At 47.6% G+C, this 72,089-nt stretch overlaps 2 protein-coding genes, 1 long non-coding RNA gene and 1 pseudogene across 3 annotated transcripts; 3 read left to right on the forward strand and 1 right to left on the reverse strand.

Moving 5' to 3' along the window:
• The first annotated feature begins 25,766 nt into the window (after positions 1-25,766).
• On the forward strand, positions 25,767-27,602 carry LOC123412835 (exocyst complex component EXO70I-like). Its single transcript, XM_045105780.1, has one exon. The coding sequence runs from the start codon at positions 25,767-25,769 to the stop codon at positions 27,309-27,311; it is 1,545 nt and encodes a 514-aa protein (XP_044961715.1). The 3' UTR covers positions 27,312-27,602.
• Positions 27,603-28,257: 655 nt separating this feature from the next.
• LOC123408592 lies at positions 28,258-30,107 on the forward strand (annotated as a pseudogene).
• A 4,289-nt stretch (positions 30,108-34,396) lies between these two features.
• On the forward strand, positions 34,397-34,945 carry LOC123412673. The gene is made up of 3 exons (XR_006613570.1): positions 34,397-34,466; positions 34,690-34,765; positions 34,858-34,945. It is a non-coding gene; the product is annotated as an uncharacterized LOC123412673 (long non-coding RNA).
• Positions 34,946-37,268: 2,323 nt separating this feature from the next.
• LOC123413488 (pumilio homolog 5-like) lies at positions 37,269-44,402 on the reverse strand. The gene is made up of 10 exons (XM_045106428.1): positions 44,082-44,402; positions 42,803-43,397; positions 40,776-42,196; positions 40,504-40,645; positions 40,277-40,384; positions 38,958-39,170; positions 38,756-38,866; positions 38,311-38,505; positions 37,825-37,996; positions 37,269-37,713 (listed from the first exon to the last, which is right to left on the reverse strand). The coding sequence occupies exons 2-10, from the start codon at positions 43,391-43,393 to the stop codon at positions 37,691-37,693; spliced, it is 2,976 nt and encodes a 991-aa protein (XP_044962363.1). The 5' UTR covers positions 43,394-43,397; positions 44,082-44,402; the 3' UTR covers positions 37,269-37,690.
• Between the last annotated feature and the right edge of the window lie 27,687 nt (positions 44,403-72,089).

Consider the following 72,089-nt stretch of genomic DNA (forward strand, 5'->3'; position numbering starts at 1 on the left):
ACTTTAGACCTACGGGTCCTTAGTTAGTAGCTAGGTGGCTTCTTCTCTCTCTTGGATCTTCAGTACAAAGTTCTCCATGATCTTCATGGAGATCTATCCGATGTAATCCTCTTTGGCGGTGTGTTTGTCGAGATCCGGTGAATTGTGGATTTGTGATAAAATTATCTATGAATTATATTTGAGTCTTTGTTGATTTCTTATATGCATGATTTGATATCCTTGTAAGTCTCTCCAAGTCTTGGGTTTTGTTTGGCCCACTAGATCTATGATTCTTGCAATGGGAGAAGTGCTTGGTTTTGGGTTCATACCGTGTGGTGACCTTTCCCAGTGACAGAAGGGGAAGCAAGGCACGCATCATGTTGTTGCCATCAAGGGTAACAAGATGGGCTTTTATCGTAGATATGAGATTGTCCATCTACATCATTTCATCTTGCTTAAGGCGTTACTCTATTCTTTTGGACTTAATACACTAGATGCATGCTGGATAGCGGTCGACGTGTGGAGTAATAGTAGTAGATGCAGAAAGTATCGGTCTACTTGTTTTGGACGTGATGCATATAGATATAATCATTGCCTTAGATAACATCACGACTTTGCGCGGTTCTATCAATTGCTCGACAGTAATTCGTTCACCCACCGTCTACTTGCTTTCATGAGAGAAGCCACTAGTGACACTACGGCCCCCGGGTCTATTCACACCTATCATTTCCACTTTCGCTTTTACTTTGCTTTGTTTCTGTGTTGCTTTCAGTTCTCACTTGGCAAACAATCTATAAGGGATTAACAACCCCTTCATAGCATTGGGTGCAAGCTCTTTGTGTTTGTGCAGGTACTTGTGATATTCCTTCACTGGATCGATACCTTGGTTCTCAAAACTGAGGGAAATACTTACCGCCGCTGTGCTACATCACCCTTTCCGCTTCGAGGGAACACCAACGCAAGGCTCCAAGGCCACGGGGGAATCCTTTGCATATTTGCCAAGGAAGTCCCTAAAGGCGTAGCCATAGCAGAAGGATTCTTGGTGCCGTTGCTGAGGAGTATCAAGACAAGAATAGTCTCCCGTCAGCACGCTTGTTTCTGGCGCCGTTGGAAGTTCTTTTGTTGAAGTAGAAGTAACCTCCGACCTGGGGAGCCACGACCAAAGCCAGGTCACCGGGATTATCAACCCGGGGCGGGTGATGCTCCCTACTCCAGATAATGGGCTGTTCAGACCAATTGAGGTACCTAGGGAGCGTCGGCTCAACCACGCTAAAAGCTATGTGTTTCACCTTTCGGTCCCGTTTGCAAGTGTTGGTGGTGAACACGTGATATTGCCCAATGTTCAACTGCTTAGGATTATTCTGAAAAGCGCCATTGTCATCCTGCCGCTGGGGATCACCTTGCAGGGGTGGTTGCTGAAACACGCCCTGCGCGTTGTACCGCTGATTGTTGTGAACCTGGTACTGCCCGGCATTAGACTGTGACACGCCGTGCGGACTCGGGTTAGGAAACCCACCAAACGGGCTTCGGTGTGACCCCGGGTGTGCCGAACTATTCCTGATGTCCACCTTGGTTACCTCCTTGACCTTTTTTGAGCGCCTCAGCTCGGAACTCCCGCATCACATAGCAATCCTCCCAAGAGTGGGTAGACAGACCTTCGGTGGTGGCGTGCTACGGGCAGGGGCCTTTGAGCATCTCGTGATAGTTGCATGGTTTCTTCCCGCTGAAGCCCCTTTTCTTCTGGCGTTGGTTACCATTGCAAGCGTCAGTGTTAGCGACGAAGTCCGTGACGCCTTCCTGTTGTCTCCTTTTACTTTGTCCCACGTGGTTGTGGTTGCTCCGCCCTTGGAACTGGGAGTGGCCTTTTGACGACTCGCCTCTCCTGGCGGTGCTAACTTTGTCGTCATCTTCCCCGGGATGTTTAGTGTCGTCTGACTCGCCGTACCTGGTCAGGGTGTCCATCAACTCGCCCATGTCTTGCACCTTACGCTTGAGTCGCCCAAGCTTCAACACCAGAGGCTCGTAATGACAATTTTTCTCCAGAATTAGCACTGCCTGAGCCGCCGAGATGCCGACTTCTGCAAATTGTCGTGTCCAATGATGGGCCGACTCATCCGCGCATTGGACGCAGTGTTGTAGGTCGACGATGGTCATCGGGCGTTTACACGTTCCTCAAAAAAAATTGACGAAGCGTTCCTTCAACTCGGCCCAGGTGTTGATGGAATTGGGCGGCAGGTTTTTCAGCCACGTGTGCGCCGTTCCCTCGAGCATCATGGTGAAATACTTAGCGCACACCGCCTCATTCACTCGCGGCTATGTGAACACTGCACGTGTTGCACCACTGCCGCATTCAGCATCTCGATGGCGTTTCTCGCCTCCACCTCAGTCGGGGAGTTTCCGTGAATCGGGAGAGAGACCAGGTGGCGGGTTGCCACCAGCACGTTATCCACGGGGTTCGAGAAGTGACCCCGTGGCGTTTGAAAACGGGGTGCACGAGCCTCCGTTGGCTGAGGCGGCTACGGGTTAAGTGGTGGCCGAGCCGGGTCACCTCTTGGGGCGGCCTACCAACGCCGATTGGGTTCCATCCCGGGGGTATGCGGGCTGTCGAAGAGGCGAGTTGGGTTTAAATCGGTCGGGAGGCGGTCGTGATGTCTCCTCTGGTGGATCGCATCGGAGGCACGATGTTGTCGCTCAAGCCGCCAGCCTTCAGTATTCAAATGCTCTGTCTCTGTGGCGATCTGGGCCTGCTGCATTGCCATCCTAGCGGCTTCCGCTTCTACGTCCCGCTGAATTTTGGCCATCTCCTCCCTTAGCTTCGTCAGTTCGGCGTTGACCGTTTCCTGGTTCTTTGTCGTCACAGTGATTGCCATAAGCTTGGCCGTCTCTGCTGCCAGATCAGCCATGGCTTGAGCCGGAGTCTTCCCCAACGTGTCAGCTTCATTGTTGCCCGCCGAGTTTGGTTGAGGTGGCGCTGCCCCTGAAATATAGATGGCAACTTGTCGGTGCGGCCCCGCAAAGTCCTCAGAGGTTGCTGCTTGTGGTAACCCTCCGAGTTGTCCCTCGTGGAGAGGGTAGATTGAATCTGTGTCGCCCATGGATGACTCGTTGTCCGAGTAGACGGGGGTGATCTCCTGGATCACCGGCCCATCAGGTCGGTCCCCTGCGTAAAACCAACGAAAATATGGTGTCCCCTGACCTGATGTTTGGTGGGATGGGCGTACCGGGCCGGCTCGACGATGTCGGTGAAGGTGTCCGGCTCTGGTACGGGCGCCCCAACCTTGCCGATGAAGACGTGGATCTTGCCGAAGGGGACCCTGTATCTAGATTCGATTGAATCGGCCTCAGCCCCCACTGCGAGTTGTCGATGTAGTATTTTCCACGGCGGCTCTTCGTCATGATGCCGACCGCGTAGCTTCCTGACCCTGGAAGGGCTCCCTTTGAGAACTCAACTCCATCGTGCGCAAGCCCCACTGTGGGCGCCAACTGTCGTGGTTTTTTCACGGTAGATGTCCTCGTGAAAGGACTTAATGAAGGAGACATCGCACCTTGGTGGCGACTCAAAGGGGGTGAGCGGAAGCGAGACTCAGATTTACCCAGGTTTGGCCCCTCGTGTGGAGGTAAAAGCCTACATCATGCTTTGTGTATACTGACGGTGGATTCGATTACAAGGAGGGCGTAACTCGCCTGACCTAGCTCTCGATGATTTCTAACTTGATCTATCTGCCCCAGAGACTCGCCTTTATATACATGTTGAGGCCCTAGGGTTTACAAAGTCCTGGACACGTTACAAATCGTGGTCTTCCTTATCTCTAAGTCCCCGTGTTCACCAAGCCAAGGAAAACTCCTTAGCAACTTATGTTCTTCGTCAATCTTGAACCGCCATCCGGCTCATGGGCTCTGACGGCCTTCTCACAAGATCTCTCAACACACCTCAGGCCCAAACCAAGGCTTACATTGGTCATGTATGTATGAGTCGCCGCTTTCCTCACCCGGCCCAATAGGGCGGGTCATACCACAGGTAATATTCCCAACACTTATTATCAGTAACTCTCTATCTAGTTAGGGATTCACAAAGAGACAAGTACCCCGAGGAGTGTTTGGGGGTTTGGTTATCCTTGCGCATCCTCGACCCATGGTAACGTGAGGGTACTCTATATATTCCAACCCCTCCAGAGGTTAGCGATCAATCTAGTAGCTAGAGTTCTAAACTAATTTTTTGTTTTTGAAAAACACACGGATTTCCCAAAATACGACACCTATCACTAATAGGCTCAAGCTCTTGGCACCACTAGTCCAAACATTACTCAAATCAATACCTCAAAACTATTGCAAGTTACTACCATACTTAAATAGCAGCCTCAATTACCTACTCATGTAAGACACAAAACTCAGTGCAACGAGCCAAATCTATAAACAAGATAAGCATGACAACTCAAGAGAGTTCCAAAATCAACCTAAATAAAAGCTCTTAAAAAGATATAGCAAGAAAATTAAGAGCTAAGCATGACAACAGCTATGTAAAGATAAAGAACACACATAAAAGATAAGCATGAAAACCTATGTTGTGTTCTAGAGTGGAATGGAGCGTGTTTCTCTCCCAAACAAGGTAGGCTAGGTTCGACTTGTTATGAAGAGCAATAAAAACTAAAACAAACTAAAAAGTAAAGAGTTGGATGCTCCAAGTATAGCACATAACATATGAAGTGATAAAAATATAGCATGGAGATGAACGAACTGATGATTGTTGATAGAGAAGGGGATGCACGGGGGCATCCCCAAGCTTAGACGCTTGAGTCTCCTTGAATATTTCTTGGGTGTGCATGGGGGCATCCCCAAGCTTGAGCGCTTGACACTCTTGTATCTTCTTTCATCATCTCCCATCGCATACTTGAAAACTCCCTTCATATGAAACTCATCATAAGCTGATTAGAGTGGTTAGTTCCCTTAATAAAATAATTCATTACCTGCTGGAAATAAAGATTTTCATGAAAAGGTACTGTTTCTCATGATTGCCAAAAGGTTTTTCCAAATAAAAAGTAAGCTTAGGATTTGCAAAACAATGAAAACGCAAAACATGGCAGAATCTATGAAAAACAGAACAACAGGTAGTAAATAATTTATTCGGGGCACTTATGCAACTCAAATCAAAAAACTCAGAACAAATGCCAGAAAGGTAATTATATAGAGCATGCTGTAAAAAAAATCAGATTAAAAAGATGATCTGGTGATTTTTGGCGAATTTTTTCGTCAAGCAGACAGAATCTATTTCTGGACAGCGTGTCACAACTTTTGAACTTTCTTGCAATCGGAGGCTATAACTTGGCACAAAGCTTGAATATAAAGATGCAATGGTGTTGCTACAATAGTAACAAGCATCAAGACCACTAAAACTATAAGTAAAAACTCAAACTAAAGATAACAAGGGTTGTCTCCCTAGAGCTCTTTCTTTATAGCCATAAAGATAGGCTTAAAATTTTAATGACGCTCTCGTAGGAATAAGAGTTGTAGAACAAAAGAGAGCATCAAGAAGCAAATACCAAACTTATTTAAGTCTAACATGCTTCCTATGCATATGAATATTGCAATAGAAATTTCATTGAAGCACAAAGCAATAAGCATAGGAAGGCAAAACAAGTGCAGCTTCAAAACCTTCAACATAAAGAGAGGGAACTTGATATTATTGAAATATCTATAAGCATATGTTCCCTTCTCATAATAATTTTCAGTGGGATCATGAATAAACTCAACAATATAAGTATCACATAAAGCATTGTTACCATGATCCACATGCAAAAAGGTACTCTTACTCTCCACATAAGCATAATCTTTCTCATTGGTAATAGTGGGAGTAGGACTATCATAAACAACCTGAACACTGTAGATTAACTTTGTATTAGGGAGATGGTGTTCAGCAAGGGAGTAATTCCCTCCATGATTATGACAAGTTTCATAAGGATAATTTCTCCTTATGTCATAGGTATCTTTGCAATCACTATAGATAGGAGTTATAACATCATCATGGTAGAGAAGAGCATTATTATTGCTAGCAACTATATTTGTGAACATGTTGTCTTTATTCTTACTAGAAAAGAACTATAAATAAGAACATCACTAATGGGTAAAGGACTTGCAATCCTATCATCCCCAAGCTTAGAGCTTTCCATATCATCATTTTCAAAGTTGGTACCAAAAAGATATTGAAGATCATAAGTAGCATTATCATCATCTTCCCAATCACAATAAGTAACATGCATATCATAATCAAAATCATCTTCAATAGTACCTACGGACTTATCATTAAGATAATAACAATCAAGCTCACCATCCTCCATAATTTTTTGTCTGTTAGGATAAAAGTTGATGCGAGAAATATGCTCAGGCCAGGTTGATAACCATTCTTCTTCCTTCTTGTTCCTCTTCCTCCTCTTCTTTTTCTTCTCCTTCACCTTAGGAGGGAGTGGTTGGAGAGGAAGCTTCTCCAAATATTCTGGTTTGTCATTTGAAAAAATAGGGGAAACTTGGGAGAAACTATCCTTTTTATAAGTGGAAACATGAGAAACATTTTTATGCTTTGGTAAAGTTACATCCTTTCTAATCTTACTTATGTAATCATTTTCATGGCAATTAACAACACAATAGAGATGGCATTTTTGCAAAGTGTTGTTTATTCCTAAGGCATTATCATCTAACCGAGAAGTTTTTTCTGATAACTCTTCACACATCAAAAATAACATGAGTTCATCATAAAGATCAAAAGTGATCATGTTATCACACAACTGGTTAACAATTATGTTTTGAAAGTTCATGCATTGAAAACTAAAGTGACCCTCTATACCACAAAGTTCACAAGGAAAAGGATAAAGGTCACACAATTCTCTAGCAATTTCATTTAAATCTCTAACCCAAGTGATTGTTCTTTCATGTTTATGTTGCTCACAATAATTCTCTTCTTAAATCATAGGCCTTTCACAAGGTCTATCCACTCCACAAAAATTAACATGCTTATATAAAACTTCATTTTCACGAATTGGATCATGCATGTTGCAATCATCATTAACAATTGCATCTTCTTTGCAAATCTCTTTAAAAGGTTCATGATGCTTGATCCAATTCTATTTAGGCATATTAAGATGTGAAGAAAAAGATTTGAGGAAATCAATAAGGAGTTGAGAATCAACCCAAACTTAGCACTAAACTTATTCAAACTTGCAGTTTCAACAAAGCTCTTAATGCAATCATACTCATAATTTATATCTGACTCTTTACCTTTGTCAATCTCCCAATCTTCAGTATTGCGTTGAATTCTTTCAAGGAGCTCCCATTTAGCAACAATCCTTTCGTTTGTGAAAGAACCCATAGAGGAAGCATTGAGAAAGTCTTTATCCTGTCTAGAGAGCCTAGCATAGAAATTAGTAATAATCATATCTTTGGGGAGCCCGTGGTTAGGACATTTTAGCATTAAAGTTTTCAGTCTCCCTCAAGCTTGAGCTATGCTCTCTCCACCATGAGGATAGAAATTATAAACATAATTCCTATTCTCATGGACTTCATGAAGAGGATAAAACTTGGAGTAAAAGAGAGACTAGATCTCTTCCCAATCCCGTAGGTGAGAATCATCTAGTAGCCTATACCATTCCAATGCTTTTCCTTTCAGTGACAAAGCAAATAATTTCCTCATGACTCCATCCCTTGTCAAACCTGAAATCTTAAACAACTCACAAAGTTATGTAAGTTTCAACAAATGATCACTAGGATGTACTGTTCCATCATAACAATCCTTCCTAATTATTTCAATTATCCCAAGTGGTATTTTGAATGGGATACATTCAGTAGGTGGAGGAGACTTCTCTACCACGGGTGTGGTAAAGCGGCCTTCCCCAAGCAGCGAACTAAGAGTACAGTTTTCCATAAGCCTAACTAGTGAAAATAAAAACAAGAAATGAAAAGATTTAATTGCAAGATCTAAAGATATACCTTCAAGCACTCACCTCCCCGGCAACGGCGCCAGAAATACTTGATGTCTACGCACGCTTCTATTCTTGTAGACTATGTTGGGCCTCCAAGCGCAGAGGTTTGTAGGACAGCGGCAATTTCCCTCAAGTGGATGACCTAAGGTTTATTGAACTCACGGAAGTAAAGGTTGAAGATGGTCTCTCTCAAGCAACCCTGTAATTAAGATACAAGAAGTATCTTGTGTCCCCAACACACCTAATACAATTATTAGTTGTATAGGTGCACTAGTTCGGCGAAGAGATGTTAAAAGGCAAGTGATATGGATGGTAAAACAAGGTATTGTAAATCTGAAATAAAAATGGCAGAAAGGTAGCAAGTAACGAAAGTGAGCATAAACAGTGTAACAATGGTGAGAAATAAGGCCTAGGATTCGTACTTTCACTAGTGGCAACTCCCAACAACATTAACATAGTCTAATCATATGATATTTCCACTAAAACAAGCAATGGAGACGTACTCGGAGGTCATTCCTTTGTGATCAAGAGAGGACGAGAATTATGTAGGGCTACAAAAGCACACCTCAGAGTTCGTAGTTCTCATCTATGGATTTCCCAATGTCACCGCGGCCATCCAAAGGGAGTACCACAATCACCACAACATATCTCAAGGATAGTCAAAGACAAGCACCAAGAGACTTTCAATCTTCAATCAATTCACAAAAGAGGAAATCACTCATGAAAATATTCTTCTAATCCATGTCCAATAGACCGCTGTCACCATGGTCTCGGGAATTATACTAGATAAGATCAAGTGAGTACATCAATCCAATACATAGAAGAAGGGGAAATGGCATGGGATCACCCTAGATTAACATAGCCCATGATCACAATCAAGATCACATCATGAGAGCGAGAATTAACCACATAGCTGTTGGGGAACGTCACATGGGAAACAAAAAATTTCCTACGCGCACGAAGACCTATCATGGTGATGTCCATCTACGAGAGGGGATGTGTGATCTACATACCCTTGTAGACCGTACAGCAGAAGCGTTAGTGAACGCGGTTAATGTAGTGGAACGTCCTCACGTCCCTCGATCCGCCCCGCGAACCGTCCCGCGATCAGTCCCACGATCTAGTGCCGAACGGACGGCACCTCCGCGTTCAGCACACGTATAGCTCGACGATGATCTCGGCCTTCTTGATCCAGCAAGAGAGACGGAGAGGTAGAAGAGTTCTCCGGCAGCGTGACGGCGCTCCGGAGGTTGGTGGTGATCTAATCTCAGCAGGGCTCCGCCCGAGCTCCGCAGAAACGCGATCTAGAGGAAAAACCGTGGAGGTATGTGGTCGGGCTGCCGTGGCAAAAGTTGTGTCAAATCAGCCCTAAAACCCCACTATATATAGGAGAGGGAGGGGAGCCTTGCCTTGGGGTCCAAGAACCCCCAAGGGGTCGGCCGAGCCAAGGGGGGAAGGATTCCCCTCCCAAACCGAGTCCTACTTGGTTTGGAAGGTGGAGTCCTTCTTCCCTTTCCCACCTCCTCCTTTTTTTTCCTTTTCCTCTTTGATTTTCTTCCCAATGCGCATAGGCCTCTTTTGGGCTGTCCCACCAGCCCACTAAGGGCTGGTGCGGAACCCCCAACACCTATGGGATTCCCCGGGGTGGGTGCCCCCCCCCCGGTGAACTCCCGGAACCCATTCGTCATTCCCGGTACATTCCCGGTAACTCCAAAAACCTTCCGGTAATCAAATGAGGTCATCCTATATATCAATCTTTGTTTCTGGACCATTCCGGAAACCCTCGTAACGTCCGTGATCTCATCCGGGACTCCGAACAACATTCGGTAACCAACCATATAACTCAAATACGCATAAAACAACGTCGAACCTTAAGTGTGCAGACCCTGCGGGTTCGAGAACTATGCAGACATGACCCGAGAGACTCCTCAGTCAGTATCCAATAGCGGGACCTGGATGCCCATATTGGATCCTACATATTCTACGAAGATCTTATCGTTTGAACCTCAGTGCCAAGGATTCATATAATCCCGTATGTCATTCCCTTTGTCCTTCGGTATGTTACTTGCCCGAGATTCGATCGTCAGTATCCGTATACCTATTTCAATCTCGTTTACCGGCAAGTCTCTTTACTCGTTCCGTAATACAAGATCCCGCAACTTACACTAAGTCACATTGCTTGCAAGGCTTGTGTGTGATGTTGTATTACCGAGTGGGCCCCGAGATACCTCTCCGTCACACGGAGTGACAAATCCCAGTCTCGATCCATACTAACTTAACGAACACCTTCGAAGATACCTGTAGAGCATCTTTATAGTCACCCAGTTACGTTGCGACGTTTGATACACACAAAGTATTCCTCCGGTGTTAGTAAGTTATATGATCTCATGGTCATAGGAATAAATACTTGACACGCAGAAAAACAGTAGCAATAAAATGACACGATCAACATGCTACGTCTATTAGTTTGGGTCTAGTCCATCACGTGATTCTCCTAATGACGTGATCCAGTTATCAAGCAACAACACCTTGCTCATAATCAGAAGACACTGACTATCGTTGATCAACTGGCTAGCCAACTAGAGGCTTGCTAGGGACAGTGTTTTGTCTATGTATCCACACATGTAAATGAGTCTTCATTCAATACAATTATAGCATGGATAATAAACGATTATCTTGATACAGGAATTATAATAATAACTATATTTATTATTGCCTCTAGGGCATAATTCCAACAGTCTCCCACTTGCACTAGAGTCAATAATCTAGCCCTCACATCATTATGTGAATTACATTGTAATAAATCTAACACCCATACAGTTCTAGTGTTGATCATGCTTTGCCCGTGGAAGAGGTTTAGTCAGCGGGTCTGCTACATTCAGATCCGTGTGCACTTTGCATATATTTACGTCCTCCCCTTCGACGTAGTCGTGGATGAGGTTGAAGCGTCGTTTGATGTGTCTGGACTTCTTGTGAAACAGTGGTTCCTTTGCTAGGGCAATGGCACCCGTGTTGTCACAGAACAAGGTTATTGGATTCAGTGCGCTTGGCACCACTCCAAGATCCGTCATGAATTGCTTCATCCAGACACCCTCCTTAGCTGCCTCTGAGGCAGCCATGTACTCCGCTTCACATGTAGAATCTGCTACGACGCTCTGCTTGGAACTGCACCAGCTTACTGCACCCCATTAAGAATAAATATGTATCCGGTTTGCGACTTAGAGTCGTCCGGATCTGTGTCAAAGCTTGCATCGACGTAACCCTTTACGGCGAGCTCTTCGTCACCTCCATACACGAGAAACATCTCCTTAGTCCTTTTCAGGTACTTCAGGATATTCTTGACCGTCGTCCAGTGATCCACTCCTGGATTACTCTGGAACCTACCTGCCATACTTATGGCCAGGCTAACATCCGGTCTAGTGCACAGCATTGCATACATGATAGAACCTATGGCTGAAGCATAGGGGACGGAGCGCATATGCTCTCTATCTTCATCATTTGCTGGGCACTGAGTCTTACTCAATCCCGTACCTTGTAAAACTGGCAAGAACCCTTTCTTGGACTGTTCCATTTTGAACCTCTTCAAAACTTTATCAAGGTATGTGCTTTGTGAAAGTCCTATCAGGCGTTTTGATCTATCCCTGTAGATCTTAATGCCTAGAATGTAAGCAGCTTCTCCTAGGTCCTTCATAGAGAAACTTTTATTCAAGTAATCCTTTATGCTCTCCAAAAACTCTACGTTGTTTCCAATCAACAATATGTCATCCACATATAATATTAGAAACGCCACAGAGCTCCCATTCACTTTCTTGTAAATACAAGATTCTCCAACCACTTGTATAAACCCAAATGCTTTGATCACCTCATCAAAGCGTTTGTTCCAACTCCGAGATGCTTGCACCAGTCCATAAATGGATCGCTGGAGCTTGCACACCTTGTTAGCATCCTTAGGATCGACAAAACCTTCGGGTTGCATCATATACAATTCTTCCTTAAGGAAACCGTTAAGGAACGCCGTTTTGACATCCATCTGCCAGATTTCATAATCGAAAAATGCAGCTATTGCTAACATGATTCTGACGGACTTAAGCATCGCTACGGGTGAGAATGTCTCATCGTAGTCAACTCCTTGAACTTGTGAAAAACCCTTTGCCACAAGTCGAGCTTTATAAACGGTCACATTGCCGTCAGCGTCCGTCTTCCTCTTAAAGATCCATTTGTTCTGAATAGCCTTGCGGCCCTCAGGCAGTACCTCAAAAGTCCACACTTTGTTCTCATACATGGATCCTATCTCGGACTTCATGGCTTCTAGCCATTTGTTGGAATCTGGGCCCACCATTGCTTCTTCATAATTTGCAGGTTCGTTGTTGTCTAACAACATGATCGATAAGACGGGATTGCCATACCACTCTAGAGTAGCACGTGGTCTCGTCGACCTGCGTGGTTCGACAGAAACTTGAACTGGAGTTTCATGATCATCATCATTAACTTCCTCCTCAACCGGCGTCGCAACGATAGAGGTTTCCCCTTGTCCTGCGCCACCATCCAGAGGGATGAGAGGTTCGACAACCTCGTCAAGTTCTATCTTCCTCCCACTCAATTCTCTCGAGAGAAACTCCTTCTCGAGAAAAGCTCCGTTTTTAGCAACAAACACTTTGCCCTCGGATTTGAGATAGAAGGTGTACCCAACTGTCTCTTTTGGGTAACCTATGAAGACGCACCTTTCCGCTTTGGGTTCCAGCTTTTCAGGCTGAAGCTTTTTGACATAAGCATCACATCCCCAAACTTTAAGAAACGACAACTTTGGCCTTTTGCCAAACCACAGTTCGTATGGTGTCGTCTCAACGGATTTTGATGGTGCCCTATTTAAAGTGAATGCAGCTGTTTCTAATGCATAACCCCTAAAAGATAATGGCAAATCGGTAAGAGACATCATAGATCGCACCATCTCTAATAAAGTACGATTACGACGTTCGGACACACCATTACGCTGTGGTGTTCCAGGCGGTGTCAACTGTGAAACAATTCCACATTGTCTTAAGTGAGCACCAAACTCGAAACTCAGATATTCACCCCCACGATCAGACCGTAGGAACTTGATCTTCTTTTTACGATGATTTTCGACTTCACTCTGAAATTGCTTGAACTTTTCAAATGTTTCAGACTTGTGCTTCATTAAGTAGACATAACCATATCTACTCAAATCGTCGGTGAAGGTGAGAAAATAACGATATCCGCCGCGTGCCTCTACGCTCATCGGACCACACACATCGGTATGTATGATTTCCAACAAGTCACTTGCACGCTCCATTGTTCCGGAGAACGGAGTTTTAGTCATCTTGCCCATGAGGCATGGTTCGCACGTGTCAAGTGAATCAAAGTCAAGTGACTCCGAAAGTCCATCGGCATGGAGTTTCTTCATGCGCTTTACACCAATATGACCTAAGTGGCAGTGCCACAAAAATATGGCGCTATCATTGTTAACTCTAACTCTTTTGGTCTCAATGTTATGTATGTGTGTATCGCTATCAAGATTCAATATGAACAATCCTCTCACATTGGGTGCATGACCATAAAAGATGTTACTCATAGAAATAGAACAACCATTATTCTCTGACTTAAAAGAGTAACCGTCTCGCAATAAACAAGATCCAGATATAATGTTCATGCTCAACGCAGGCACTAAATAACAATGATTTAAGTTCATAACTAATCCTGACGGTAACTGAAGTGAGACTGTGCCGACGGCGATTGCATCAACCTTGGAACCATTTCCCACGCGCATCGTCACTTCATCTTTCGCCAGCCTTCGTCTATTACGCAGTTCCTGTTTCGAGTTGCAAATATGAGCAACAGAACCGGTATCGAATACCCAGGCACTACTACGAGAGCTGGTTAAGTACACATCAATAACATGTATATCAAATATACCTGATTTTTCTTTGGCCGCCTTCTTATCAGCCAGATACTTGGGGCAATTGCGCTTCCAGTGACCCATACCCTTGCAATAGTAACACTCTGTTTCAGGCTTAGGTCCAGCTTTGGGTTTCTTCGTCGGATTGGCAACAGGCTTGCCGCTCTTCTTTGAATTACCCTTCTTGCCTTTTCCGTTTCTCTTGAAACTAGTGGTCTTATTCACCATCAACACTTGATGCTCTTTACGAAGTTCAGACTCTGCGACTTTCAGCATCGCAAACAACTCGCCGGGAGACTTGTTCATCCCTTGCATGTTGTAGTTCGACACAAAGCCTTTATAGCTTGGTGGCAGTGATTGAAGGATTCTGTAAGTGATAGCTTCTTGCGGGAGTTCAATCCCCAGCTCAGCTAGACGGTTTGAGTACCCAGACATTTTGAGCACATGTTCACTAACAGACGAGTTCTCCTCCATCTTGCAAGCATAGAATTTATCGGAGGTCTCATACCTCTCGATCCAGGCGTTCTTCTGAAAGATAAACTTCAACTCCTGGAACATCTCAAATGCTCCATGACGCTCAAAGCGACGATGAAGTCCCGGTTCTAAGCCATACAAGACTGCATATTGAACTATTGAGTAGTCCTCCTTACGTGCTAACCAAGCGTTCTTAACATCCTGATCGGCCGTAATGGGTGGTTCATCTCCTAGCGCAGCATTAAGGACATAATCCTTCTTCCCAACTTGTAAGATTAGCTTAAGATTACGAGCCCAGTCTACAAAGTTGCTTCCATCATCTTTCAACTTAGCTTTCTCTAGGAACGTATTAAAATTCAGGATGACTATCGCGTGGGCCATGATCTACAACACAAATATGTTCAAAGTGGACTTAGACTATGTTCAAGATAATTAGAGTTTAACTTAATCAAATTATTCGCTAAACTCCCACTCAAAAAGTACATCTCTCTAGTCATTTGAGTGGTTCATGATCCACTTACACTAGCTCAAGTCCGACCATCACGTGAGTTGAGCATAGTTTCAGTGGTAAGCATCCCTATGCTAATCATATCATCTATATGATTCATGATCGACCTTTCGGTCTCATGTGTTCCGAGGCCATGTCTGCACATGCTAGGCTCGTCAAGCTTAACCCGAGTGTTCCGCGTGCGCAACTGTTTTGCACCCGTTGTATGTGAACGTTGAGTCTATCACACCCCATCATCACGTGGTGTCTCGAAACGACGAACTGTAGCAACGGTGCACAGTCGGGGAGAACACAATTTCGTCTTGAAATTTTTTTTAGTGAGAGATCACCTCATAATGCTACCGTCGTTCTAAGCAAAATAAGGTGCATAAAATGATTAACATCACATGCAATTCATAAGTGACATGATATGGCCATCATCACGTGCTTCTTGATCTCCATCACCAAAGCACCGGTACGATCTTCTTGTCACCGGCGCCACACCATGATCTCCATCAACGTGTCGCCATCGGGGTTGTCGTGCTACTCATGCTATCACTACTAAAGCTACATCCTAGCAAAATAGTAAATGCATCTGCAAGCACAAACGTTAGTTATAAAGACAACCCTATGGCTCCTGCCGGTTGCCGTACCATCGACGTGCAAGTCGATATTTTCTATTACAACATGATCATCTCATACATCCAATATATCACATCACATCGTTGGCCATATCACATCACAAGCATACCCTGCAAAAATAAGTTAGACGTCCTCTAATTTTGTTGTTGCATGTTTTACGTGGTGACCATGGGTATCTAGTAGGATCGCATCTTACTTACGCAAACACCACAACGGAGATATATGAGTTGCTATTTAACCTCATCCAAGGACCTCCTCGGTCAAATCCGATTCAACTAAAGTTGGAGAAACTAACACCCGCCAGTCATCTTTGAGCAACGGAGTTACTCGTAGCGATGAAACCAGTCTCTCGTAAGCGTACGAGTAATGTCGGTCCGAGCCGCTTCGATCCAACAATACCGCGGAATCAAGAAAAGACTAAGGAGGGCAGCAAACGCACATCACCGCCCACAAAAACTTTTGTGTTCTACTCGAGAAGACATCTACGCATGAACCTAGCTCATGATGCCACTGTTGGGGAACGTCGCATGGGAAACAAAAAATTTCCTACGCGCACGAAGACCTATCATGGTGATGTCCATCTACGAGAGGGGATGTGTGATCTACGTACCCTTGTAGATCGTACAGCAGAAGCGTTAGTGAACGCGGTTGATGTAGTGGAACGTCCTCACGTCCCTCGATCCGCCCCGCGAACCGTCCCGCGATCAGTCCCCCGAACGGACGGCACCTCCGCGTTCAGCACACGTACAGCTCGACGATGATCTCGGCCTTCTTGATCCAGCAAGAGAGATGGAGAGGTAGAAGAGTTCTCCGGCAGCGTGACGGCGCTCCGGAGGTTGGTGGTGATCTAATCTCAGCAGGGCTCCGCCCGAGCTCCGCAGAAACGCGATCTAGAGGAAAAACCGTGGAGGTATGTGGTCGGGCTGCCGTGGCAAAAGTTGTGTCAAATCAGCCCTAAAACCCCACTATATATAGGAGAGGGAGGGGGAGCCTTGCCTTGGGGTCCAAGAACCCCCAAGGGGTCGGCCGAGCCAAGGGGGGAAGGATTCCCCTCCCAAACCGAGTCCTACTTGGTTTGGAAGGTGGAGTCCTTCTTCCCTTTCCCACCTCCTTTTTTTTCCTTTTCCTCTTTGATTTTCTTCCCGATGCGCATAGGCCTCTTTTGGGCTGTCCCACCAGCCCACTAAGGGCTGGTGCGGCACCCCCAACACCTATGGGCTTCCCCGGGGTGGGTGCCCCCCCCCCCCCGGTGAACTCCCGGAACCCATTCGTCATTCCCGGTACATTCCCGGTAACTCCGAAAACCTTCCGGTAATCAAATGAGGTCATCCTATATATCAATCTTCGTTTCCGGACCATTCCGGAAACCCTCGTGACGTCCGTGATCTCATCCGGGACTCCGAACAACATTCGGTAACCAACCATATAACTCAAATACGCATAAAACAACGTCGAACCTTAAGTGTGCAGACCCTGCGGGTTCGAGAACTATGCAGACATGACCCGAGAGACTCCTCGGCCAATATCCAATAGCGGGACCTGGATGCCCATATTGGATCCTACATATTCTACGAAGATCTTATCGTTTGAACCTCAGTGCCAAGGATTCATATAATCCCGTATGTCATTCCCTTTGTCCTTCGGTATGTTACTTGCCCGAGATTCGATCGTCACTATCCGTATACCTATTTCAATCTCGTTTACCGGCAAGTCTCTTTACTCGTTCCGTAATACAAGATCCCGCAACTTACACTAAGTCACATTGCTTGCAAGGCTTGTGTGTGATGTTGTATTACCGAGTGGGCCCCGAGATACCTCTCCGTCACACGGAGTGACAAATCCCAGTCTCGATCCATGCTAACTTAACGAACACCTTCGGAGATACCTGTAGAGCATCTTTATAGTCACCCAGTTACGTTGCGACATTTGATACACACAAAGTATTCCTCCGGTGTTAGTAAGTTATATGATCTCATGGTCATAGGAATAAATACTTGACACGCAGAAAAACAGTAGCAATAAAATGACACGATCAACATGCTATGTCTATTAGTTTGGGTCTAGTCCATCACGTGATTCTCCTAATGATGTGATCGAGTTATCAAGCAACAACACCTTGTTCATAATCAGAAGACACTGACTATCGTTGATCAACTGGCTAGCCAACTAGAGGCTTGCTAGGGACAGTGTTTTGTCTATGTATCCACACATGTAAATGAGTCTTCATTCAATACAATTATAGCATGGATAATAAACGATTATCTTGATACAGGAATTATAATAATAACTATATTTATTATTGCCTCTAGGGCATAATTCCAACAATAGCTACTGTAGAAGACCTCAGCACCGAGGAGGAACCACTCCCGCTTCATGGAGGGAGGAAGCAACGTCGATGGAGATGAATCCGAGGGCACTTCCCCGTCCCGGCAGGGTGCCGGCATAGGAATTCTGGTCCCCCGAAACTTGTTGGCAAAGGCGATGGAGATCGGAATTGCTTATGGAAAAAGGGTTTCAGAATCAGCGTTGTTTCCACAAGGGTAAAAATAGGAGCCAAAATAGGGCACCAGAGGAGGTGGGGCCCACCCAGGCGGCCTGCTGGCGCGGCCAGGGGGTAGGCCGCGCCAGGAGGTCGCCTGGACGGCCCGTGGCCCCTCTCTGGCCCATCTTCGGTGATCCGAAAGCTTCCGTTACGCTGATTTTTTATATATTTTTCCTGGAATTTTTCGGGCTTCGAAAAATGGGTAAAAGCCCTTGCAAAATAGACATCAGTAGACAGAAACTGGCACTGGGTGCACTGAGTTAGTAGGTTAGTCCAGATATGTCTAAAATGATATAAAAGTGTAGCAAAACATATAGCTATGTCACCCAAAAGATCATGGAACAAGCAGAAATTATAGATACATTTGGGACATATCATATACGCGTACTTTTTTTTTGAAAGTTCTAGCCTTGCTGGAGATGTCATTGATAAAAGGAAGCAATGGGAAAGACAAGGTCGTGTGAAGATCCTAGGATTGAGGGTTGTTTCACCACATGCCGATCAAACATCCCAAAAAGCAAAAGAAAAAGAAGGAAAAGAAAACAGAGACTAGCTGATATCTCACTGAGGTTCCCCGAAGGGGCTCTCAATGCATCTAGCTCCTGCTAACCTCCATTGCTCCATGTTGTTTGCTATCCTTGCGATGATGTCTCTGATGCTTGGTGCTTTTTCTAGAAGATGCACTGATTGCGCTCCTCCTAAATCACCCAGCATGCAAGAATTCTCATTGTGTTGGTTCCCTTCTTCCATTTGCCGACAGTTACTTCCCGAGATTTTAGTGCAATGTTCGTGGCTATTATATGCTCCCATTCCGCCTTTGGTTTGAGAGTGGCACATCCTTCCCATTGACTGATCTTGTTCCATACCTCTTGCGATGTCGGGCAAGTCCAGAAAAGGTGTGTTGGAGCATATATCTCCATATGTGGTTTTGGTACTTGATGACAATTCCTATGGACTAATGGTTGCCTTAAGTTACATTTATAGGATTTGTCCATAGGCACTTCTTGAAGTCCATCTGTTGGGTTCAAGGAGTTTATATGATGACCAAGATGGTATTCAAGGTATTATCCAAAGAATGGTCATAAAGACACATGGTTGATCAAGATCTCAGACAAAGAGTAAATCAAGATGATCAACACACAAAGCGTACAAGATGTACCGAGAGGGATCAAGTGATCCCATGGTATGGATTTGTCCATAGGCACTTCTTGAAGTCCATCTGTTGGGTTCAAGGAGTTTATATGATGACCAAGATGGTATTCAAGGTATTATCCAAAGAATGGTCATAGAGACACATGGTTGATCAAGATCTCAGACAAAGAGTAAATCAAGATGATCAACACACAAAGCGTACAAGATGTACCGAGAGGGATCAAGTGATCCCATGGTATGGTAAGCATTGTCCATTACGTGTTTGTGTACTAACCCATGGTCTTCGTGAGAGTTCTATGTGGGGGTTAGGTGTGTTTACATGGGCTTGCGTCAAAGGGAAGATCTTATACAACCCATGGAGTATGACGTCAAGTTGTGATCATCATCAATGGTTGATCAAGATCTCAGACAAAGAGTAAATCAAGATGATCAACACACAAAGCGTACAAGATGTACCGAGAGGGATCAAGTGATCCCATGGTATGGTAAGCATTGTCCATTACGTGTTTGTGTACTAACCCATGGTCTTCGTGAGAGTTCTATGTGGGGGTTAGGTGTGTTTCCATGGGCTTGCGTCAAAGGGAGGATCTCATACAACCCATGGAGTATGACGTCAAGTTGTGATCGTCATCAAGATTGCGATGTGCAAGTTCAAGTGGATCAGCACGAAGATAGCATGCTTGAAGCTTGCCGTCCATTGTGGTGGCAATGGACTTGTGAAGATATGCTGAAGAGTGGCTCACCCATAGTGAGTATGGGGGAGCAATCAACTAGTCTTCATCAAGCCAACACAATCAAGAAAGGTGGTCCATCTTGAGGAAGCCAAGATCATCATCATCTAGCTCAAGAGGACGAGGTGCAAGGTATAGGTTTGCCCATGATAGGTTTTCTGGTTAGGATAGATTGTTGTTCTATCAAGGGGGCTCTCAAGTGAGTAGCTTGATCGTATCGTTCGTTGAGAGCTCAAACCATTTGCATCCTTGCATCATACTTCTTGGTTCTTGTTTGGTGTTTCTCTCTGTGAGTTTTAGAGCTTATGGTCATCTTCGTGACAAGCTCGAGTTCATCGAAAACGGAGTCCATATGCATCTACTATGATGTTTTCGATGTTGGAGTTTTTGCCGGTTCTTCATTCATAAGAGATCTCACATCTCTATATCATTGGCATTTTCATATCCGCATGGTCTTAAGATTTCCATTTGCTGTTTGGATAGCCCTTGTCGTCCTGAATCCAAAAAGCTTGGGTTTGCTCGATTCGGAGCTCGTATGCGAAAGTTATGGCTGTTTCAGTGGCGAGCGGTAGTACCGCTGGACCTAGCGGTAGTACCGCTGGAGTTGGCGGTAGTACCGCTGGCCCTAGCGGTAGTACCGCTGGATGGCGGTAGTACCGCCCCTGGTCAGCGGTAGTACCGCTCCAGGAGCTTAGTACCGCCTGCCTAGCGGTTGTTCGTGGACGGACCTTTTTGTGAAGACTTTCTTGGCGGTGGTAGTGCCGTTGCACTACCAGGGGCCCAGCGGTAGTACCGCTGGGGCCAGCGGTAGTACCGCTGGAGTGCTAGCGTTAGTACCGCTAGCTGGCGGTAGTACCGCTGGAGTGCCAGCGGTAGTACCGCTACAGCCAGCGGTAGTACCGCTGGAGCTCGGGCAGAAAATGGGGGTAACGGTCTGATTCCTTCCCCCACTATATAAAGGGGGTCTTCTTCCCCCTTGGATTTATCCATCCGTTGAGCTCTTGTTCTATCTCCATTGTTGACATTCTTAGAGCTTGATTACTCTCTATCCCTCCAATGATTCTTGCTTGTTCTTGAGGGAAAAGAGAGAGGAGATCTAGATCCACATCTCCACCAATCACTTTCTCCTCTATGTGAGGGGAACCCCTTGGATCTTGATCTTGGAGTTCTTTGTGAGCTCCTTGTTCTTCCTCTCGTATTTCTCCATAGCTTTTGTTGTTGTGGAGGGATTTGAGTGTGAGGGACTTGACCACTTCGTGTGTTCTTGCCATTGCATTAGTTGCATCGGTTTGAGTTCTCCACGGTGATACGTGGAAGTGAGAAGTTGAGAAGCTTACTACCTTTGGTACTTAGTACCCTTGATATTGTTCTTCATGGATGCTTTGGCGTCCTAGAAGCTTGGTGGTGTCTCGGAGCTCAATCAGTGTGGTGTGAAGCTCCGGGAAGCGTCGGGGTCTCCAATTAGGTTGTGGAGATTGCCCCGAGCAATTTGTACGGGTACCGGTAACCGCCCCCAAGGGTTGCCACGTGTACGGGTTCGGTGACCGCCCCCAAGGGTTGCCATTTGTACGGGTTCGGTGACCGCCCTCAAGGGTCCCTTAGTGGAATCACGGCATCTTGCATTGTGCGAGGGCGTGAGGAGATTACGGTGGCCTTCGTGGCATCTTGGGGAGCATTGTGCCTCCACACCGCTCTAACGGAGATTAGCATCCGCAAGGGTGTGAACTTCGGGATACATCACCGTCTCCCCGTGCCTCGGTTATCTCTTACCCGAACCCTTTACTTATGCACTTTACTTTGTGATAGACATATTCTTTATTGTAATATATCTTGCTATCACTTAATTGTTTATCTTGCTTAGCATAAGTTGTTGGTGCACATAGGTGAGCCTAGTTGTTTGTAGGTTTTGTGCTTGACATATTAAACGATTAGTTTTATTCCGCATTTGTTCAAGCCTAAACCTTAACTATTTTAAAGCGCCTATTCACCCCTCCCCCCTCTAGGCGACATCCACGTCCTTTTCAAGGTGCTTGCTAGATTCTAGATTACGGGCACATAGCTGACAGAAGTATTCATTGGGCCAACCCCTCCGCTGTAACATGTCATTGCACCACAACCTTTCTTGGAACATAAGCCAAGACAACATCTTCACCGTACCCGACGCCCACGCCTTCCATATGAGATTGTGGAAGCAGGAATACCCTTCCTTGGAACTGCATGGAGTACGCTAATCTTGGAGAGTAATGCCCACATATTTCCCTGCGCTAGAGTATGTGATCCGGTGTGCCCTCCTACAGCTGAACGTCTATCCCTTCTAGTAGCCTATGAAGGTAGATGCAGCCTTGGACAATGTGGTGATTGTTGCCATGCACGAGGTCCCTAATCTAGGCTTCGTCCGTAAGAGCCTCCCGAACTGTCCTTTGCTTTCTTCTCGAGTGCTTGAAAAGCTCCGGAAACTGCAGCACAAGGGGTGTCTGACCCAACCAAGAGGAGTGCCAGAAGGATGCCGAACAACCATCCTCGATGGTGACGGACGTTCCGACGGCGAACAGAGCCATGTCGCTGTTGTTGCAAGGCACCTCCATGCCCACCCATGGTCGGTCCGGGTGATGCCATGGCATTCAGAGCCATCGCAATCTAAGGGTCGTGCCGAACTTGTGAAGATCCGGGATCCCCACGCCCCCAAGCTCTGTTGGGGAGAAAACCGTGTTCCAGTTGACCTTGCATCCCACCCCTGAAAGCTCATCGTTTCTGCTCCAGAGGAAACGACGCCTGCATTTGTTCAGCTCCTTCAACAGTTTGCTCGGAAGCGGTAGCACCATCATGGCAAAGGTTTTCATGGCCGAGAGCATGCATCGCACAAGTGCCCTGCGGCCTGCGATGTGCAAGAGGTGCCCCTTCCATCCGGCTAACCGAGCTTTGATCCTATCTCTGACGAACTGAGGTGCACTAGACGTAGTCGACCAAGGTACACTCGCAAGCCTAGGTATCTAATGGGGAACGGAGCCAAACCTCCGCCGAAGTTTCCCAACACCTCATGGAGGTCTATGTCCTCGCATATGATTGGAGACACTAAAGATTTGTCAAGGTTGATTCTAGGACCCGATGCTTTACCGAGGATGCGCATGAGTAAAGTGATATGCTATCGATGTGGTGTAACAAAGATGACTGCATCGTTGGCGTATAGACTAAAGCGAAGTAGTCTATTGCTGCCTGGGATGGGTTGCGGAGCTCCTAACTCCGTGGCAGCAGAGAGCAAGTGGTGCAGCGGGTCTATGGTGATGATGAAGAAAAAGGAGGAGAGGGGGTATCCCTGCCTCAGGCCGCGTCTATGAAGAATCTTTTCACCTGCAACTCCTTCAGCAGAACAGTCGAGGATCCAGATGATAGAAGGAATGCCACCTAGTCCCTCCATCTAGCGCTAAATCCTAGTTGTTGCATCAACTCTAGGAGGTATTCCCATGATACCATGTCAAAAGCTTTTGTTATGTCTACTTTCATCAGCATGGTTGGGACCTTCCAACACTGAAGTGAGCGAACTGTGTTCTGCACATAGAGGTAGCTGTCGTGGATGCATTTGATGTGCTGGAAGGCCGACTGCAAGGGAGAAATTAGCTGGTGGATTACGGCTCCTAGCCTAAGGGAAAGCACCTTGGAGATTAGCTTCGCGATCGAATGAATCAGGCTGATAGGCCTGAAATCATGTACTGTCTTCGCCTCGTTTTTCTTGGGAAGTAGAACCACGGAGGCTCCATTGAGCCTTGCGAAGTCCCCTCCGGCCTGGCGGTAGAACTGATCAAACACTGTCATGATGTATAATTTGATGGTATCCCGGCAGCATTTGAGAAAGGATCCATTGAATCCGTCACGCCTGGTGATTTTTCCTGTGCGGAATTGCAGATCGCGTTCCAGACTTCTTCCTCCGTGAACGGGTTGTCCAATCCGCCTGCCTGGAGATATGGCAACTCTAAAGCATCCCAGTTGATGCTTTTGCTCGTGTGCGCCCTACTTCCTATAGTAGAGGAGAAGTGCGCATGGAAGGCCGAAGCTTTTTCATTGTGGCTGGTGACAATGGAAGTATGCGTGTGAAGCAAGTGTGTGAAGTTCTTCTGCCGCCTGGAATTGATCTTAGCCTAGAAGAAGGCCGTCTTGGCGTCCCCGACCCAAAGCCATGTTATGCGGGAGGCATGTCGTCTATGTGCTCCCTCGATGGCCGCCAGCCACATTATCCTGGTTTTCAGAAGTTTTTGGAGGTGGTGCTCTGCCGGAGAGAGGAGCCTGGTCTCCTGAGCCACGTCGAAACAAAGGACGGTCACAGTGGCCAGCTGCAATTGCAGCTTAGTTTCGCTGCAGGAACTTTTTGTCCAAATCTTCAGGTCCCTAGCTACCCGACACATTTTAGTGTCAATGTGTTTGAACGCACATGTGGAGGCCACCGATCTTTGCCACGCTCGTAGGACCGTTGATTGAAACCGCGGGAACTTCAGCCAGAAAGGTTCAATTCTAAACCTAGCCGGCCGGAACGGCACCCTTGAAGCCGCGAGGAGGAGGGGGCAGTGATCTGAGAAGGAGGTCGAAGTCGCGTGCAGGAGGTACGAGGGGAATAGCGAGCCCATTCGGTGTTGCAGAAGAACTCGTCAATGCTAAGCATTGTTGGGTCTTCCCGTTCATTGGACCAAGTGTATCTACGATTTTTACACTTAATCTTTCTGAGGCCCGTTGAGTCTATAGCCATCTTAAATTTTCCTATCATTCTATATATACGCGTACATTACTTTTCACGGCTGCAATTGCTGGATGAGGATCAATATTGCTTTTATTTCCTTTTTTTTATTTTTCATCCGCTTCGGCACAGTGTTGGTCTTTCATGGCTAGTTTATATGTATGAATCGACCGAGATTTTCTTAATTCTCTAGGTATAGAAGTGCAGCTTGCTCTTTCACTAAACTGAGATTGCATGTTCCGAATGAATAAACCGAGACGTAAGGATTTTCCAGTTGATTGAGACTTGGCAAAACATTTTGTTATCAGGAGAGGAATGCCACGAAGGTCATGCAATGACAATATGATTGTTGTCTGATGCATCGTGCCGCTTGTGAGGAGTGAGACACGAGAAGGAGCGATCTCCAAAGACGGCCATTTGGCCACACTCCACAGCACAAAAAGGCCAAGAAGACTTAGGCCTTGCTCTGACCGTCCATCCGCGATCACGCGGTCCAGCTTTCTCCTGGTGGGCATATAATACTTGGCGCAAGCAATGGTGCAGCACGTACCAAATACGCACGCCTGCACGTACTTACAAGCCGGCCGGCCGGCCATGTGCCCCACCACCGTCCCGGTGACCGCGGCCGTGTCCGGCGCTGACATGGACGACGCCGTCCTTGCAAAGCTTCGTGCCTCGCGAGCCGCCATCGTCTCGGTGCTCTCTGACGCTGCCCAGGCGGAAGCTGCCATCGACGAGGCCGGCGACCGCCTCACTGACCTCCTGTCCAGCGCCTCTTCGCCATCCTCCTCCAACCTCCAGTCCAAGGCCGTCGCGGCGCGCGCACTGCGCGCCCGCATCGACCGCGCCGTCGCCCCCGCCGAGCCACTCCTCGCGGCTTTGCGCCGGGTGTCCTCCCTCGCCGAGGAGGCCGCGCAGCTCCCGGAGAACCCGGCCGACACCGAGAGCGCCGTCGCCTTCGTCGACCGCGTGGACCAGATGCGCGACGCCATCGAGGACGTGGTGGCGCGAGGGGACGAGGCCGTCCGGAGGGTCGAGGAGGCGGTCGGGTTCCTTGGCCGTACCACCACTAAAGCCGCCGGCCGCGGCCGGGTGCGGCGGCTCACCGAGGCAGCCTCCGCGCTGCGCGCCGTGTACGAGACGGAGGCGGAGGCGATGCGCTTCGAGGGCCCGCTGGATGAGGCGCTGCTCGGCCTCCAGGATCTCTTCGAGGCGGTCCTGCTCAGGCTCAAGCACGCCGCGCCTGCGGACGATGCCGGCGCCGTGGGCGACACGGACGAGTATGAACTCGGCACGGACGACGAGGTGGATGCCGCCGCCAGGATGGCCAAGACGCTGGCCGGCAACGACTGCCTGGACATCTGCGTCGACATCTACGTCAAGGCGAGGTACAGGAGAGCGGCCAAGGCGATGATGCGGCTGGACCCGGCGTACCTCAAGGCTTACACGGCGGAGGCCATCGACGGCATGGAGTGGGAGGCGCTGGAGTCGTCCATGGCGCTGTGGAGCCCGCACTTCCACGTGGCCATCGCCTCGGTGCTCACGGCGGAGCGCCGTCTGTGCGCGCGGGTGCTCGCGCACCTCCCGCCGGCGGTCTGGCCCGAGTGTTTCGCCAAGATCGCCGCGCGCATCGTGGCCGCGTTCTTCCGCTTCGCCGACGGCGTGGTCACGGCCGAGCGGGAGCCGCAGAGGCTGTTCAAGCTGCTCGACATGTTCGACGCGGTGGCACGGGAGAGGGAGCGCCTCGACGCGCTCTTCTCAGGCGAGTCGGCAACGCTAGTCGCTATCCGCGAGCGAGCGAGCGAGGTGGAGCGCGCCCTCGCGCGCGCTGCGGCCGGCGTGTTCTACGAGTTCGGCCTCCGTGTTGAGACGCACTACATCGCCGGCGCCGGCGCCGGGACCGACGCCGTGCACGTGCCCAAGATCGTCCGCTACGCCGTGAACTACCTGAAATGCCTCGCGTCCGACGACTACCGCGGGCTCATGGACACCGCGCTGCGAGCGGAGCGCGAGCGCGGGGGCGGCGGCGATGAGGACGGGGGCGAGACGGAGGGCGGCGGAGGCCGCGCGGCGCTTGCGGAGGCGGCGTCGAACGTGCTGGAGGCGCTGCACCGGCACGTGGAGGCGGCGCGCAAGGTGTGCGCGGACGCGGTGGCGGGGCACGTCATGGCGATGAACGCGTACTGGTACATATACATGCGCACCCGAGGGAGCGACCTGTCGAAGCTGATCGGCGAGGAGCCCATGAAGCGGCGGTACAAGACCTCAGCCGAGGAGGCGGCGTGGGAGTACCAGGACGCGGCCTGGAGCCCGCTCGTCCGGCTCCTCGGCGGTAGCGGCGGCAAGGCGTGGACGCCGGACGAGGCACGGGAGAAGGCGGCGGCGTTCGCGGGCGTGATGGAGGAGAGGGTGAGGAAGCACGGGGCAGAGTACAAGATCCCGGACGGCGACCTCCGGGCGCAGATCAAGGCCGCGGTGACCAAGGCCGTGCGCGGCGCGTACGCTGGGTTCGTGAAGGCGAACGAGAAGGCGGTGGCCGGCGGGAGGAGGGAGCTCCTGCAGGTGGACGCCGTCGAGAGCATGGTGAGGCGGGTGTTCGAGGCGATGGGCGACGGTGAAGCCGTCGGTATGGGCCGGACGAGGAGCAGCGGCCGGGCACGGCGGGAGAGCGGCAACATCGAAGGGTTCGAGGCCAACTGAAGTTGCTACACACGCCATGGATTGCCACACAATCCAGTTTCAGAGTGAAATAATACTCCCGCTCGAATATATATTTCAGTGCGCTACATACACCCGTCCCGTGAAATAACACTCCCGCTCGAATATGTATTTCAATGCTACATACTCCTTCTTTTCTTTTCTTTTTTAGCAGAACTACATACTCCCTCTGTATACTTGTCGTTACCCAGCGACAACCTGTATAACTAAGTACTTACGTTACCCAACAACGAATATTGCGGTATGGAGGAAGTACATCCGTTTGAGGGACAAGTACTACAGATCAAATTTTTGCATGAAGGTTCTCGTTTTTGTGAATTACTTCCTCTGTTCCTAAATATGAGTTTTTTTTTAGATATTTCACTAACGAACTACATACGGACTAGCAAAAGGGTCCGTGCGTTGCAACGGGAGAAAAAAATACCACACGCTTTTAATCTTTTTATAATCATTTTAATTTATTAAAATAATAAGCTAACTAACTAATGTAGTCAGTCATATCCTATTTTGTTGAGAAATCAACCCATCCATTGTTAATTCCATCATGATGAGAAATTGAACGGAACAAGCAAAGCAAAACAAAGAGACTACGTGAATTGATCAATGGACTGTTATCTTATTTTACTCACTCATGGGATGAAGAATGTGGGATCAGATGACAAACTGAAGGTGGTGTTTCATTCTTTGTCTCTACAACAATACAATCTTACATTCAATACATTCATTCATCAGCAAACAAATCCCTACAAAACAAAATTTCTTGCCGGTGCTTGGCACACGGTTGGAGGCATGGGGAGGGGATCTCACCAGATGATGAGTTCCTGTTGGAGGAGGGGATACGATGAGGGGAGCAAGGGTTAGGCGCCTCTATCTGGCCATAAGGAGTCGTCGTTGTCGCGCCATAACCTCGGAGTTCCCCGTGTGAGCCATGGAGGCCAGCCTTCATCTGCAAGTACTTCGCTCCGCCGCGCCGCCGCCGTTCTGCATCGAGCAAACGCATCATCCCAGTCACTGTAGCTGTCGCGTTGATTTGATCCAGAAGCTGTGCTCGAGCGCCGAAACGGGGGCAGCAAGCGGGCAGAGGTACGGCCGCGGAGGCGGGTGGGTTGAGATCGACAACAGTGGTGGTTGAGGTCGTCCGCGGCGACGAGTGGTGTGGCAGCGGCCTGGGCACACGCCAGGGTGGACCAGGGTCGACGCGATGCGCTCGAGCGCCGCAACGGGGGCAGTGAGCGGGGAGAGGTACGGTCGCGGAGGCGGGTGGGTTGAGATCGGCAGCGGTGGCGGTTGAGGTCGGTCGCGGCGGCGAGTGGTGTGGCGGCGGCCTGGGCACAGGCCAGGGTGGCCTAGGGTCGACGGGAGGAGGCGATGCGTACGGGTATAATTTTTACAGCGAATCGTTTTTTTCCTTTTGCGTTGCAGATAAATGAAGGAGCGCGGGTTGGATAACAAAAAATACACGGGCTTTTTTATAAAAATGTCGCAGTGGGTTTTCCGACGGAAGCAATAGCCTCTTTATTATTAGGTATAGATGTATATAGACATATTTTAAAGTATACATTCAATCATTTTGCTTTGTATGTAGACATCTAGTGAAATCGCTTAAAAGACTTATATTTAGGAACGGAGGGAGTACTACAAGGGCATCTTTAGCCTTCTCACCCTTCGGTACTTTTTTCGTCGCTTGGAGTGCTGCCGACGAAAATTTTAATCTGTACTATTAAAAGCACGAGAAGACAGATCCAACTTCTAATCTGAAACATCTAATTAAATGATCAAGGTTTTAAATCATCGATAGTGAAATCTTTAGTTAACCCTTCGTTAACATCGCGAAGCCCCACGTTCTCTTCGCGAAGCGTTCCGAAATCGCACCAACCCTGACTCCTCTCCCCTCCCCGCCCGTCGCGTGCTCGCCCCGCCCGCGGCCTCCTCTCCCCTGCTCACCCCCGCCTACTCGCCCAGCCCGTCGCCTCTCCCCCACCTCCTCCTCCTCCTCCTCCTCGACCGGCCGAGGGCAGGACCACGTTGCTCCGGCTCTTCCAGCTCCACGACCAGCAGGACCGGCCCCCGCCCCACGACCCCAGAGACCAAGATTCGCAGGCCGACCCGCCACCGCCGCCGTTGCAGCGGAAGCGCTCCCTCCGCCAGTCCTGCGAGTGGATCGTCTGCTGCGAGCACGGCCACGACCCTGCCTCCTGGCTCCCCTCCCGCCAGTCCTGGGACGCCAACGACTCCGCCTCCGCCTCCGCCTCAACCTCCGCCGCTGCCGTCGCCCCTGCCTCGGCCTCCGCGCTCGTCCTCCACTCCGGCTCCAGCTCCGGCAAGGGCTCGCTTAGGCCATGGTGGGACCGCACCCGCCGGGCGCCCAACCAAGTGACAGGCTTCCTCAACAGATCCCTCTCGTCGCACTCATGGAGGGAGACGGACGTCGGGGCGAGCGCCCGGCCGTAGGGCGGCACCGCGGTCCGGATCAACGGGGGCAGCCACTCCGTGTCCTCGTCCGCCGGCGGCCTCGGCTCAGAGGTGTCGTCGCCGGACTCACTACACGCGCATGTACATAGCGCCGCCCGCCGACGCCGCGGCGACTCCCTGCTCCGGAGGTTCTACTGGCTCGGCCGCAGCAGCAGCGTCCACTGCCTGTCGCCCCGCCGGAGCCCCGACACCGGGATGCTGCACTTCCACCACGCTCCCTCCACCACCACCAGGAGCAAGACCCAAGGGAGGCGTCTCAACCTCTTTGCTGCTCACAGTCACAGACATCAGCTACAACAACATTAGCCATGGGCAGAGAAATGTTTCTCCTGCTACAAGCTCAAGCACAATGTGTACTGGTCCTGCTCCTGGTGTAAAGTCCCTCTTCAATCAGGTTAACCAAATGTTGCTCTTCCGTTTTGTCGCAACGATGTTCCAGGTTCACTAGTCTGCCTGTCTGTCTGCCTACCATATAGGTAATCAATCTTTTGCAGTGCGGACGAGCAAGATTGATAGCACTCGACAGCCAATTCAGACTTTGTTGTCTTCATCGTGGTTTCCCGATATTTCGCTGCTGGCGACGGTGATCAGGCTGCCATATTGGACAGCATCGCGACCACGGTGTCTGGGGAGTGGAAGGTGCACGCTGAAATGTGACCCTCATCGGTAACTTCTAGGTGTTAATAATTCGTCCCATTCTTTGTACTATGTATGTTATACAATAAACTGCTGGATTCAGAAACTGAAATAGAAGCTGATAATAGTTGACCCTGTTCGTTTATTTTTAGGAGTTATTATGACTGGTGGATGGAAATTCTTCTGCTGTTTCTTTGCTATGGGTGGAAATTCTTCTTTCTCTGCTTAAAGTTCATCTTGATTCATCAATGAATTCCCTTTTGTCCAGCCATGCTACAACTGATAAATATCTCTTGCATTCACCTGGTTATGACATTTTCACCTGTTTGTTGGATACAGCATGAAACTCAAGGTTCTTTTTTGTAGTGGTAGTGATGGCAGAATCAACTGTCTACTTAAACAAGTCTCATACTGGCTCGCAATGATTTGGTTCATTGGTTTAGATGGGTTTTACCTAATTGTAGCCTATTTTGCCCATAGTGCTCTGCTGTTTTGCTCTGCTATTCTTTTTCTCTGACACTTGTTCATTTGTTTGGATGAGTTTTAGTTAGTTATAGGCTATTGACCAATTTGAGATACCAAAATATAAGCTGATAATTGCTGACAATATTCGTTCATTCTTCAAAATGATGACTGGGCAGGCGCACGCTCTTCTGTTTTGCTCTGGTTGAAATTTCTTCTTCTCTGCTTTTCAGTTGGTCGTGAATGAGTTCCTTTTGTGCAGCCATGCTATGACTAATAAATATTATGAGATTTCCACTTGTTTGCTGGATACAGTTTGTGAAAAGGATCGAGATGGACCTAGAGGGGGGTGAATAGGTACAAATCCAAATTTTAATAATTACTTACCAATTTTAGGCAAAAGTGCGGAATATGAGTGTAAGCCTAATAATTGCTACGACAAGGAGTAAGCTATTTAGAGTGAAGTAAGGCAAGCGGTAAACAATAATCAAATACAAGTACGTAATAAGGATTAACACAAGTAGAGACTTAGGGTTAGGAATAACCGAAACTCCAGGAGAGACAAGGATGTATCCCGTTGTTCACTTCCTTGGAGGGAAGCTACGTAACCGTTAGAGGGGCGGATGTTACCACGAAGGCACACCAACGCCACGAAGGCTCGCCCTATTCTTCCTTTGAGATAACTCCACGAAGGCGTTTCTCAACCACTAGTGGTAAGCCTTGAGGTGGCTTCCAAACCTTCACAAACTTTCCGGGGGAAATCACAATGGTCTGATTCCTCTCCGAAGACTCCTACCGCCTAGGAGTCTCCAACCTCCAAGAGTAACAAGATCACGGGGATTGCTCAAAACTTGCTCAAATCACAAATCACTTTGGTGGAAAGGAGGAGAGGGAGACGATCTATCTTTTGATTGGAACAACACTCAAAGGGACTCACAAATGCTCTTGGGATCTAGGATTTGGTGGAGACAAGAGTGAGTGAGAGGAAAGGTGTTCTTGGGTGTATTCTAGCTGTGTTGAACACCCTTTCACGAGGTGGGAGAAGAGTATATATAGTGGGGAGTGAAATCCAGCCGTTGGGGACACTTTAAGTCACACAGGGTCCGGACATCCGACAGTTGCCGGAAGTCCAGGCATCCGCGAGGGGTCGGACGTCCGACACGGGTCGGTTGTCCGAGGCCTGTAGATACGATTGAAACTATTTTGAATTGAACAGCAACCGGACGTCCAGAGAGGACCGGAAATCCGAGTTATACGATTCAACTTCTTCTGGTGGTAGGTTCCGGATTTCCGAAGGGGTTCGGACGTCCGGCCCTCGGACGTCCGGAGGGAGCCAAAAATCCGAGTTATAGAACTCAACTTCTACTGGTGCAGGGCTCCGGATTTCCGAGGCTGGTCGGACGTCCGGCCCTCGGATGTCCGGAGGGAGCCGGATTTCGGAGTTATATGACTCACAAACTTCTGGTGAAGGGCTGCGGATTTCCGAAGCCTGTCGGTCGTCCGGCCCTCGGACGTCCGGAGGGAGCCGAATGTCCGAGGCAATAGGCCTGTTTTGAGATAAGAACAGAGTGGAGAATATGTGGTATTGGGTATGACAGTGAAGATGTGGTATGAGCAAGTTCATCGCAAAACATGTGATCCCCTCTTAATAGTGCGGGATCCCTATACTCAATATCAGTAAACTTAAAAAGAATAGTCTATAGCATCTTTTCTTAATCCCGAGCCTTCTCGAAATATAAATCCCAATCTTCTCAGACAACCTTTGGCACATAATTCTCAATCTACTAAAGTACTTCCATCCTCAGATACACTTAACAAATAGGATTAGTTTCCTATGTATGTGTTGTCATTAACACCAAAAGTCGATTAGGGGCATAGCATGCACTTTCAGTTTGAACCTCAAATTCCTTTTGATTGTCAACTAAAAACTCCGATTCTGACTCATGATAATAAGTTTCAATTAATTGTAGACTATTTTCCAATTAGTCATCTTTGTTTTATTGTCACGTGCAGTCAATAGTTACTTATGAATCATCATCGCTCATCCAACACAAGTCACAACTTCAGTATACATTATTACGATAAAGAATGGATGGTATTATGAATTTTCAGTTTTGAACTTACGTTTGGGCCAATACCCACCACCTCAACATGACCAGTTCTCTACTTGCTTCATTTGATCTCATCTGGGAACGTGTCAAAGTATCAACCATCGGACGTTTGATCATAATAGCTCTAAAGGTTTTGATCATGTATTTCTCGATTTAATCCCATCTTCTTCAGCAGGAATAATTTAATCTCATCTCGGAGAACTAAAGAGTGTCTCCTTGATTGGCCGTAGGATCCTTGTCATATTGCATTGTTTTGGTCTCGGCTGAGTTACCTGATGGGCCTAGAATGAAAGCAACAGTTTTTCTCTGTTGTTTATGTTGACGTGTTAGCCTGCGTATGCATCTGTACTATTAAAAGAACGAGAAGGCAGATCCAACTTCTAATCTGAAACGTCTAATCAAATGATCAAGGGTCTTAAATCATCGTTAACGAAATCTTTCATTAACATCGCGAAGCCCCACGTTCTCTTCGCGAAGCGTTCCGAAACCGCACCAACCCTGACTCATCTCCCCTCCCCGCCCGTCGCGTGCTCACCCCGCTCGCCGCCTCCTCTCCCCCGCTCACCCCCGCCTACTCGCCCAGCCCGTCGCCTCTCCCCCGCTCGCCCCGCCCTCCACCGCTCCCCACCTCCCCGTTGTTCCCCGCCGTTCCCCTGCACCCAGCCCCCAGCCCCATGTCCTCCACAAGATATGCGCCGCCGCATTCACTCGCCCAGCCCGTCGCCTCTCCCCCGCTCGCCCCGCCCTCCACCGTTCCCCGCCGCCCCGCTGTTCCCCGCCGCCCGCCGTTCCCCTGCACCCAGCCCCCAGCCCCGTGGCAGCTCGTGGTGGCGGATCGAGCTCGAGGGTGGGAAATCCACCACGACCGCGATCGAGCAAGTGATGCGGCGCCCTTCCTGTGTCTGCTCCCAGCATGGCATTGGATCCACATGGACAACCACGGCACCGGCAGCGATGTGCTTCTTCTACATGGACATGGAGCTCCGACACCACAGCATGGAAGGCTTGGGAGTTCGTCACCACATGTTCCTCTTCTCATCCCCACCTCCGCTCTTCTGAAGAGAGGACAAGAGTGGTCCAATATTCTTTTTTGAAATGTACATTAGTCTAATTTTATACAAGAGAGCATTATCTCTGTTTCGACATCAAAATTAATCGGATTGAATTCTTTCATTTCTATTGCTAATTAAAATGTCTCTGTTTTCTGGATATGCATCTGCCTTTGCTTTAATTTTCCATGTTCATGTTTGATTCGAGATCCTACTAATTAGGCTTGTTTGACTGTCAGTGCCTGTCCCGCACCCCTGGTTTATTACAAAAGGTGGTTGATCTAAAGCCAAAGGTGAAAAAGTGGAGTCCACGTAACTTGGATGGCTGAAGCTACAGCAGGCCAGCACCACCTAAAGAGCAAGAGTTGACCATCCAGAAGTTCAATACACAAGTACCAATTAATAAGGTAACTTGTGCTACAGCCATGGAAAAGTGTGAAGATTTGGACTTGTGCTTACTGCCATGTTTGTAATAAGATACTATATAACTCGCATTTCTTATATGTTCCTTGTTCATTTGTGTGCTTTCATTTTAAAGCGCATATGGTCGTTTCTTGAGGCAACTGCATGCATATACTGTTGATGTTATACGTATAATTTCTAATGCTAAATTTTTCTGCGTCATATCAGGTTACAGAATGGCCGCCAGATGTGTTAAAAATTTGTTCATACATATGAACATGGACGATTACTTGACACATGAATGGTATGGAAATCAGGATCTAACTCAATTTAATCTGAAAGCAGCAACATGAATGGTATGAAATAGTAAAATTTCATTTCCCTCGTGGCATGCAGCATCTTGTCGCACCATGCCTCTCCTACTCGCTCGCAGGCGCCCCCGGACCAGTTCATCATGAATCGCCAAAGGACAGGGGTCCGGCACTCAAAGCATCAGAGCAACCAAATTGATGGTGATTAACTGATGTACTTTTCCTTTAATCATCCAGCAAACCAACCTCTGATGTTGATAGTAAAAAAGAAACTTTTCTATGGTATTATCTTTCTACCAATAATGGTCAGGCATGATCAAACATAATAAGATAAATTTATAACCCAAATTTTGAAAAAAAAATCTTGCATGATCATTATATTTGTAGCAGTAATTTGCGCTTGTGATGATCAGTGAAGTTTTGCATCAAACACATATTTCTAGACAGACATTCGGGATTTTGTTGTGTCTTGCATTCATGTGCTCTTATTCCCCAACCTATTTTTGTGACAAGAAGAGGATTAAAGATGAGTCGGGATCATCAACTCATCATCTATGCAGCAGTAATCACTCTTAACTTTGTTTTCTGTTTTGTTTGCTGATCGCATAATAGTCTCCTTTGCTGTTTTTATGGTGCCTTTTTTAACCAGTACAAATTTCAGAGTTTCCTCATACATTTGGATGGTTTGGGCTGCTTTGACCTGTAAAATTTATATTTGGTTGTTTTTATGGTAACGCGTATGGACGGTCAACAGTCCACCCAAGCATGGCCTTCCACTTACCAAAAGTTAGACCGTGGACGGACTAGCAAGCCAATATCTTCTTTCCAGTTAACTTGCACACCTTTTCTTCTATTTTGTGATGCCATGTGAGAGACTATATTAGATGTGTCATTTAGTTTACTTGTCCCAAATTACTAATTCTTTCGCAGATTCAGAAGCCACCACAACTTGGGTCACTATTGAAAGGGCTCTTGGCCTATTTTCTCATTTACTAATTGGACTAATGAAATAAATTATTTTTGTGTCTTATTTCTTATTTAATTTCGGTAGTGATGTTTATGTATAGTTTATTCATAGATGGTAAGACCAAGTAGGCCGATGTCAAATGCATTATAGATCAAGACAGAGTTGACACTAATTTCATATCTGCAAGTTTTTTTATCCTATACCAAAACTATTGTTGATGCTTTGAGTAGCCCTGTGCTTGTAGAGCAAGGGATCGCTTCCATGTTATATTTTCAATGCATATTTTGAATTGGTACTTTTACTTTTAGGGTTGCCCTCAATGATCGCCGCTAATTTCCAGTTTACATAATAATGTCAAAAGTAAAAGTATGCACTGCAAAATTTTGGGGAGCAACATGAATCATGGTTTAGGCAAGCATATCTTTGTTGTGGCGTTGTACACATAGTAAAGCTCTCTAATGTGGTGAAATCATGCTTTGTGGAGTGCTTATTGCTTTCCTGTTTTTCAGGAAACATGATTGTTCCTTTTCCCTATCCAATATGGGTGCGGTGAGTTGTTGATTCATATCAATTACATTTTTTAAGTAAAAGAAAACATGTGTTTGCAAGGTGAAATCAAATGTAGCAGCATTTGGCATTTTTTAATGGTTTGGAACTTTGGAGCCCTGCAAGAGTTGGTCATCATTCTTGGATCAAGGTATGTTTGTGATGCCCAGCTTCGTAAATTTACTCTTTTTTTGTCTAATTGAACCATGTGGGATGATAATTGTTGCCTTGGCATTATCTCTTCATGGAAGAAGTGAAGTGATGGATGTTTACTGAAAGTTCAAGGTCACTTGCTGGGAAGTTATGTTCCTTAAACCCACCGATAGACGCTCGGGAGCACCAACCGTAGGCCTCGGAGTGGCTTGGCCTCTGATAAAAAAAAGACCCCATGCTTCTCATGGCTGCTCGCACATGTTTAAATCTATTATATGGACAATAATTGAGTGTTTGTTTAATGAGTACAGAATTTATTTATGACATTTAACATTATACTTTTTTTGCATAATTTGGTCGTAATAATAAAGTTAGTTACTCAAGTTGCTTCATGACAATGCAAGGGTCATACAATACATTGGTAAATTCAATTTCATTTCCTAGATGTTTTCTAGGTATGATATAGATGTTTGCATGTTTACGGAGATATTTAACAAATTATGAAATCGTGAAACACTTATAACTTACATATTTCATCATGTTCTGTAAGAAAATGAAGACGTGCAGAAAATGAAGACGTGCGTTGCACATGCCCGCTAACTAGTCCAGGCACGCTAACTAGTCCAGGGAAAAACGAGGAGAGAGGAGAAAGGAGAGAGAGACGCTGGCAGGTGGGCCAACGCCTGCAAAACGGTGAAATTAGCCTCCCTGCCCCGAGCTTCCTAGGTTTGCCTTGGGACGTCAGGGCATTTTTTGGTCAAATCAAAGGGCCCTTGGGGGCGCAGCTGGAGATGCTCTGTAACCTGTAATAAATCACAAGCCATTTTCTCTTCAGTCAATCCAATGAATGGACGATGTTTTATTACATAACTGGAGATTTAAGCAAGCAAGCAAGCAATTACATTACCAAGCAGTCAATCCTTTTCGAAAAACATATATGTATCACACACACAAGCCAAACCACTACTACTATACATATTTTGCACACGGCTACCAACTACAGTAGTACAGTGTGGACAAGCACACCCTAACATAGATACACTGATGCGCACAGAAGAAACCTTGTGCCTAGCACCTCCTACACTGCCTACAGTCACATATGTACAATCTTCCTTGCTGGAGTTCCAAGTTTTGTTAGCACTTTGAAGCACCACGGTTCCAAGTTATGATTTCTTCGTTGCCTATGAATTGGGCGGGCGTTGATTTCTTCCTTGACGATGAATCGGGCGAGCGTTGAGGCACCTCCCGTCCCCTAGGAGTCGCACTCGGCATCTCCTGGAAGGATTATTATAGGATTAATAAAGACACTTCACAACACTAGAGCTGAAGCAAAACATAGGGAAGATTGATTGGTTCGTCGTAAAGTCGCTAGTTCAAGAGGCTCACCTTCACCGCAAAGCTGCTCGACCCGGCTCGCGATATGTTTGCCATAGGTGTACTTCCTCAGTGCTTGCAAGTGACCCTTTACACGGCTGACCAGAAGTTCCCGCTGCTCATCGTTGCATGTTTCAAGTATCTTCTGAACAACATAATTAGCGTACTGATCCTTCATCATTGCCTAATTGCATAACAAGTGGTTAGCAAAATGAACACACAGGAATTTAATAGCGAACAAGCTTAGAATCTAGGGTCGACGGAATCAGAAACAATAGACCGTACAAAGATACAGGACTCAGATTGCTCAGTCGGGCTTGGAAATGTAACTCCCGACTGCTAAATTGTCATTATCTGATTTCACATGGGATGCTACTGCCTACTTCAGACTTAAGACCCTGTACATTGGACCATTACCGCCTTAAAATCGATCAGCAAAACGAAGGAGGCAAAGAAAGGGACGGAAACATTGCACTAGTGTCAAATCATCATACATACCAGCAAGGTATCGTTTCCGTCAGTCTGCTCCACAATCTCTCTGATTAGAAGATCTCGTTCTGCAATATCTCCATGTTGAAAACACTTCTCTATCACATTTGATGCAAATTTATTTTGGCTCATGGTGACAACCTGCCCAGCCAATTTACTGATTATTTGAGCCCTTTCATGACTTTTTCCTTTTTCCACAACATGCTGCAAAAGAGCCCGGAAAAAAGATATAAGCTGATATATTCTGATGTAAAGTAGCCAAGGGCACTTCACTCACACCATCATCTGGTATCATAGAACTCCATAGCTTTGCGACAAATGAACCAAAGACAAATCATAATTGGTGAGGTATTTTGTGTTTATTACAGTCACTCTGTCAGTTTATAAATCAAAGCACTGTGCACTTATAAGAATTTGGCTAAAGATACAGAATCAAATTGCAAATAAATTTCACCTGTGTGACATAGTTGCCATACTGGTCTTGTGCGAGGATGCAAGCGGACTGCAATATTTCATCTATTATGCACTGACCTCGTGAATCACCACCACAATGCTCCAGAACTCTCTGAAGAGCAGGGTATGGATTGAAGGGAGAAAGAAAGTCAGCATGCCAGGATCAAGTACCAAATTTGTATTGAATATTATTCTAAACCCACCTGAATAACACGGCAACCATATGGATGCATTGAAAGGCTAGCAACTTGTCCCCGAAAAGCAGATACTACGAAACCAATATGTTCCGTGGGAACACATTCTATGCACTTCTGTATAACATGATTCCCATTTTGGTCACGAACACATCGCATAATATTTCCATCAAGCTCGCGGACCAGATCTATTTTCTGGTCAAGTTCCATAACTTCAAGAGCCTGCATATTATAGAAGAGAAATAAACAAAGCAAAAATTAGTAACAGCAGGAGTGCATGACACGTCAGATACTATCATGTATATGCTGGTTGATCCAGAATTTCCCATACCGTGCCAACATGTAACTGCCAGATTACACGCTAATTACATAGCATATTACACACAAATTTACATAGCAGATTACATACTAATTCTACTTGTTATTTTAAATTTCCCAAGTAATTTTTCCAACCATACTGATTGCACGCAGAATAATATAATGTTCTTACGTACTACCAACTATAGATACACTTCAATCCATTTCTCCAATTTTCCTGATTACTCTAGCTCTCTTCAAAGCTTTCTACAGGCTGGTGATAATTTGCACATTATCCATTTATCCCCGAAAACAAAAGTTTTTTTCTGACTGACCACCATATTTAACTGATGTTACATGTCAGATGATCTAGTGAGCTAACTTAATCTCAAAGGATACACTCTTGATCCACAAGTTGGAACAAAACTCAAATTCCAAACCCTAGTTCTAGCAAATCCTTACCTCTCATATAGCAACCATCACTATTGTATTTTCAAGGCATATGACATTGCCTGCCTTGGAGCTGCCATATCAGCTTTGGCCCATAAACAACCATGATTATGTCAACACACTAAAATGGTGGAATGAAGCTAACCTACCATGATTAACCACCAAACATTTTTTTCCTACAGTTATCTAGCCGAACAAACCTAAGCTAGCATAAGAGTAATTTGGGTTAATCCGGTTAGTTGCCAAACACAAAATCGAGGTTACACCAACCTACATGTGTTAAGCTTAGCTAACCCAGTTATCTATTGCAAACAAAATGCAGCCCTGCCGCTTAGTCATGCATATCAGGGTACCATCCAAAATGTATGATTAATCCAGTAGCTAATTTTTGAGCTAAATAACTTTGTAGCTTTTAAGTGAACATCCCAAGTAAACCCCCCAAAAAAGCTAAAAACACATGGAGAAAACAAGATGCATAATAGACGAACAAGGTGCATACTCATAGACCAATATCTTTACAATTAACACAGAATGAGATAAGGCTTGACTAAAAACAGGCAAATGTTGAAGAGTAAGAGTACCTTTTGAATTACTCGGCATCCATACATCTGAAGGCTCAAAGGTACAACATGACCAGCAAGCTTGGCAGCAAGATCCCTTCTTTGCTCAGGAGTTCCATGTTCAAAAAACTGCAGTGATTACATGTCACTTTTTTGTACAACCGGCAGTTATCATGCGCGACGGAGTGATACAGACAATTTGCTCCACATAACAGATAACCAACATACTCCTTATTACAACAACATACCTTTTGGATCACATAATTCCCAAACACATCAGTCATTAAAGATGAAGCATGAGGAAGAACTTCTGCAAACACGGCCGCCTTCTCTTCGGCAGTGCAGTTTTCCAACTTCTGCTGGATGAAACGGCTACCATGTTGGTCAGCGCTGAGGTCAAGAGCACGTCACGAGTTAGTGACCAAAATACATATGCTGAGATGCATGCCTAATAGAATGATAAATATGCTAATATGCATATCAAGTTAGAATGATAAATAATCAACATAACACAACTAACCTGAAATCTACTATACGACCTGTGATATCAGATAGCTCAACCCTACGTGCTCTGTTGGACTTAAGTTCTTCCAGGAAAGTGCATGCCTTCGGGCTATCAAATTTCTCCCTTTCTCGCTGCCCTTGAAACCCAGAAACAGCAGTCATATTTCTCGAGGCTGGCTGAAACCTTGCAGGATCATTTCGGCCAGAGGGGGAAATTCCAGAGAAAGGTTGCCCCTGAAACACTGGGCTTGTCGGATAAGTCAACGGCGCTCCAACATAGGGTGATATGCCATGATAATTTGGAACAGTTCCTCCTCTTAGCGTTGTAGGAGAATTAGAAATTCCAGTTTTTGGAAGTTGAAGCCTCTGATCAGACGGATATTGAGCTTGAGGAAATAACTTGTGTGGATCAAAATTATCAGTAACATTTCCAAAAACACTACCCCTTGGAGCCAATGTATTGTATTGATTTCCACTGGCATACTGTGGAAAAGAGGGATGCTGAAAGAACTGAAAAAAGTTTGGATCGGGAATGGGTGGCTGCATGGGAACCCCAAGTTGCCCGTACATTTTGTATGGCTGAACAAGTTCGGTTCCTGCAGTAAAATTCCCTGCTGAATGAAAACCAGATGGCCTACCACTAAAGCTTGGAGTCATAGGGCTGTCGAGAGGTGTCGCAGCAGAACTCTGGGGAGAATAGCTAGTCATAACGGGTGGGAAACCTGAACCACCCAAAGCATACCCACCAGTCACATACGGAGTTGCCAATACACTGGCTGGATGCAAATTCTGATAATATGGGCTTCCAAAAGAATTTGGTGTATAAAAGGGTGTCGGCATACCAAGTTGAGGTAAAAGCTGCGGCATGTCACCAGTGGGTAGTTTTAGCTGAGTATGAGGCAAGTTGTCAACAAAAGGAACATGGGGAAGATGTGCTCCGTGAGGAGTCATTGGCATATGGTCACCTTGGACTAGAGGTGAGAAGTCATACTGCTGCAAGAAATTGCCCTGCCACTGCTGCTTAACTTGTGGCGTAGTCTGGCTATCCAAACTTAACTTCAAATTCTTCATACTTGAGTCCACAACATCAAGCTCAGTAACAACCACCTCACTGATCGGCATATCAATTCCAGGCTCCGTGCCTATGCTCTGCTTTTCTTGCTGTTGCTCAGAAATTTGTACACTAGGGTTATTATCAGAACATGATGAACTGGGAGCATATGTAGATGAGAGATTGCTACTATGTGTACTTATCAGTCCACTGGCCAAAGGTACAGGTGTCCACGAATTCAACCCTGATGGCTTGACAACATCATGTGGCAAATTCCTTGATGAGTCAATATTAGAATGGACAGCTACACCATCACCAATACTGCTACTTGATGGATGTGAAGAAGAGTTGTCATACAAAGAACCGGGGTTCTGCTGAAAGCTCTCCTAGAGAAAATATGAACAGATATTAAGACAATAAACTGTAACATGCTGGGACGTAAAATTAAAATGTTAAAAGTAATGTCAACCTTCATTTGCATGTGCAGCATGGAAAAAAAATGTAACTAAACATGATCGTTAATTGCGCATCTATGCAAAAAAAAAAAAAAGAACTCAGTATTATGCAAGTGCAACTAACAGGTGTTTCAGATATTTTCAGTACCATCATATTTTCTGCCCAATCATCCTTGTTTTGGTAATATTTACAAGATATGCAGCAAGATCACTAGATTAGCGCAATCAATGAATACTTAAATTATCCAAACAAAGCCAACCATTTCTAACAAAGGAGCACTGATTTCCCTTCAAACTGGAGTCCAAAGATTGGCTGATATTGATATAAGCGCAAAGTAGTTCATTTCCAACTTCTTACAATAAACTTGATTGCATCTTAACATAGGAAAGCAATTGCATTAATACTTTGGTCTGACACAGTTATTATTACTAGTATTTCAAGCAGGTACAGAGGCCAAGCATCCCTAGGCGGCACATAATCAATCAGAAGAATGGAAAGCAGGCAAGAGAGACTTATGGTCTATGCAGAACACTCACTGGCACAAAATCCACAAGATTCATCTGTTCATCATCTGCAGAACTTGAATCCAACCTTGGAGACTTATCATCTTCAGGTTCTTCCTTGTGAGTTGATAGAGTAGATCGAGGTATAAATAAGGAGCCTTTATTGCTGTCATCCTGGGAAACCACTCTCCATTCTTTAACCTTGCCAACTCGGTTCATGAAGCGGCGACTCTCCCTTGAGATTAGTGGAGGAGGAAGCCTTGGGTTCAAATTCACCTTGGAACCATAATAGTCGAAGTATGCAGGATCAGCACGTAACTGCTCCTCGGCCGTGGAACTTCCAATCACATTGTCCAAGTTACCTAAACTGGCGTCGAAGTTTCCACTCTTCTGGCCTATAAGATTACCAAGAGCAGCAAGAGATCCCTCCATGCTAGGAGGCGCGCTTCCACTTCGATTTGGGACAGACTCCCCCCAGCCCCCATAAATCCCACTGCCACTCTCCACAAACCCCAGCCCTTCTCCAGGAAGATTTCCCAGTGGAGAGTCGAATGCTCCGAAATCCTTAGTCCAGCCACCAGCCCCTCCCCCTCCAATTAACCGAACAGCACTCTGTGTGGCCATTACACTGCAAGGAACCAGATGAGAGGGGGAAAATGAATATTTAGTGTTTATCAATTGACTATATTAGCAAGTTACATTCCTACTCTATCATTTTCCTAGTCTAGCTATTCAAGATCAACTTTTTTATGTATATCCATTCAGGGGTAACTGGATTTACCGATTTGGCACATTCAGCAGGCAACAAGATAAGCTTGGTTGAAGCAAATGATTTCCAGAGTTAATGTTTCATATTAGGAAACTATGAATGACAGAATAATAATAACATACAAGGAGACTACCCAAACATGCTAAGGTACCAAGCCTCGGAATCTCTGGATGACCCAAAATGTGGCATTATAACTTGGGGTAAATAGAAATGACTTGTCAACGAGAAGCCTAACGCAATGGATTGCATGCTTGCAGCCCAAGCACACAGCAATTCCAAAGCGAAAGCGCCCAATTTGCACCTAAAAGGCAAGAGCTTGGCAGCGAAATCAGGCACAAATCCATCAGACACCTGGACACAAAGTTAGGCCGTCCTCGACACCCTCAATCCTGTACCTCCAAATCACAACAAAATCGAGGAAAATCCCGGTTCCTTTCTGTTCCGGTGAGTCTTTTTAGACGACTTTTTTTGTGCTTGTTCTAGTGAGGTCGCCTGATTATATACGGGAGAGAGCGAGGGAGAGCGAACGAGAGGGATAGGTACCTTGGCGCCTCCGAGCCAGCCGAAGCTTCCAAACCCTAGGCGAGCACCAGAGCCGGCACCAACCCGGCCACCTCCTTTACCTTGACCTCCTCGCCCCAAGCCGCGGCAACTGGCCAGCCCTCGCTTCCCTCTCCCTCTCCCTCCCCGGAGAAGAACCAGGTCGAGTCCCCCTTCTCCCTCTCGTCGCCGACGATCTTCTCCTTCTGGAAGCCTTGCTCCTCCTCTCTGGGTCTTCCCCTCTTTCTCTTTTGCGGGCGGAGAAAAAGGGATGTCGCGTCTAAAACCCTCGAACCGCTTGCTTGCCGCGGGCGGCGGCGTCGTCCCCACTGCTTTGAGGGTCGTGCTGGGAGATGATGTGCGGCGGGGATGCGGTGGTGGTGACGGTGACGGGCCTATCTGGTACGCCAACGTGTCGCCGGAGCACGGGGCACAGGGGTCAGCTCGGTGACGGTAGCAGGTGCGCTGGACGCTACGGCCACCCGAATGGAGCAGCTGTACTCGGAACGTGGAAATGGCTCCGGCAGAGAAATATAGATATGGGTGTAAACCAATTTCTGGTTGAATGGTTAGAGGGATTAGTATTATTCTAGCATATTATGATTCAAGTCTTGGTGTTTGTATTGTTTCTGAATTTATTTTAAAATTTTCGATGATACACTTTTAATGCAAGGAGACGTTTTCGTCGACGATGACTTCAAAAATCTTAAAATGATATGACGGCTCAGTCTTTCGGAGGTGTTCATAGAGATAGAGTATGCGCGTGTGTGTTTATAAGGATGAGTGTATACGCATGTATATGAACGATTGCGTCTATACTATGTTGAAGAAGAAGAAAATACCCGTGTGTTTAAAATTTTACACCTATACGGAGTAAAACATTCAAAAAAATAATACAAGGAGAGTTGGACTTTCCTAAACCTTAAGTCGACTAAAATTTATACCCAAATGATAAGATCATGTGTTGCACGAAGCACTTCGGTTCTAATATTTGTTATCTTTATTTATTTATTAACACAGTACAAATGCAAGCATTCATATAAACATGCATATACTTACCCCTACGTATACACACACATCCTATCGCTATGAGCATTTTTGAGAGACTGAGCCGACATATTATCGTGAGATTTACGAAGTCGTCTAAGAGTCTTGTCAACGGAAACGTCTCCTCTCACTGAATGCGCATCGCCGAAAATAAATTCAGAAATAATGCAAGCTTTGGGACTTGAATTCTGATGGGCTCAGGATATCACTGACCCTCTAACCATCCAACCACATGTTGGTTCACCTTTTATATCTAGTCCTAAAGGCTTGGTTGGTAGGATTGCGTCCATGGTTATTTTTCGTCCTCCGCTTTTTGTGTGGGTTCTTTTTTGTCCCTCCTCCCACCCTCGTCTGAATTTTTTTCGTCTCTCCTCCCATCATCCCTCCCACCTTGGTTGGTACGACGGGACGCGGCCTTCGCGGCCGATGCCTCCTCTCCTAAACGAGATGCGGCAGCCATCGAACAGGGGGATGCCCGCGACCGTCGTCGTCATCGCGGATCAACAAGACACGACCGTAGCGGATCATCAGAACATCGTCGACTCCACTCCACCATCGGTGCCTCGGATACGCCGTGAATCACCGGGTCACGACTGTCGCGGATCACCACGACGCGGTCGTCGCGGATCTAGAACACGAGGACGCCGTCGCCGCCTTGAATACCCACACACTGCAAACGCCACGGATCCGCATGGACGATGCATACGACGACGAAAAGTGCACGACGTTCTCACTCAATAGCTAAATCTCATTATGAAAACATTATGTATGGCAGTACGTGACTGTCGCGGCCGCTGCCTCCTCTCCCAAACGAGACGCGGCTGCCGCCGAACCAGGGAGATGCCGGCGACCGATGTCGTCGTCGCGGATCAGTAGGACGCGACCGTCATGGATCATGAGAACGTTGCCACCGAACCGGGGAGATGCCGACGGTCGCTGTCGCTATCGCGGATCGACAGGACGAGACCGTCGCGGATCATAAGAATGTCGCCGACTCCACTGCCACCGCCGGCGCCTCGAATGCGTCGCGGATCACCAGGACGCGGTCGTCGCGGATCTGGAACACAAGGCATCGCTGCTGCTGCCTCGGATAACCTCACGTCACACACGCCTCGGATCTGCACAAACGACGCATACGGCGGTGAAAAGTGGAAGGCATCCTCACTCAACATCTATGTTGAAGGTATGTAATGTTCGAAATATGCCCTGGAGGCAATAATAAATTGGTTATTACTATATTTCCTTGTTCATGATAATCGTTTATTATCCGCGCTAGAATTGTACTGATTGGAAACTCAAATACATGTGTGGATACATAGACAACACACTTTCCTAGTGAGCCTCTAGTTGACTAGCTCGTTGATCAAAGATAGTCAAGGTTTCATGGCCATAGACAAGTGTTGTCACTTGATAACGTGATCACATCATTAGGAGAATGATGTGATGGACAAGACCCAAACTATAAACATAGCATATGATCGTGTCAGTTTATTGCTACTGTTTTCTGCATGTCAATGTATGTGTTCCTATGACCATGAGATCATGCAACTCCCGGACACCGGAGGAATGCCTTGTGTGTATCAAATGTCGCAACGTTATTGGGTGACTATAAAGGTGCTCTACATGTATCTCCGAAGGTGTCTGTTGGGTTCGCAAGGATCAAGATTGGGATTTGTCACTCCGTGTAACAAAGAGGTATCTCGGGGCCCACTTGGTAATACAAACATCACAATAAGCCTTGCAAGCAATGTGACTAAGGAGTTAGTCACGGGATCTTGTATTATGGAACGAGTAAAGAGACTTGTCGGTAACGAGATTGAACTAGGTATAGAGATACCGACGATCGAATCTCGGGCAAGTAACATACCGAAGGACAAAGGGAACAACATACGGGATTAACTGAATCCTTGTCATAAAGGTTCAACCGATAGAGATCTTCGTAGAATATGTAGGAGACAATATGGGCATCCACACCTCGCTATTGGTTATTGACCGAGGAGTGTCTCAGGTCATGTCTGAATAGTTCTCGAACCCGCAGGGTGTGCCCACTTAAGGTTCGGTGACGTTTCGGTATAGTTGAGTTATAGGTGTTGGTGACCGAATGTTGTTCGAAGACCCAGATGATATCCTGGATGTCACGAGGAGCTCCGTGATGGTCCATAGGTAAAGATTGATATATAGGGAGTCCTGTTTTGGTCACCGGAAAAGTTTCAGGCTCATCGGTAATGTACCAGGAGTGCCGGGGGACCATCGGGAGGGGTGTGACGACCCAAGAGCCTGATGGGCTGTGAGAAGATGTGGAACAGCCCCTGGTGGGCTGGATGAAGCTCTCTCAAAAGCCCATGCGGCTAGGAGTGGAGATAAAAGGCAAAAGTCCTTTAAAACGAAAGGAAGGAGGAGTCCTCCCAAAGTAGTCCACCTCCCTTGTGGGAAGGTGGACTCTTCCTTTAGGGTTCGGTCGACCCCTTCTCCCTGGAGTAGCGGCCTACGCTGCCTCCTCTCCCCTCCTCCTATATATACTAGAGGTATTGAGGGTTTTTTGAACAACACAGAAATCAGCCACGGCTGCCTCTCTCTCTCTCTAGATCTGATTCTCCTCTAGTCTAGTTCGGCAATGCTTAGGCGAAGCCCTTCTGGATTAGTTCACCACCACCACCACCACATTGCCGTGCTGGAGAACTCATCTACCTCTCCGCCCCCTCTTGTTGGTTCAAGAAGGTGGAGATCGTCATCGAGCTGTACATGTGCTGAACGCGGAGGTGTCGTCCGTTCGGCACTAGATCGGATGAATCGTGATTGGATCGTGGAACGAATCGTGATGAGATTGCGGGACGGGTTGTGATTTGAATCGCGAAGATGTTCCACTACATCAACCTCGTTATATACGCTTCCGCTTAGCGATATACAAGGGTATGTAGATTCACTCTCCCCTCTCGTAGATGATCATCACCATGGATAGGTATTGCGTATGCGTAGGAAATTTTTTGTTTCCCATGCTACGTTCCCCAACAGTGGCATCATGAGCTAGGTTCATGCATAGATGATATATCGAGTAGAACACAAAAGAGTTTGTGGGCGTTGGTGTTCAATTTGCTGCCATCCTTAGTTTTTTCTTGATTCAGCGGTATCGTTGGATTGAAGCGGTCGAGACCAACTTTACTCGTACGCTTACGAGAGACCGGTTTCATCGACTCAGATGCAACTTGTTGCATAAAGATGACTGGCGGTGTCTGTTTCTTCAACTTTAGTTGAATCGGATTTGATCGAGGCAATCCTTGGATAAGGTTAAATAGAAACATGCATATCGCTGTTATGGTTTTGCGTAAGTAAGATGTAATCATACTAGATACCCATAGCAGCCACACAAAACATGCAACAACAAATTAGAGGATGTCTAACTTGTTTTTGCAGGGTATGCATGTGATGTGATATGGCCAAAGACATGATATGATATATTGGATGTATGAGATGATCATGTTGTAATAGTTAAATATCGACTTGCACGTCGATGCTACGGCAACCGGCAGGAGCCATAGGGTTGTCTTTAATTTTTTTTGCGATTGGTGATGCTTTACTTTATCGCTAGTAGTAGCTTTAGTAGTAACATCATAGTTAGCGCGACAACCTCGATGGCAGCATAATGATGGAGATCATGGTGTGGCGCCGGTGACAATGGAGATCATGCCGGTGCTTTGGTGATGGAGATCAAGAAGCAAAAGTTCATGGACATATCATCTCACTTATGATTTGCATGTGATGTTAATCCTTCTATGCACTTCATTTTGCTTAGGACAACGGTAGCATTATAAGGTGACCCCTCACTAAAATTTCAAGATAAAATTATGTTCTCCCCGATTGTGCACCGTTGCGACAGTTCGTCATTTCGAGACACCACGTGATGATTGGGTGTGATAGACTCAACGTTCACATACAACGGGTGCAAAATAGTTGCACACGCGGAACACTCGGGTTAAACTTGACGAGCCTAGTATGTACAGACATGGCCTCGGAACACAAGGGACCGAAAGGTCGATCATGAATCATATAGTTGTTATGATCAACATGGAGATGTTCACCATTGAAACTATACTCAACTCACGTGATGATCGGACTTGAGTTAGTGAATTTGGATCATGCGACACTTGAATGACTAGAGGGATGTCAATTTGAGTGAGAGTTCTTAGTAATATGATTAATTGAACTCATTATCATGAACATAGTCAAAAGGTCTTTGCAAATTACGTTGTAGCTCTACTGTTTTTGATATGTTCCTAGAGGAAACTTAGTTGAAATATGATAGTGTTGGGGAACGTCGCAAGGGAAACAAAAAAAATCCTACGCACAGGCAATACCTATCCATGGTGATGATCTTATACGAGAGGGGAGAGTGCATCTACGTACCCTTGTAGATCGCTAAGCAGAAGCGTATATAACGCGGTTGATGTAGTGGAATATCTTCGCGATCTAAATCGCAGCCCGTCCTGCGATCTCATCACGACTTGTCCCGCGATCCCATCACGATCCATCCCTATCTAGTGCCGAATGGACGGCACCTCCGCGTTCAGCACACATACAACTCGATGACGTTCTTCCGCCTTCTTGAACCAACAAGAGGGATGAAGAGGTAGATGAGTTCTCCACCACGGCGACATGATGGTGGTGGTGGTGGAGCTATTCTAGTTGGGGAACGTAGCATGGGAAACAAAAAAAATCCTACGCACACGCAATACCTATCCATGGTGATGATCATCTACGAGAGGGGAGAGTGAATCTACATACCCTTGTAGATTGCTAAGCGGAAGCGTATATAACGCGATTGATGTAGTGGAACATCTCCGCGATTCAAATCGCAGTCGTCCCACGATCTGTCCTGCGATCTTCATCATGATCCTTCCCGATCTAGTGCCGAACGGACGACACCTTCGCGTTCGGCACACATACAGCTCGATGATGATCTCCACCTTCTTGATCCAGCAAGAGGGGATGGAGAGGTAGATGAGTTCTCCAGCACGGCGGTGTGGTGGTGATGGTGGTGGTGCTATTCCAGCACGGCTTCGCCTAAGCATCGCTGAAACTAGAGGAGAAACAGATCTAGAGAGAGAGGGCAGCCCGTGGCTATTTTCTCTTGTCCAGAAACCCTCAAAACCCTTAGTATATATAGGAGGAGAGGAGGGAGAGGGTTGCGCCCTAGGACAACCTTTCTCTTCCTTGCGCAAGGGAGAGGAGGAGGAGTCCTACTCCAATCCTATTTGGAGTAGGATTCCTCCTTCCCACTTGGAAACTCTTTCCACCATGTTTTTTTCCTTCTCAAACCTTATGGGCCTTAGTGGGAACTTATTCCAACCCACTAGGGACTGGTTTATCTCTTCCCACAGCCCGTGAGACCCCTTGGGGCGTGACACCCCTCCCGATGGTCCCCGGCACCCCTCCCTGCACTCCCCGTACACTACCTATGAGCCCGAAACTTTTCCGATGACCAAAACAGGACATCCTATATATCAATCTTCGTTTCCGGACCATTCCGGAAACCCTCGTGACATCTGAGATCTCATCCGGGTCTCCAAACAACCTTCGGTCACCAACACATATAACTCAACTATACTGAAACATCACCAAACCTTAAGTGTGCAAACCCTGCGGGTTCGAGAACTATGTAGACATGACCTGAGACACTCTCCGGTCAATAACCAACAGCGGGGCCTGGATATCCATATTGGCTCCTACATATTCTACGATATCTATCGATTGAACCTCTATGTCAAGGATTCATATAATCCCGTATATTATTCCCTTTGTCCTTCGGTATGTTACTTGCCCGATATTCGATCGTCGGTATCTCCATACCTAGTTCAATCTCGTTACCGACAAGTCTCTTTACTCGTTCATAATACAAGATCTCGTAACTCACTCCTTAGTCACATTGCTTGCAAGGCTTGTTGTGATGTTGTATAACCGAGTGGGCCCCCGAGATACCTCTCCGTTACACGGAGTGACAAATCCCAGTCTTGATCCATGCCAACCCAACAGACACCTTTCGAGATACCTGTAGAGCACCTTTATAGTCACCCAGTTACGTTGCGTCGTTTGATAACCCAGAAGGTATTTGATGGGGTTATAGTCCTAGGGTAGGGTCATAGGCCTGCCCTATAAGTCCTACCCAAGGACTACCCTTCATAAGGGATAAGGCCCTTAGTCAGTTCCGACTGAATTAAGGACTTCCCATCATCCAGTCGGTGACGAATCCTCCATCATCCAGTCGGAGATGAGCATTCAGAGCGTATCAAACTTACCGACTGGATTCCACTCTGTGCATCGTACCCCCCCTAGAGGGCAACGGTCATACGTTTCCACGTACCTTTATTAGCATTTAAGACGTACGTTACCTGTAGTAACGTAAGCATTTATTCGCCACTACTCCACCCCTGTGCACCGAACCGTTGTGAAGGGCAGCGCACTCTATATAAGCCGCCCTTCCCCACTGGTGCAGGGGTTAGCAATTCGCTGTAATCCATATTCCACTCGACAACAAGCTCCCAATAGCACTGAGACGTAGGGCTATTACCTCCACCGTAGAGGGGCCTGAACTCATACAACCTCGCCGTAGCTAAGGCTCTGCCCATCCTTTCGTACCCTACACATCTACTGTCAGACTTATACCCACGACAGTTGGCGCCCACCATGGGGCAGGCGTGTAAGCGACTTCCGGCGAGTTTGCGACTACATCTTTTCGTCATGTCATCCGGTGGAGATTTGAGCATGGGTCACGAGATCCTCTTCGGCGCTCTCTCCTTCATCGTCGATGATTCGGCGTGGCTTCGGGATGCCCCTCTCGACGTCGAGGCGCTCCCCAGTCGCAGGGCTACGCACTTCCGTGCCGACGCCCGCGGTATTCTTCTTCTCCAGCAGTCAGCTCCGGTGTCGACCTACGCCGCCGTCACGAGCCGCAACAAGCGGTCCCGCTGTCCGCGGCTCCAGCGTTGGGTGCAACACGCCCACGCGCGCCAGAACGCGTCCTCACAAGTGGCGGTCCTAGAGTCGGTTGTGGTTGCGCCGCCGTCCCAGCGCTCGGACTCAGTTCCGACTGAGTTTCCTTCCGAGTACTTGGGTCACGGGCCTGCGGCTGAAGTGCACATGGCCAACTCCCATGAAAGTCCCCGCCAAACTGGCCGGAACGAGCACGAGATTGGCAAAACATCCGGCGCTCGCCGTCAGCCCCGTCGTTCTGCCAGTCGGCACACTCGGCGGAGCAACGTGGAGGTTTTCCGCACACCCATCCTCAACCTGGCTGCCGCCGCCAATATAGCCGATTCCCTCCAGCCGACTGATTCAGAGGCTGGCAGGGGGATCGAGCAAATCCGTGCCCTGCTGCACACGGCGCAGCAGCAAAATTCGGCGGTCTCCCAGTCGCACAATAGGATCCACAATAGTTCTGTTCATGCGAACACGCATCGGTCAGTTCACAGCCCCGGTTCTCATCAGCGACACAGGGGAGGCAGCTGTTCCATAAATCCCGAAGATCGTCGCCGTTCACGCACCCCTCCGCGGGGTGGGCCTTACGGGCCCCGACATCATGATGATCGGCGTTCAGTCGGTGACACTTACGATCCAAGGCCCGACGCGAGAGGGCATATCCCCCAGCGGAGGGTCGACAGGGGCCGAGCCCACCGCGATGGTCATGATATGGACCGTCCGAGTGGAAGCAGGACCATCGTCTCTGGTCCCGAGTGTTTCAGTCGAGCCATTCGTTCGGCTGACATCCCTCCCAACTTCCGATTGGTGACGGGGATCAACAAGTTTACAGGAGAATCCAAGCCAGAAACGTGGCTGGACGACTACCGGGTGGCAGTCCAGATCGGAGGAGGGGACGACCACGTCACCATGAAGCACCTCCCTGTGATGCTCGACAGCTTGGCACGAGCGTGGCTGAACCAGTTGGCTCCCTCAAGATCTACAACTGGGCAGATCTGACCCGAGTCTTCATCAGGACCTTCGAAGGGACGTGCAAACGCCCTGCTGGCCTCGTGGAGCTCCAGCACTGTGTCCAGAAGCAGAATGGGCCCCTGCGCGATTTCATTCAGCGTTGGACGACCCTCTACCACACGATGGAGAACGTCACAGAGTACAAAGCAGTCTGCGCCTTCAAGGCAGGCGTGCGGTACAGAGATTTGTACCTGAAGTTCGGTCGAACAGGCGACATCTCCATGAGCAAGATGATGGAGATAGCGGCACGCTATGCAAATGGCGAAGAAGAGGACCGCATCCGTAGCGGCAAGCACAAAGCAGTCGCCGATGGAGATGGGAACAGCACTCGGAAGCAGAAGCAGAAAGCTCCGTCCACTCCGCAGGCAGAGGCCGCAGCCGTTACCAATGCCAAGTTCAAGGGCAAGGGGAAGGCTCAGTTCACCCCCAAGAAGAAGCAGTTCGGAAACCCCATCCTGGACCAGCCATGTCCGATTCACACGAAGATGGATGAAGAGGGCAACGCCTTATATCCGAAGCATACCACTCGGCAATGTCGCCTCCTGATCCAGGGGTTCGGTGAAGGGCAACCGAGTGAAAAGGGCAATGAACAGGATGAGGAGGGCAAGGAGGATCCGTTCCCCCAAGTCCATGCAACGCTGATGATTTTTGCTGACGTTGAGAGCAAGAGTCGACTGAAGCTGGTAAACAGGGAGGTGAACATGGCCACGCCGACCAACCCCACGTTCCTTAAATGGTCTCAGACTGCGATCACCTTTGACCAGTCAGATCATCCAGCACACGTACCCACCCCAGGGAGGCAGGCTCTGGTCGTCGACCCGGTGGTGGAAGGAGTCCGACTGCGCAAAGTCCTCATGGACGGCGGCAGTGGCTTGAACATCATGTACGCCGACACTCTCAAGGGGATGGGCATTCCGATGTCCAAACTCAGCGAGAACAGCATGCAGTTCCATGGAGTCGTCCCTGGACGAAAGGCCAAGTCACTCGGCCAGATCGCGTTGGACGTTGTCTTCGGCTCCGACAAGAACTTCCGCAAGGAAAAACTGACGTTCGAGGTGGTGGACTTCCAGAGTGCGTACCACGCAATTCTGGGCCGCCCGACGTATGCGCGTTTCATGGCCCGTCCATGTTACGTGTACCTGAAGCTGAAGATGCCAGGCCCGAAAGGTGTGATCACTATCACAGGCAATCGACAGCGGGCCGAGGAGTGTCTGCAACAGGGATCAAGGATCGCCAATCAGCAGATGGATGTCCTCGAGCTTGACGAGTACAAGAAAACAGTCGACCCCACTGACTTGATGCGTTCGAAGAAGCCAGCTTCGGAGTCGGCATTCCAGTCGGCGGGAGAGACGAAGAAGGTCAGCATCCACCCGACGGACGACACAGCTGCCCCGACGAACATCTCCACCACCCTCGATCCTAAATAGGAAGCCGAGCTCATCCAATTCCTCCGTGAGAACTGGGACATCTTTGCATGGAAGCCCGCAGACATGCCAGGTGTACCCAGGGAGTTGGCTGAGCACCGACTACATGTGGATCCCGCCGCTCGGCCTATCCGAGAACGCTTGCGTTGGTCCGCCACGCACAAGAGGAAGGCAATCGGAGAAGAGGTGGCCAAGCTTTTGGCAGCCAACTTCATTCGCGAGGTACACCACTCCGAGTGGCTCGCCAATGTTGTTATGGTGCCCAAGAAGGACAAGTCGCTCCGAATGTGCATCGACTTCAAGCATCTCAATAACGTCTGCCCGAAAGACCATTTTCCGCTCCCCCGCATCGATCAAATTGTCGATTCGACTGCTGGTTGCGAGCGTTTGTCATTTCTCGATGCCTACTCGGGCTATCATCAGATCCGTCTGTATGGCCCCGATGAATTAAAAACAGCCTTCATCACCCCATTCGGGTGCTTCTGCTACATCACTATGCCATTTGGTTTGAAGAATGCAGGAGCAACCTTTATGCGCATGATCCAAAAATGCCTTCTCGACCAGATCGATCGGAATGTGGAGGCGTATATGGATGATATCGTAGTCAAGTCACGCAAAGGTTCCGACCTGCTGACTGACTTGACAGAAACATTTGCCAACCTTCGTAGGTACGATATCAAGCTCAACCCAGCCAAGTGTTCATTCGGTGTTCCCAGCGGAAAGTTACTCGGTTTCTTCGTTTCCGAACGAGGGATCGATGTCAACCCCGAAAAGATCGGGACCATCGTCCGAATGGAGCGGCCGGTCAGAATACACGATGTTCAAAGGCTCACAGGTTGCCTAGCGGCTTTGAGCAGGTTTATCAGTCGACTCGACGAGAAGGCACTTCCTCTGTACCGACTCATGAAAAAATCAGATACTTTCGAGTGGACAGACGAAGCCCAAGTCGCATTCGACGACCTCAAAGTCCTACTTTCCACCCAGCCGGTTCTTACTGCTCCGCTCAGTAAAGATCCCCTTCTTCTGTACATCGCGGCTACAAATCAAGTCGTCAGCACTGTTCTCACAGTCGAACGGGAAGAAGAAGGCAAAGCATACAAGGTTCAGCGACCAGTGTATTACGTCTCCGAAGTCCTGATTCCTTCCAAGTAGAGGTATCCCCACTATCAAAAACTTATCTACGGGATTTACATGACTGCGAAGAAGGTGGCTCATTATTTCCAAGACCACTCGATATTTGTCATTTCTGATGCTCCGTTGTCGGAAATCCTCCACAATCGGGACGCATCGGGCCGAGTGGCGAAGTGGGCAATGGAGATGTTGTACTGTGACATCAAGTTCGAGGCCAAGAAAGCTATAAAGTCTCAAGCTCTGGCTGACTTCATAGCAGAATGGGTAGAACAACAGCAACCGACCCACATCTACTCGGCTCATTGGACAATGTTCTTCGATGGGTCCAAGATGTTGAATGGCTCCGGTGCTAGCGTTGTGATCATATCGCCAAAGGGTGACAAACTCAAGTATGTGTTGCAGATACACTTTGATTCCTCCAACAATGAGGCAGAGTATGAAGCTCTCCTTTATGGACTGCGCATGGCCATCGCACTCGGCGTCCGTCGCCTGATGGTCTATGGCGATTCGGATTTGGTGGTTAATCAGGTGATGAAGGAGTGGGACATCAGGAACCCCACCATGACCACATACTGCAATGCAGTGAGGAAGCTCGAGAAAAAGTTTGAAGGTCTAGAACTCCACCATGTTCCACGACTGAAAAACCAAGCAGCTGATGAGTTGGCAAAACTCGGATCCACTCGGAGACCAGCCCCGAGTGACGTCTGCCTCGAGCACCTCCACCTCCCCTCAGTTAAAGAAGATCCTTTCACAGAGGAACCAGTACAACCAAAGAGCTCGACAGATCCGACTGAAGTCGAAGTACCTGCTGTGGTTGATTTGATCATGGAGATTCTTGCTGTCATCCCCGATTGGACTGTGCCGATCATTGCATACATCCTGAGGCAAGAATTACCAGAAGATGAAGTCCAAGCCAGACAGATCGTCCGCAGGTCAAAGTCATTCACTATCATCGACGACCAGTTGTACAAGGAAAGTGTTTCAGGCGTCCTTCAACGATGCATCTCCCCTGAGGAGGGACAGTTAATCCTGGAAGAAATTCACTCGAGAACCTACGGTCATCACGCCTCTTCAGGAGCAATCGTCGCCAAAGCATTCGGAGCTGGCTTCTTCTGGCTGCAGGCGAATGAAATGGCGAAAGCTATGGTCGACCGATGTGAAGGCTGTCAGTTCTACTCTAACAAGTCCCACAAGCCAACATCTGCGTTGAATACAATCCCTCTTGTTTGGCCGTTTGTGGTATGGGGAGTAGATACAGTCGGTCCATTCAGGACAGGCCAAGGGGGATTCACACATCTGTTGGTGGCAGTCGACAAGTTCACAAAGTGGATCGAAGCCAAGCCCATCAAGAAGCTCGACGCCCTAACAACCATCAAGTTTGTCAGGGACATCATCTCCAGATTCGGGGTACCTCACAACATAATCACTGACAACGGAACAAACTTTGACTCGGACAGATTCAAAGGTTTCTGTACAGGCCAAGGTATCCGAGTGGATTTTGCATCTGTGGCGCATCCCCAAACAAACGGGCAAGCAGAGCGGGCGAATGGACTTATTCTGCAAGGTTTGAAGCCTCGACTCCTGCGAGAGGTGGGACATGCCGCTGGCGCATGAGTCACCGAGCTACCTTCGGTGCTTTGGGGTCTCCGCACAACCCCAAATAGATCTACAGGGCGATCCCCGTTCTTCCTCATTTACGGAGCAGAGGCAGTCCTTCCGAGTGACTTGCTTCACAATGCTCCACGAGTTGAACTCTTCTCCGAAGCTGAAGCAGAACAAGCAAGGCAAGACGGAGTGGATCTTCTAGAGGAGGAGCGCGAGATGGCACTGACTCGCTCAACCATTTATCAACAAGATCTACGGTGCTTTCACGTGCGACACGTCAGGAGTCGTACATTCCAAGCAGGCGACCTGGTGCTCCGAGTGGATCAGCAGAGACCTCACAAGTTGGCTCCCGCCTGGGAAGGATCCTTCATCATCTCCAAGGTGCTGAACAACGGAGCATACCGACTCTACAACATCGACAGGGAAACGGACGAGTCGCGAGCATGGAACGGAGATCTCCTGAAGCGCTTCTACACGTGACCGTCGACTGAAGCAATGTAAAGAACAAGTATCGGTGAAATAATGCAAAGCAGATTGAGTTTTTTGCAGATTCAAAATTCTTCCGCGGTCGCAGACTCCGGTCTCAAAAAAAACTTAGCTGCGATCAAGAATCGCCTAAGTACAAACTTTCTCCGAGTGTGCATTAAACGTGGCACTTGGGGACTTAGCTGCGATCCAGAATCGCCTAAGTATTAACTTTCTCCGAGTGTGCACTAAACGTCGCACTCGGGGACTTAGCTGCGATCCAAAATCGCCTAAGTATTAACTTTCTCCGAGTGTGCACTAAACGTCGCACTCGGGGACTTAGCTGCGATCCAGAATCGCCTAAGTATTAACTTTCTCCGAGTGTGCACTAAACGTCGCACTCGGGGACTTAGCTACGATCCAGAATCGCCTAAGTATTAACTTTCTCCGAGTGTGGACTAAACATCGCACTCGGGGACTTAGCTGCGATCAAGAATCGCCTAAGTACAAACTTTCTCCGAGTGTGCACTAAACGTCGCACTCGGAGACTTAGCTGCGATCACGAATTCGCCTAAGTACAAATTTTCTCCGAGTGTTCACTAACCGTCGCACTCGGGGACTTAGCTGCGATCATGAATCGCCTAAGTGCAACCTTTCTCTGAGTGTGCACTAAAACGTTGCACTCGGGGACTTAGCTGCGATCACGAATCTCCATGTACAAACTTTCTCCGAGTGTGCACTAAACGTCGCACTCGGAGACTTAGCTGCGATCACGAATCGCCTAAGTACAAATTTTCTCCGAGTGTGCACTAACCGTCGCACTCGGGGACTTAGCTGCGATCACGAATCTCCTAAGTGCAACCTTTCTCCGAGTGTGCACTAAAACGTCGCACTCGGGGACTTAGCTGCGATCACGAATCGCCTAAGTACAAATTTTCTCCGAGTGTGCACTAACCGTCGCACTCGGGGACTTAGCTGCGATCACGAATCGCCTAAGTGCAACCTTTTTCTGAGTGTACACTTAACGTCACACTCGGGGACTTGTCTGCGATCAAGAATTGCCTAAATAGAAAGCTTCCTTCGAGTGTATCTCACAGATCCACTCGGAGACTTAGCAGACCCTCATTGAGGCTCATGTAGTTGTCAAGACAACTGACAATTACATGAGTAACAGAACCTCATTGAGGCTCATGTAGATGTCAAGACAACTGACAATTACATGAGTAACAACTCGCTCCGAGCACGACCTTACAGTCGCACTCGAAGACTTAGCCACGATCATGAATCGCCTAAGTACACAATTGCCTTCGAGTGTATCCTACAGATCCACTCGAAGACTCAGCAAACCCTCAGTGAGGCTCATGCAGATGTCAAGACATCTGACAATTACATGCTCCACATGTTTGCCATTGGCTTCACCAAGAAACGCCAAACAAAAACCACGAGCCAAAATCGTGTCAACAACTCTTTGGCAAAGGAAGAGCAAAAGATCCGATTAAAATTCAAAGTTCGTCTAAAGATAATTGGTTTGGTGTAGATCAAGCTTATCCACACCGAACCACGAATGTGACGGTCAACAGCAGTGGCCCAAGTTTCATACAACTAACACTCGGCATACCGAGGTAAAAGTTTTCTTAAACGTCGGCAGGACTGGCACTGGGACTGGCAGGCTCCACGAATGTGTCGAGGTCGATCCCGTCTGCGATGCGAGTGGCGCTCTCAAGGAAGGGCTCCATGAAATCTTCGAATCGAAGCTTTTTGGTGTTGGCGACTTGCAACGCCTTCAGCTTCTCTTTGCGAGCCTCCTTGCAGTGCACTCGGACCAGCGACAGCGCCACGTCCGCACCACAGTGAGCCGCAGACTTCTTCCACGCCTGCACTCGGTTCGGGACCTCCTCCAGCCGAGTCATCAAACCTTCCATCTCTTGCCGAGACTCGTCTTCAGGGCAAAGCTCCTTGTCGATTCGGCTGACGACCTCTTTCAGTCGAACGATGAAAGGTCCCACTTTGCCTAGGCGAATGTGTGCTCGGAGCATGTCTCAGTTGGCGTCCTCGCCGAGTGGAACGTTCGGAAGAATCGACCGCTCAACGTCAGCCGCTTCATCCTCAGCGTCCGTGCAAAAATCTGGAAAGACAAGACAAGCAAACAGTAAGCGCAGAATGAAATACATAGTCCACAAGCACTCGAAAAAACAGAACTTACCACCGAGAAGCGCTATCATCTTCCGGGCCCAGTCACTGACGTAATTCTCCTGTGCTATGCACCGCCTGTTCAGCACCTGCATCTGTCCCATCAGCTCGGTCCTTTGTTTCCCCATTTTCTCCACTTCAGCCGCCAATGCCTTGTTTGCCTCACGGGACTCCTCCAAGGACTTTTCTCGTTCCACCAGAACATCCTTCATACCAGCCAAGGCAAGCATTGCTGCATCCAGTTCCCCAGCAAACTGAACCTTTTCAGCCCTCAGAGTCTCGTACGCTGATCCCATCTCGCAAGTCTTCTGCAAGTCAGCGCCAAGAGACGATCAGACAAATTCAACAAGGACAACAATAAAAACTCGAAGTTCTTCAGACCCCTGCCGATGCAAGCAGTCGACAGCGGTCTCGGGGACTACACCCAGTGGGTTCACTAAGAGTGACCCCACTGGCATGAAGCTCAAACAGGTCTGCCCTATTGAGATACATGACAACAAACAAGCCTATGAGGTTACTACTACCCGACCTAAGTAAAATTACTCTCGGGGACTCATCCAGTAGGTGCACTCGGAGTGCCTCCACCGGTAACATTCGAACAGATTAGTTTTTGATCTGATCAAGTTAAAGAAAATGTGTATAAAGACAACTGCCGGTGCAAGCACTCGACAGAAGTCTCGGGGACTACACCCACTGGGTTCACTAAGAGTGAACCCACTGCAAAAGAATCATACTGTATCCGAGTGCATTGCTTAAACACCCAGTGGGTTACAAGAGGAAAGTAAATACTTACTAGCCCACTTACTCGGATATCGTCCCGCAGTTCCAAGCTTCGCTTGTATACAGACGCGATGGAGTCGTACGCTCTCTTGGCCTCTCCTGCCATCAACTCCGCCTGCACCATGGCCCCCTTGGCAGCTCCCACCTGATCTTCCGGGAGGCGCTGGACGTTGTACTAGACAGTCGACGGACCTGGCATCATAGGAGACTCCTTGGGCATCCCAAGTCCTGCTCCAGTCGGTTCAGCAGCGATAAGCGCCGTTTCAGTCAACGACATCGTCTCAGTCGGCGGCGCGTCCATGGCGAGAGTAGTAACCAGCGGAACAGTCTCAAGGACATGCTCCGCAGCTTGCTCGGACCTCCTCTGGTCGCCCTCCTCCACATAAATCACCTATGAGAGAAACCCGACCGAACGGCGTGAGACCACAGGAAAAAGGCAAGACCAAAGAAAGAGTTCGTGATGCAATAATGTAAGCTCTCGGAATCGCCATGACGCACCTGGCTGGGATGTGACAACATTGTCCATGTCCATGGGATCGTCCCCCTGGCGTGGCGGAGAGGTGGCGGAGGTGGAAGCTCTGTCGAGTAAAATTCATTCGACCAATAAGCATGAGTTCAATCAAATACTGAAAGAAGATAGAAGAACAATGCACTTACGTTGAGGTGACGGGAACCGTGACCCTCATCCGCGGCAAAGCCCTCCGAGGCTTAGATCCACTCGGTTTGGCCACCTTAGAGGACTGGCCCGCAGGCTCAGCAGCAGAGTCCCTGGTCCTCTTTGTGCTCCGAGCACTCGGGACCACGGGAGTGGCTAGCGAGGCGATCGGAACCACAGGAGCAGCTCGCGGGGCACTCGAGGCCGCTAGAGGAGCCGACGGAACCACGGGTTCGTGACGGCGTTTAGTTCGAGGCTCTGGCGGTGGTGGTGGCGAGTTCTGCTCCTCATCCTCCTCCTCTTCTTCTTCGGACTCCTCCTTCGTCTCCCCACTGTCGGAGACATACTCGACGCTCTCCATGCTGCCCTCCTGGCTACCTTCCTCTTCCTCGGCCGGATTCTCGTTCGAGACAGGAGAAAACCAGTTGGTCCACGCCTGCACAAGATACAGTCGACAACATCAGACGTCAGACAGTGATTCAAGAAAGCAATAAATCTAAGACAATTATGTGCACTCGACAAGTTGTACTCACCTTATTCGGAGGAGGGTTGTCCGCGCGGAAGGGCTTCACTCGCCGGGCCCCTCTGGGGTTTTCGCAGGCGCCTGTGATGTTGAGGACCCACGACGCCACCATCTCCCCGGTCACGCACTCGACGTTAGTCCGAGTGGAGTCCTCAGGCCCCGTGTAGTGCCACATGGCGTGGTGTCGAGCTTGCAGAGGCTGGATACGCCGACCCAGAAAAACCTCCAGCAAATCTATGCCGGTGACTCCCCTTCGGACGACATCTACAAGCGCATCGACCAGAGGCTGGATATGGATCTTCTCGCCTTCGTGAGCGCGAGCTGCCTAGGCGGAGCCGGTCGGTCTAAGCTAAAAGGAGGCAGTCCAGTTGTGGCATTCGGGCAAGCAACGTCCTGGCAGTAGAACCATGTCGACTGCCAGTTCCTAACAGATTCGGACAACTGAAGAGCGGGATAGCTACTTTTACTTTTCTTTTGGAAGCCTAAGCCTCCGCAGAGCTGGAGGAGGTGAGTTTTGTCATCCGACTGGTTAAGTCGTTTGATGATTTGGGATCTAGCAGGGAAGATGTGTTTGAAAAGCCCCCAATGGGGAGGACAACCGATGAAAAACTCGCACAGCACGACGAAGGCAGAGAGATGAGCTATTGCGTTGGGAGGAAAATGGTGGAGCTGCGCCCCGAAGTGGTTCATTATACCTTTGAAGAAGGGATGAGGAGGCAGAGAGAAGCCTCGGTGCACGTGGCTGAGCAGCAAGACGCGCTCCCCCTCCCGGGGCGCCGGCTCGGTCTCGCCCTCCGCCGGCAACCTCCACGTCTTGTGCGCGATCATGCCGTGCTCCACCAACTCTAGCAAGTCCCCCTCCGTCACCGTGGAGGGGAGGAAATCCCCTGGATCCAACCCGCCGGTACCGCTCGCTGCCGCCGCTGAGCAGGAGCTACCGCCTTCCCCTTCTTCTTCCGCGCCTCTAGCTTGCTAGTCTGCCCCTTTGTCATGGCGGAGGCTGCAGATCCACGAGGGAGAAGGAGAAGGAAGGAGCTTGGGATGCGCAGGGGATGGCGAGAGAAGCGGGGCGGCGAGTGTAATAAAAAACCCTCGCCGCAGAGGTTTAAATAAGGTTCCGACTGGGTCACTAGCAGGTGGCCCCGAAATCTTATCCCCCGACCGGTTGCTGCGATATCAGTGGAGAAGATGAAGGCGCGGGAATCGAGGCGTTAGATACTACTCGATTGCGATGTCGTCATCCCCGCTGAGCGTGCGGCAACCGAAATTTGAGGATCCCGGAAAATCCGCCGCTGTCAGTTGACTGGTCACGTCAAAAGATACCACGGAAGCACTCGGTCCTTGATGGTTCGTTTCACAAATACATCCACTCGGATCATTGGTCAAAGAAGATAAAATGGATCGAGGCAAACAGCGCCAAAATCGCATCCGTACCAGTCGAATCCGTACTCCAAGCATCGCTTCGTCGTTCCAACCCCAATCCATTCGGGGACTAATGATGGGATTATAGTCCTAGGGTAGGGTCATAGGCCTGCCCTATAAGTCCTACCCAAGACTACCCTTCATAAGGGATAAGGCCCTTAGTCAGTTCCGACTGAATTAAGGACTTCCCATCATCCAGTCGGTGACGAATCCTCCATCATCCAGTCGGAGATGAGCATTCGGAGCGTACCAAACTTACTGACTGGATTCCACTCTGTGCATCGTAACCCCCCTGGAGGGCAACGGTCATACGTTTCCACGTACCTTTATTAGCATTTAAGACATACGTTACCTGTAACGTAGGCATTTATTCGCCACTACTCCACCCCTGTGCACCGAACCGTTGTGAAGGGCAGCGCACTCTATATAAGCCGCCCTTCCCCACTGGTGCAGGGGTTAGCAATTCACTCTAATCCATATTCCACTCGACAACAAGCTCCCAAGAGCACTGAGACGTAGGGCTATTACATCCATCGGAGAGGGGCCTGAACTCATACAACCTCGCCGTAGCTAAGGCTCTGCCCATCCTTTCGTACCCTACACATCTATTGTCAGACTTATACCCACGATATTATTCCTCCGGTGTCCGTGAGTTGCATGATCTCATGGTCTTAGGAACAGATACATTGACATGCAGAAAACAGTAGCAATAAACTGACACGATCATACGCTACGTTTATAGTTTGGGTCTTGTCCATCACATCATTCTACTAATGATGTGATCCTGTTATCAAGTGACAACACTTGTCTATGGTTAGGAAACCTTAACCATCTTTGATCAACAAGCTAGTCAACTAGAGGCTTACTAGGGACAGTGTTTTGTCTATGTATCCACACATGTATTTGTGTTACCAATCAATACAATTATAGCATGGATAATAAATGATTATCATGAACAAATAAATATAATAATAACTAATTTGTTATTTCCTCTAGGTAATATTTCCAACAGTCTCCCACTTGCACTAGAGTCAATAATCTAGTTCACATCACTATGTGGTTTTAACGAATCCAACACCCATACAATTCTGGGGTTTGGTTACGTCTTGCTTGTGAGAGAGGTTTCAGTCAACGAGTCTGAACCTTTCAGATCTGTGTGTGCTTTACAAATCTCTATGTTATCATGTAGATGCTGCTACTACATGCCATTTGGAACTATTCCAAATGACTACTCCACTATACGAATCCGCCTTACTCCTTAGAGTTATTCGGATTAGTGTCAAAGCTTGCATCGACGCAACCCTTTACGATGAACTCTTTAATCATCTCCATAATCGAGAAAAAAAAATCCTTAGTCCATTAGTTATTAAGGATAACTTTGACCGTTGTTCAGTGATTCAATCCTGGATCACTCTTTGTACCCCTTGACAGACTTATGGCAAGGCACACATCAGGTGCGGTACACAACATGGCATACTTTAGAGCCTACGGCTAAGGCATAGGGGACAACCTTCGTCCTTTCTATTTCTTCTGTCGTGGTCAGGCTTTGAGTCTTACTCAAATTCACACCTTACAACATAGCCAAGAACTCCTTCTTTGCTGATCTATTTTGAACTCCTTCAAAAACTTGCCAAGGCATGCATTTCATTGAAAGTTCTATTTAGCGTTTTGATCTATCTCTATAGATCTTGATGCTCAATGTTCAAGTAGCTATATCCAGGTTTTCTTTTGAAGAACTCCTTTCAAACAATCCTTTATGCTTTCCAGAAATTCTACCTTACTTTCGATCAACAATATGTCAACCACATATACTTATCAGAAATTCTGTAGTGCTCTCACTCACTTCTTTGGAAATACAAGTTTCTCATAAACCTTGTATAAACCCAAAAGCTTTGATCATCTCATCAAAGCGTATATTCCAACTCCGAGATGCTTGCACCAGTCCATAAAAGGATCACTTGAGCTTGCATACTTGTTAGCATCCTTAGGATCGACAAAACCTTCTGGTTGTATCACATACAACCTTTCCTCAAGGAAACCATCGAGGAAACAATGTTTTGACATCCTATGTGCAATATTTCATAAATAATGCAACAATTGCTAACATAATTCTAACAGACTTTTAGCATCGCTGCGAGTGAGAAACTCTCATCATAGTCAACTCTTTGAACTTGTCGGAAACATCTTTGCGATAAGTCGAGCTTTTCTTAATGGTGACTTTTCACCATCATCATGTGTCTTCCTTTAAAAGATCCATATGTACTTAATAGTCTTACGACCATCAAGTAGTTCTTCCAAAGTCTATACTTTGTTTTATACACGGATCCTCTCTCGGATTTCATGTCCTCCACCCATTTGCCGGAATCCGGGCCCACCATCGCTTCTCCATAGCTCGTAGGTTCATTGTTGTTCAACAACATGACCTCCAATACATGGTTATGGTACTACTCTATAGCAGTACGCGAACTTGTCAACCTATGAGGTTTGTAGTAACTTGATCCAGAGCTTAATGATCACTATCATCAGTTTCCACTTCAATTGGCGTAGGCGCCACAGAAACAACTTCGTGCGCCCTGCTACACACTGGTTGAGGTGACGGTTCAATAACCTCATCAAGTTCCACCACCCTCCCACTCAATTATTTCGAGAGAAACCTTTCCTCGAGAAAGGACCCGTTTCTAGAAACAAACACTTTGCTTCCGGATCTGAGATAGGAGATGTACCCAACTGTTTTGGATATCCTATGAAGATGCATTTATCTGCTTTGGGTTCGAGCTTATCAGAGTGAAACTTTTTCACATAAGCGTCGTAGCCCCAAACTTACAAGAAACGACACCTTAGGTCTCTCTAAACCATAGTTCATACGGTGTCATCTCAACGGAATTACGTGGTGCCCTATTTAAAGTGAATGTGGTTGTCTCTAATGCCTAACCCAAAACGATAGTGATATTTCGATAAGAGAAATCATAGTATGCGCTACATCCAATAGGGCGCGACTATGACGTTAGGACACACCATCACACTATGGTGTTCTAGGTGGCATGAATTGCGAAACAATTTCCACATTGTCTTAACTGTGTACCAAAACTCGCAACTCAGATACTCATCTCTATGATCATATCATAGACAGTTTATCCTCTTGTCACGACGATCTTCACTCTGAAATAGCTTTGAACTTTTCAATATTTCATACTTGTGATTCATCAAGTAAATACTCATGTATCTACTTAAATCGTGAGTGAAGTAAGAACATAACGATATCCACTGCATGCCTCAGCACTCATTGGACTGCACACATCAAAAATGTATTACTTCCAACAAGTTACTTTCTTGTTCCATCTCACTAGAAAACGAGGCCTTCGGTTACCTTGCCCATGTGATATGATTTGCATGTCTCAAGTGATTCAAAATCAAGTGAGTCCAAACGATCCATCTACATGGAGTTTCTTCATGCGTTTATACCAATAGGTATGGTTTGCATGTCTCAAACATTTCAAAAATGAGTGGGTACAAAGATCCATCATCATGGAGCTTCTTCATGCATTTTATACCAACATGACTCAAGTGGCAATGCCATAAGTAAGTGGTACTATGATTACTACTTTGTATATTTTGGCATCAATATTATGAACATGTGTAGCACTACGATCGAGATTCAATAAACCATTGAAGGTAATTATTCAAGCAAATAGAATAACCATTATTCTCTTTAAATGAACAATCGTATTGCAATAAACACGATCCAATCATGTTCATGCTCAACGCAAACACCAAATAACAATTATTTAGGTTTAACACCAATCCCGATGGTAGAGGGAGCGTACGATGTTTGATCACATCAACCTTAGAATTATTTCCAACACACATCGTCACCTCCTCCTTGCCAGTATCCTTTTAATCCGTAGCTATAACTTCGAGTTACTAACACTTAGCAAATTAACCGGTATCTAATACCCTTGTGCTACTAGGAATACTTGTAAGGTACACATCAATATTAGGTATATCCAATACACTTTTGTCGACTTTGCCAACCTTCTCATCTACCAAGTATCTAGGGTAGTTCCGCCTCAGTGTTCGTTTCCCTCATAACAGAAGCACTTAGTCTCGGGGTTGGGTTCAACCCTGGGTTTCTTCACTAGAGCAGCAACTGTTTTGCCGTTTCATAAAGTATCCCTTCTTACCCTTGCCCTTTCTTGAAACTATTGGTTTTACAAACCATCAGCAATTGATGCTCCTACTTGATTTATACTATCGCAGTGTCAAACATTGCGAATAGCTCAAGGATCATCATATGTATCCTTGATATGTTATAGTTCATCACGAAGCTCTAGTAGCTTGGTGGCAGCGACTTTGGAGAACCATCACTATATCATCTGGAGGATCAACTCCCACTTGATTCAAGCGATTGTAGCACTGAGACAATCTGAGCACATGCTCAACGATTAAGCTTTTCTCCCTTACTTTGTAGACAAAGAATCTTGTCGGAGGTCTCATACCTCTCAACAAGGGCATGAGCATGAAATCCCAATTTCATCTCTTGGAACATCTCATATGTTCCGTGACGTTTCAAAATGTGTTCGGCGCCCCAATTCTAAGTCGTTAAGCATTACGCACTGAACTATCACGTAGTCATCAAAAACGTGTATGTCAGATGTTCACAACATCCACAGACGATGCTCGAGGTTTAGCACACCGAGCGGTGCATTAAGGACATAAGCCTTCTGTGCAGCAATGAGGACAATCCTCAGTTTACGGACTCAGTCCACAAAATTGCTACTATCATCTTTGAACTACATTTTCTCTAGGAACATATAAAAAACAGTAGAGCTACAGCGCAAGCTGCAACATAACTTGCAAAGACCCTTTTGACTATGTTCATGATAATTGAGTTTAGCTAATCATATTACTAATAAATCCCACTCAAAATAGACATCCCTCTAGTCATTTGAGTGGCGCATGATCCAAATCCACTAACTCAAGTCCGATCATCACGTGAGTTGAGTATAGTTTCAGTGGTGAACATATCCTTGTTGATCATATCAACTATACGATTCATGCTCAACCTTTCGGTCTCTTGTGTTCCGAGGCCATGTTTGTACATGCTAGGCTCATCAAGTTTAACCCGAATGTTCCACGTGTGCAACTATTTTGCACCCGTTGTATGTGAACGTTGAGTCTATCACACCCGATCATCACGTGGTGTCTCGAAACAACGAACTGTCGCAACGGTGCACAGTCAGGGAGAACACAATTTTATCTTGAAATTTTAGTGAGGGATCACCTTATAATGCTACCGTCGTTCTAAGCAAAATAAGGTGCATAAAAAGGATTAACATCACATGCAATTCATAAGTGACATGATATGGCCATGATCTTGTGCTTCTTGATCTCCATCACCAAAGCACCGGCATGATCTTCATCGTCACCGGCGCCACACCATGATCTCCATCATTGTGCCGCCATCAAGGTTGTCGTGCTATCTATGCTATTACTACTAAAGCAACAACCTAGCAATATAGTAAACACATCTGCAAGCACAAACGTTAGTTTAAAGACAACCCTATGGCTCCTGCGGGTTGCCGTAGCATCGACGTGCAAGTCGATATTTAACTATTACAACATGATCATCTCATACATCCAATATATCACATCATGTCTTTGGCCATATCACATCACATGCATACCCTGCAAAAACAAGTTAGACGTCCTCTAATTTGTTGTTGCATGTTTGATGTGGCTGCTATGGGTATCTAGTATGATCGCATCTTTTTACGCAAAACCACAACGGATATGTGCAAATTGCTATTTAACCTCTCTCCAAGGAAAACCTCGATCAAATCTAATTCAACTAAGGTTGAAGAAACAAACACCCTCCTAACATCTTTATGCAACGAGTTGCATGTTGGTCGATGAAACCGGTCTCTCGTAAGCGTACGAGTAAGGTTGGTCCGGGCCGCTTCAATCCAACAATACCGCCGAATCGAGAAAATACTAAGGAGGGCAGAAAATCGAACATCAACGCCCACAAAAACTTTTGTGTTCTACTCAAGATTACATCTACGCATGAACCTAGCTCATGATGCCACTGTTGGGGAACGTAGCATGGGAAACAAAAAGTTTCCTACGCACACGCAATACCTATCCATGGTGATGATAATCTACGAGAGGGGAGAGTGAATCTACATACCCTTGTAGATCGCTAAGCGGAAGCGTATATAACTTGGTTGATGTAGTGGAACATTTCACCGATTCAAATCGCCGTCGTCCCACGTTCTCATCACGATCCGTCCCGCGATCTTCATCATGATCCTTCCCGATCTATTGCCAAACGGACGACACCTCCGCGTTCAGCACACGTACAGCTCGATGATGATCTCCACCTTCTTGATCCAACAAGAGGGGACAGAGAGGTAGATGAGTTCTCCAGCATAGCGGCGTGGTGGTGATGGTGGTGGTGCTATTCTAGTAGGGCTATTTTCTGTTGTCCAAAACCCTCAAAACCCTTAGTATATATAGAGGAGAGGAGGGAGAGGGCTACGCCCTAGGGCAGCCGTTCTCTTCCTTGCGCAAGGGAGAGGAGAAGGAGTCCTACTCCAATCCTATTTGGAGTAGGATTCCTCCTTCCCACTTGGAAACTCTTTCCACCTTGTTTTTTTCCTTCTCAAACCTTATGGGCCTTAGTGGGAACTTATTCCAACCCACTAGGGGCTGGTTTACCTCTTCCCACGTCCCATGAGACCCCTTGGGGCATGACACCCCTCCTGATGGTCCCAGACACCCCTCCCGGCACTGCCGGTACACTACCGATGAGCCTGAAACTTTTTCGGTGACCAAAACAGGACATCCTATATATCAATCTTCGTTTCCGGACCATTGCAGAAACCCTCGTGACGTCCGGGTTCTCATCCGGGACTCCAAACAACCTTCGGTCACCAACACATATAACTCAACTATACTGAAACGTCACCGAACCTTAAGTGTGCAGACCCTGCAGGTTCGAGAACTATGCAGACATGACCTGAGACACTCTCTGGTCAATAACCAATAGTGAGACCTGAATGTCCATATTAGCTCCTACATATTCTACGAAGATCTCTATCGGTTGAACCTCTATGTCAAGGATTCATATAATCACGTATATTATTCCCTTTGTCCTTCGGTATGTTACTTGCCCGAGGTTCGATCGTCGGTATCTCCATGCCTAGTTCAATCTCGTTACCGGCAAGTCTCTTTACTCGTTCCATAATACAAGATCTCGTAACTAACTCCTTAGTCACATTGCTTGCAAGGCTTGTTGTGATGTTGTATCACCGAGTGGGATGTTGGGTAACGTAGCATAAATTCAAAAAAATTCCTACGCATATTCAGATCTTCCTATGGAGAGACCAGCAATGGGAGAGGGGTGAGTGCATCTTCATACCTTTGAAGATCGCTAAGCAGAAGCGTTGCTAGAACGCGGTTGATGGAGTCGTACTCGCGGCGATTCAGATCGCAGTGTGATTCCGATCTAGTGGCGACCTACGGCACCTCCGCGTTCAACACACGTGCAGCCCGGTGACGTCTCTCGCACCTTGATCCAGCAAGGAGGAGGGAGAGGTTGGGGAAGATATCTGGCAGCACGACAACGTGGTGTCGATGGAGAGACGAGGTCTGTCGGCAGGGCTTCGCCAAGCACCGGTAGAGAGGAGGAGAAAGAAGAGCAGGGCTGCACCGAGGGAGAGGGAAAACTGCGTCTCCAAAAGCCCAAAAGTGCCCACTATATATAGGAGGAGGGGAGGGGGGTGCCACCCCTAGGGTTCCCACCCTAGGTGGTGCGGCAGCCCCCCAGATGGGAGGTGCGGCGGCTAGGGCAAGGGGGAGGGGTGGCGCACCCCTAGTTGGGCCTTAGGCCCACCAGCGCCTAGGGTCCCCCCCTCTCCACCTCCTCCGCCTTGGGCTGAGTGTGGGGGGCGCACCAGCCCACCTAGGGGTTGGTTCCCTCCCGCACTTGGCCCATCTAGCCTCCCGGGGTCGTTGCCCCCTTCCGGTGGACCCCTGGGGCCACCTCCGGTGGTCTCGGTGGACCCGGTACGTTACCGGTGACGCCCGAAACACTTCCGGTGTCCGAAACCATCCATCCTATATATCAATCTTTACCTCCGGACCATTCTGGAGCTCCTCGTGACGTTCGGGATCTCATCCGGGACTCCGAACAACTTTCGATAACCTTGTATAACAATTCCCTATAACCCTAGCGTCATCGAACCTTAAGTGTGTAGACCCTACGGGTTCGGGAGACACACAAACATGACCGAGACACCTCTCCGACCAATAACCATCAGCGGGGTCTGGATATCCATGGTGGCTCTCACTTGCTCCACGATGATCTCATTGGACGAACCACGATGTCAAGGATTCAATCAATCCCGTATACAATTCCCTTTGTCTGTCGGTATAGAACTTGCCCGAGATTCGATCGTCGGTATACCTATACCTTGTTCAATCTCGTTACCGAGCACATCATCGTGTGACTAACTCCTTAGTCACATTGAGCTCATGATGATGTTCTACCGAGTGGGCCCAGAGATACCTCTCTGTCACGCGGAGTGACAAATCCCGATCTCGATTCGTACCAACCCAACAGACACTTTTAGAGGTACCTGTGGTGCACCTTTACAGTCACCCAGTTACGTTGTGACGTTTGATACACCCAAAGCACTCCTACGGTTTCCGGGGGTTGCAGAATCTCACGGTTGAAGGAAAAGACACTTGACATTAGAAAAGCTTTAGCATACGAACAATACGATCTA

The sequence above is a fragment of the Hordeum vulgare genome, chromosome 7H (assembly GCF_904849725.1).
Source record: "Hordeum vulgare subsp. vulgare chromosome 7H, MorexV3_pseudomolecules_assembly, whole genome shotgun sequence".
Lineage (NCBI taxonomy): Eukaryota > Viridiplantae > Streptophyta > Magnoliopsida > Poales > Poaceae > Hordeum > Hordeum vulgare.

Bases quoted from the DNA above. Each gene is read 5' to 3' on its own strand.
- LOC123412835 (XM_045105780.1), top strand. From the start codon at position 25,767: ATGCGCTTCGAGGGCCCGCTGGATGAGGCGCTGCTCGGCCTCCAGGAT.
- LOC123413488 (XM_045106428.1), bottom strand. From the start codon at position 43,393: ATGGCCACACAGAGTGCTGTTCGGTTAATTGGAGGGGGAGGGGCTGGT. The intron at 42,197-42,802 runs GTGAGTGTTCTG...TATTTTCTCTAG, and splicing joins ATCTTGTGGATTTTGTGCCA to GAGAGCTTTCAGCAGAACCC. The intron at 40,385-40,503 runs GTATGTTGTTGT...TAATCACTGCAG, and splicing joins GGAATTATGTGATCCAAAAG to TTTTTTGAACATGGAACTCC.